At 35.0% G+C, this 72,089-nt stretch overlaps 1 pseudogene; it reads left to right on the top strand.

Annotated features, from left to right (window-relative positions):
• The first annotated feature begins 44,250 nt into the window (after positions 1 to 44,250).
• On the top strand, positions 44,251 to 45,010 carry LOC122728840 (annotated as a pseudogene).
• The last annotated feature ends 27,079 nt before the right edge of the window (positions 45,011 to 72,089 follow it).

The raw sequence follows: 72,089 nt of genomic DNA, 5'->3' as shown, positions 1-72,089 counted from the left end.
CAAGGCAGATGGCAATGGATCATCTTTAATGGAATTATCCTTTATTAAATCCACAGGCTTTTCTGATGTTGAACCATTTGATGGTGCCAAGGAATTTGGTAGAAAGGATGTTCTTTTCTGTGTCTTCAGTAGTAGTGAGTAATGAGATGAGGAATGGGTATAGCACTTGCAGAGGCAGTTGCCCTGCTGCATCTTCAGAAGTGTTACTACCCTAAATGATAGGTATAGGACTTGTTTTGGAAACAGGGCCAGTAGTATGGGGGCGCTTCTATTCCTGAAGTCCTTAATGGTACTTGCTGATGTGTGATTGTTAGTAATTGATATTGAGAAGGGCAGCAGGCCCCTTATCCCCCCCTGGAATTTGCCATTCAAAATATTGCATGAAATTATTGATAAAAATATTCTACTTTGACTTATCATTTAATCCTCCATTGCTTTTTTTTGGTTGATCACAATTTTGATTCTTGGAAAATTCTAGTGTTCTAAGATTTGTGGCCATACAGCATTTATCAGAAGTGTATTAGTGTTAAATTTGTGCATGTAGACCAATTTATCATTAGAAATGCTACATGATTTCCCAAATACAAACTAGCTCATCTTATTCATTTTGCCATTCTGGGTCCAGATAATTTTATATCTGCTATAATAACTCAATAGACTCTCTATCCACTTGAATAATATATTCTAGGCAATAAGGTTCTGCATGTATTGTTTTTCCTGTGTGAATTGTTGGCTGAATTCTTTTAGGTCATAATGAATTTCACTGAGGCTAACATAACATTCTAGGACATGATATGATCAATATTGTGTTAACTTCAAATGAAAACTTCTGGATAATTTCATCACCGACAAAAAATTCGTCTTCCATCTTGCTTGCCTGATAGACAATCTCTACTGGGCAACAAGCACCTTTGGCAATCATACACTCTTTATTTTATGTCTATTTTGTTACAATACGGAGTTACCCTGACCAGCACATGGGAAAGGAAAAAAGCATTTATTAAGTGCTTACTTTGTGTCAAACACTGTGCTAAGCCCTTTACAAATGTAACCATATTTGATCATTTCTTCATAATATTAGACCTTAGATTTCATTGTTGAAAGGAACTCTTGATAAGTACCTTTCTCTGTGGTACAGTGCAAAAACATATTTGACCTGAATTCAAAGGACGTAAGTTCAAATCTTAGCTCTGCTAAGATTTTATTATTTTTATTATTACTACCTACTTGACCTTGAGCAATTAACTTAAGATCTTTGAGCCTCATTCAATTCCACGTGTATAAAATGACAACCTTTTACCTAATGGCCTTTAATGTCCTTTCTAGATGTTGTTGAAAATTAAATATAGTTTGCATCTCCCTGTATCCTATAAACAGATCAGAGACACTAATTTTAAAATATCTCCTACAAAAATTAATAATGATAAACAGAGGCATGTCTTCCACAGAACAAAACCTTATCAGAGACAGACAGAAAACATAATATCAATTTAATTTTTCCCAAGAAGAAAGAACCATGATCATGTGAAGACCCTTCTAAAGGGAGCTCAGATACTCCCTCTTTCTGAGGGTATGTTAGGGGTTTTTTTTGTCCACTGGTTATAGGGCATTGTCAGTTTCAATTTTATGATACAAATAGAAACCCAGAAGCAAAAGCAGTTTAACTTCAGTTATAACAAGTATGAAGGAAATACAGAAGCATCAAAATAAGATTACAGGATTCCAAAAAAGGGTTTGGAAAGGATGAGGATGCCAAGATGTCCCCACAAGATAGGTACTTGTTATCCTTAGGGAAAAGAAGTTACCAGGTAGGGTCTTTTATGTGCTAGCTATCTGGGTTTAGTTTGGAGTTCATTTGAAGGGAATTTTGCTCTTATTAACCCATGGTTTCATAAAAAATTACTTTTGGATAATTAGGCACCTCCATCAAATCCAGATCATCCATATATTCATATTAACAATTTGAATCCATGAGTCTGTGATATAAGAAAGATCAATGCCTTCTCTGCAATTTATATTCTTAGAGAATATGTACCTAAGTACATAATTTATCTAGGATCATATAACCATATGTGATAGGGTCAGGCCTTGAACCCAAATCTTCCTAACTCTAAAGCCAGGTATTTTTCCTTTGTGTCATGGTTCCTCTCATTATCATCTTCTGTAGAAAGAATCACTGGCTTTGGGGTCAAGCCCTTGTTTAAAATTCTTTCTCAGATATATGTGTATGTTTATACATTATATATACACATACATATACACAATCATTTATATATACATATGAACACACATACATTTGTATATCTCTGTATGCATATACCTATATATTCAAATATGTATATACACATATATACATACATATACATGTGTATATATGTATATGTGTGTGTACATATATATATATATATATATATATATATATATATATATATATATATATATGTATCTTTGTATAGGTTGTCCCTAGAATGGAGTCCCTCCTTAGCTTTGTATCTAAGAATCTGTTTCCATCAAGACTCAGCTCAAGTGACACTTTATGTACTACGCGTTTCCTAATCTCCCAACTGCTACTCTCTTACTCCAAGATCACATATTTATTTCTTACATAATTTGGATATACTTATTGATGTACATGTTGTTATCAGTGATAGAATATCAACTCCTTGAGGGCAAAGATTATTACATTGGTTTTCTTTTTATATACAATATAAATGGTTTTTTGATGATTTTGCCATTATTGTGGCTGATTGCTTCACATTTAACTAATGTAGTTAATGTATTTTGTATTCCTCAATGTCTTTTACTTTATCTTTTTCCCATCAACATGATTATGTTGGAACTGAACTATATTTGGATGTGTTTTCTTTCCCCCTTTACAGTAATAAGCCTATGGTATGACTACATAAACGAGACGACTGATGCAAAAATCATTAGCAATAATTTTATATGTTCTCTCTCTCTTTTTTTTTTGGTGAGGCAATTGGGTTTAAGTGATTTGCCAAAGGTCACACAGCTAGTAAGTATTAAGTGTCTGAGGCTGGATTTGAACTCAGGTCCTCCTGAATCCAGGGCTGGTGCTCTATCCACTGTGCCACCCAGCTGTCCCTATATTCTCTTTTAAGTTTTAGTTGATTTCATTAGTTTCTGATATTATCCAGGGCTTATCATGGTTAGAACTTTCTGACTCTCCTTTAAGAATCATTCATAAGGGGCATCTAGGTGGCACAGTAGATAGAGCATCAGCCCTGGATTCAGGAGGACCTGAGTTCAAATCCGGCCTCAGACACTTAACACCTACTAGCTGTGTGACCTTGGGCAAGTCACTTAACTCCAATTGCCTAAAACAACAACAACAACAACAAAAAAAACACCTCCAAACATTCATTATACATAGGAATGAGACTTCTAAGTAGTGTCTTGGCCTTGAACATTTCTTTTCTCTCAATAATTTTTACATTTTTTACCACCTATTGGCATTTACCACCTATTACCATATGTGCTAGTTTACATTGAGTTAACCATCTACTTGTATTATATTCTGATTTAGACTAGATGCCAAGTTCTTCATAGTATGCATGTGAGTGTTCAAGTTGTTCAAGAGATATTGGTACATAGGTTGCAATTATTTCCATGGTGGCTTCTTGGTAGCCTTCATTAAGAGAAGTGAAAAATGTTATGACAAATTGTGCCACAAACAAGATCATGCTACATGTTGCCTTTGCCATACCTACTCAACCAATAGTTAAACAAAACTATATAATATGGCTTATATTTTTAAAAAGTTATAATTTGGTAGGACATATGTTTTAGATGATTTTACAGAGTATCAATTTCATTAAATCCTGTGGTCTTTTCAGCTTAACTCCTGACCCTTTATAGTTTGTTATTTTTCTTTGTTAGACAGCTAGAAAGGAATTTCTGCATGACTTATAAATCAAAAGGTCATGGTGTACCTATTGATGTTTATTAATAATCTTTTCTTTTGTTATGACCAATACACAAGCTTTGGAGAGAAAGTAGAATAAGTAATGTTTCATGTGGACTAAAATATCTAAATTATTAGGTCATGACATTAACCTCATTGCCGAGTATGTTTCTCCTTTTAAATTATTTTTATTCTCTTGTTTCATAAAAATAAATAAATAAATAAATAAATAAAACCAAAAATATGAGTTGATTACTCTGTAATTTTACACATTTAGGGAACCAAAATTACGTGGCAACTTTCTGCACTGCTTATTAGTTAAAATGACTTTTTTCTTGGAAAAAATTATATCCAATATTTTAAAAAAGCAAATTTATTTTGGATGAATTGAATCCTAAAAATAAACCCAAATCATAAAAAGAAATCTTGATTCATCTTTCTGGCTTAATGAATGGCTGTGGCAATAGCAGATCATCATAATGTATAGGATCACTCTGATTTAGACTTATTTCTCTAGCTCTGTAATAAAAGCCTGCATTGCAGTAGGTTTGTAGGCAAGCTTGGCCAACCTTTTATAGATTTATCAAGAAAAAAAATAGAGGTATGTAGAGGAGTCAATGGTATATAATATTTAATTTTTCTGGCCCTTTTCTCTGAAGATAGGCCCATGACCCTTCCTCTAGGTCTCTATTGTTTGATTTCATATATCCAGACATAGAAAGGTATCTCCTGCAGTTCAAATAGAATAGAGACTTAAATTCTTTAGGCAAGGACTAGGCCTAGGCAAAAATGTCTTTTTTTGAGGTTTTTTTTGTTGTTTGTTTGTTTGTTTTAGTGATGCAATTGGGGTTAAGTGACTTGCCCAGGGTCACACAGCTAGTAAGTGTTAAGTGTCTGAGGTCGAATTTGAATTCAGGTCCTCCTGACTCCAGGGCCGGTGCTCTATCTACTGCGCCACGTAGCTGCACCCTAGGCAAAAATGTAAAAGTTTATTTTGGAAGCATCCCAATATTGCCTTTCTATTTTCTGATTTCCTGGACTATTTTAGCTTTCCCTGTACTGGCACTCTTCAGCACCCATTATCCTTACAGTGCCTCCAAGTTTGTGCCTGCTGTCTTGGAACTGTCTTCTGTAGTAAACTTCTTTTCACCCCTGAAAATTCTAATTTTACATGCTCAGTGTACAATGAATCTTTGAATGGATAAATGGAGGATGTATAACTGGAAAAGACCCAAATATCATCTAGTCCAGCTTTCTCATTTTACAGATGAGGAAACTGAGTTCCAACAGAAATGAAATTACATAAGCAGAGTCCATATTTTGATTCAAGAAACATTTATAAAGCATCTTTGTGCAAGAGCACTGTGTTTTGTTCGGAGAGAAGTTAAAAATTTAGATAAGGTTTGGTCAGTCCCTTCCTTCATGTAGTTTGTATTCCAGTAAAGGGAATATAGCCCCTATACAACCTCTAAGGGAATGAGCACTGTATTTGGAGAGTCCCCACATTTAAATCCAAGCTCTGACTAAAGTGACTTTTGGCACATTCTTTCCTCTCTTTAGAATTCACTTTTCTATTGTTGGCCTAGATAATTCTTTAACATTCCTTTCAATTTTGGATCTATGATTTTATGATAAATGCACAAGTGAAATGTGCAAAGCGCTTTGTGAAAGCAGGTCACAAATCTTATTCCTGAATGCTAGGATCAGAGAAGGCTTCATTGGGGGTACAGGGAGTTGGGGAGTAGATAGTAACTGAGATGAGTTAAGGATAGATAGGAATTTAACAAGTGTAAAGGATGAGGGAGGATATCCCTGAGTAATGGTATGGAGGTGGGAAAGTACAGAGGGCATTTTCGGACTCAGAGTCCATTTTGTTTGAATCACACAGTACACAAAAGAATAATTTGTTTTGTTGTGTTTCTTTTTTTTTCTTTCTTTCAATCCCTAGTGCTTAACACCATGTCTATCACATAGTTGTTTCTTAATTTTTGTTGATGTCATTGAATGACAGATAATAAGATCAAATAAAGCTTGAAAGTAAGAATGCAATAATATTAGAAAGATACTTGAAAGCCAGGGAAATAGTTTTAATTTCAATTAATAAGTAACATGGGACCATTTAAGTTGAGCAGAGAATTGATATGATCAGATCTTTATATAAGAGTAACATTGTTATGTTGTGTGTTTGTGTGTTGCCCATTTGTCCAGATAGTGGTTCTTAGGGAGAAATGAATGATAACTGCAGATTCTCCTCTATTCACCCTTCTTCCCGGTAGGAAGGGAGCAAGAAGGGGTACAGATCTATATATCTATATCTATATCTATATCTATATCTATATCTATCTATCTATCTATCTATCTATCTATCTATCTATCTATCTATCTATCTATCTATCTATAGATATAGATATAGATATGGGGGTATTTACGTGGATATGTATATATTTTTTTCCAGCTGTGTTTCAGGTCACTATTTGAGTGCTCCTACCTGTATCTAAAGGTCTGTCTCCATTCCCAACATTTCTATGCACAAACTCCATCACATAAAGTGAAGAGCAAATAAACTTATTTATTCCAACTGATAGCAAAGAAACATGAACATAGTTATGCAGATTAGAATATACCAGACAATGCACAGAGAAGAGTTTTCTCCAGTAGAATAAAATATATCACAAAAGAGAATGAGAGACAGAGAGAGAAAGAGGGGAGACGTGACAGAGACCCCTGTTCCACCCATGGAAAAAATCTTCCTGCATTTTCTATTTTCAAAAGCTCTGAATAGGGACATAATTGTGGTGCTGGGTCATTTATATATTTTCTCCTTCCTGGAGCCTTACCGTCCAGGGACCTCTCCTTGGGGAAATCCTGGAACTGGTCGTATCCTTTCTTGAAATCATAACACTAAAAGAAATAGTGTCCCTCCTCTTCAATATTTTCACTAACTCTGCTAGCCTCACAAGTATAGAGCAGTCAATAATAATTCTCCACCAATGAAGAGAGTCTTGAGTTTGACAGCAGTAGTGACATATATTTGGGGGAAAGAGAAAGTGAGGCACAAAGTCTCTTTGGTAACCAACTATAATAGCCCAAGAAAACACCTTTGTAAAACTGAAAGTACTATTAAAATATAAAGTAATATTATCCTGTAATCACTGCCTTTACTTCACCATACATTCACATGAGCCTCTTATTATCTGACTTCTTAAAATAGTTTTTTTCAAAGGCAATGTCATTTGGATCCTTTAATATACAAATCCAAATACCTTTTCTCAGTCATCATTCTCTTCATTTGCTCTAGTATTTGACATTGTTGCTCATCTTTCCATTTTTCATGCTTTCTTCCTCATGAGCTTACATGACACCTTAATATTCTGTTTTTCCTCCTTCTGACTTTTGCAAATATTTTCTTTTCTTTATGAGCCTATAAGTTCCTTGGGTATAATATCTTATAGTCTCATAAAGAAGAGAATATATTCTTTATATATCTTCTTTATATTCTCTTCAATGGCTAATACAATGATTGGTACCTATTAGGCTTTCAATAAATACTTGTTGAATGACTCAATTTTGTCTCATGTAATTAGTCTCATTTCTTAGCAGAAGAAAGACTAGGTGCTTGAGAATAAGGGAATCTGTATTTAAATTCCAATTTTCCACTTATTGACCACTTGTTTGAACTTAGACAAGTTACTCTCTAGGTCTCAGTTTCTTTACACATTAATGAAGGTGTTGGACTAGATCAATAAGCAAGCATTTATTAACTGCATATCATGTGACATATCTCAAGATCACATTCAAGTGTAAGATAATGATGGACAATAATAGTAATAGAATCATAATTTCTACTGATCATTTTTTACAGGGCAACAAGTGACTTGCCCAGGGTCACACAGCAAATAAGTCTACCAATCATTTTCAAAGTCAATATTGAAATGCCAAAAATTCACTAGCTGCCATTAAGAGGTTTAACATCAAACACCACCTCTGCCATGATGCTCTTCTTCATTATGAGTTTCTCTATTATAATGGCATCTTTCTTGAAATACAGCACAGTCTATTCATTCTAGCTGATCTATTTTTTTCATTTTCTTGTACTCCTTCAGGCACTAATTTTTTCCAAGATAGAGATCTTATCTGATAAACAAAACCCTTTTCAATAAAATTTGTCTTGAATTCAGTTATTAGATAACTTTTTGTTATATAGGCTCATTAAGATCAAGGACTGTTTTGACCCTTTTGTATAGTCTCAGAATTTATCAGAGTGCCTGGCACATGGTAGGCATTAAATAAGAATTGATTGATTGACATAGCCTGCAATATACTGTCATGCTTTCATTTAACAAATGCCTGATATCTCAGTGGCTGATTATCTGACCTGGATGAGAGTGGTGAACTTTCCTATTCAGGCTGCACTACTAACTTTTGGAGCTTGTCTACAAAGCCCTATAAACTCTCTGAAATAATCTGTTATTCACCCTCTTAGGGCAGCTAGGTGGCACAGTGGATAGAGCACTGGCTCTGGAGTCATGAGGATGTGAATTCATATCTGGCCTAAGACACTATTAGCTCTATGACCTGGGGGAAGTAACCTAATTGCTTCAAATATCCAGGGCCATTTCTAGTCATCTTGATGTAAATCTTACAACTGGGCCCAGATAGATCTAGAGGAGAAATGAGTGACTTTGCACAGCCCTCACTCATTTAAATCCAATTCACTACAAGTCAAGCCTTCACTTCCAAATGTCCTTTTCAGAGAATAAAGGACAAACAACAATAACAACAGAAGGATGCAATCCCAGAATAGAAAGGAATTTTTAAAAGGGTAATATAATTATTAGGAAAGCAAAATAGTTGATATGGAAAGGCAGGAGTTGCTATCAATAGTTACACTGAGAGTACCAATCTATCTTATCCTTTTGGGTTTACTATAGAAATCAGATATAAACAAGGACTGTTTTGGCCTTTGCACTAGTTTTTACTCTGACTGATGATCTCTCATTGTAGAACTATTAGGTTTGGAAGGAAGGAGAACTAGAAAGTCAGCTCAGATAACTTTATGACAGAACTATGTAGTATGGGGTGTCAGATTCCCTGGTGGCTTCTTTGTATAGGATTTTGTATTGGTCTGTATTCCATATGTCTCTGGATAGTCTTTTTCATTAGATTTTTCTAGAAAATGTTTAAGAGTCTGGTTAGAGAGGATATAGAAGGGAAAGGGAATTATGACTCAATAACAGCAAAAGCTAAATCTCTGAAAAAACTTTTTGAGATCTCTTTGTTATTCCATATTATAATTTTATAAGAAGTTATGGGGACCTAATTAAGAAGGTTTTAAAACTCATTGTGCCAACTTTACAATTCTGTATTGATTAACCCCAACTTATATTTTTAATTTTCCCTAGGATCACATTTATTAACTTGCCTTTAAGTTAGAGTCTGACTCAGCAGTATTACAGGCTTGAATCAACTACCATCATTTTCTTTCTTCTCTTTTGTCTATTACAGCTTCTCAGAATTGGAAGCTGTATGTATTATCACTTGTCCAATGGCTTTCTTCTATCTCAATTATTTGGTAGTCCATTAATAATTGAGGCAACTATGCCACCAATGTTCTTCTTTTTTAAAGAATAAAACAAGATGATGCTATTCAAATAACTATCACTCAAACTTATTAAAATTGCCTTATTTCCCCCTTAGTACATAAATTTAAATTAGAGTCACAGATGAAATTCTATGTGGAATCTTAATCAACACTAAGTCCAAAATTCTGTTCTGAAAGATATTGATACTCAAGAAATTTGTTTAAATTAATAAAAAGAGTGACAGAAGCAGGAATCACAGCCAAGTGATGTGACTCCAAAGTCATTATTCCTTTTTCCATGTCATAATGCTTCTCAACTGTAAAAATCCTGAAACTAGAAAAGTTGGGAAATTATTGATGAAATCTTCTTATATATGTATATGTATATATATGCATATAACATGTTTAGCATATGTTTATTACCTACATATATTATTGCATACACACATGTATGATCCATTCATTCTATCATATTGCTAATAGATGTAAGTGTAACAGTAGTCATTTTACAGATTAATATTATCATTTGATATCTTATTGATGGATAAAATAATTCCTCTTTCAGTTACACTTTTGTTTTGGTAATGAAAGACCAGGGTTTTGTAACCTTAAAGAAATGAAATGCCAAGGTGTCTTTAGAGAAGTGTCACTGGGTTGATAGTAAGTAAATCTAGAAAGGGGAATTGGAACTAAGGCAAGCCCCAACTGGCTCCCATTTCCACACATTAGGGTTTGATAGGTATTTGTCTGAATATGTGTTTTTCCTTTATCAAAATACAAATGGCACCTGGAAAGATAAGATCTGTAGGTCATTCATAGTTTACTCAATCAGATTGCTTTACCTTTAGCTAAGCTTGGAAATGGAAATTTGATGGGAAAAAAAGGAGAAAGAGGAAATACTGAAACATGGAGCAATTCCTGGTTAAGATATCCCAGTTTACAATTTGGGGAAGAGAAAAAAGCCACATCAGCACTGTCAAAAGAGAGGATGTGCCAAGATATGGCAGACAGGTGTAGGAAGGGCTACAAAATCAGACTTTATATACTTTGGTAATTTTGCTAGGAGCAAGCTAGTGGGAGAAACTTCCCTGCTTACTCCTAAAAATTCTCTCTCATATTGTCCTTGTCTAGACATATGGAATACTATCATTGAAGTGTACATTCTAGATAGTCTGTTTCATCCTTTTTATTTTATAATTGAGAAATCTGAAACTTAGGGGTTTAGATAGGAGCCACTTGGTTGTTTGCCTAAGATTATACAGCTGCTGCCACAATATTACAAAGTAAGGCCCTAACCAGGTTAAAATGTAATTGGGAAATAATTAACAAAGAAATGGAAATACAATAGTTAATATGTGATTCCCAAAGTCAATATACTGCCTGTAGGGATTTTTTATGTATGTTTAGTGGCTTTCATTTCTATTTAGTTTGACACCACTGATGTAAATTTTGATTTAAATTCATGCTGTCTCTTCCCATATTAATTCAATCCATAGAGAGGATTGAAAAAAAAGTTTTATTATGAATATGAAATTCCTTTGTCTTGTCTATCAAGTTTATTTCCTAGTCAGATAAGAATGTGGGTGACCAGAGCATTCACACTTGGAAGCAATTTTAGACTTGTGGCCTCTGAACATGTGGTAACTATTTGACTATCAGAATACTGATGGAGAAGATTTCTTGCTCAAGACACAGCTTTCTTTTTATGCTTATAGGCTGTAAATAGGAAACTAGGAAATTCGGTTTGAGCCAAATAATCCCATCTGTTTTCCTCCTATAAGAATAATCTGTATATGTCACATTCTATTTATGCCTTAGTAACACTAAAGGCTTCATTATTTATTCACATTGTATTATTATATTTTAAAACACATATTCCATATATTTTAAATGGTGCAAAATGAAGCAACTCAAAGAGGAGGCACAAATAAATGAGTTGTTTTCTGCAAAACATATCTATTGGTATTGAGAAGAGATTTGATTTGATTTTACTGCTAAGTGAGCTGTATCTACATAGCTTCTTCTGTCAAAGATTTTGATGGTGAGAACTTCCAGAATTCAGTCATAGAAGCCATGCTGGCAATAATTCAACCTTGAAGCACAGGATTGTAAAACTTTACTTCTTGAGATATCAATAGGTGGAGAGCTGCTGCCTCCTTAGAATACCATCTAGGTGTAAACCCACCCCTCCCTGTTCTTGTTTGCCTCTCCTCACCAAAATTCTGTAGAGATGATGAGGTGGTGAAGTGGAAACAGGGTTGGCCTTGGAATAAGGAAGACCCGAATTCAAATGTGGCCTCAGACACTTATTAGCTGCATTACCCTAGTCAAGTCTTTAAGCCCCTGTTTGTCTCAGTTTCCTCATCAGGGATAATAATAGCACCTCATGTTATTATTATATATTATAAAGTGGGGAGGAAGGCTATTTTGTTAAAAGAATAGTAAGGAAGCAGCAGGAAATTGGTATAGAGGCCTAGGTGCTGGCAAGTCATATTCTTAGCCCACATCCAAAACCAAAATAAAAACAAAACCAACCAAGAAAATCCTCTCTGTGTATGTGTGTGTTTATGAGAGAGAGAGAGAGAGAGAGAGAGAGAGAGAGAGAGAGAGAGAGAGAGAGGTTGAAAGGAAGAAGAAAGTAAGCTATACCTTGTCTAGAATTCCTGGGCTCTGAATGGTTTATGTATGTATACATAACAACTGAGTTGCCTATATGTAGGAGAGTGGTGAGTATGTTGCCATAAAAATCAGTATTTTATTTCTCTTCTGACTAAAGCATTTTACTCTATCAAGTATCTTCTGTCTGGGTTTGATTACATGTCAATATACATTGTTAAGGTTCAGTAGTATATAGCAATCTAGGGAAGAGGCAGGATTTTGCAAATAGGATGGGTATGGGGCACTGAAGAATTAACTCTAGGTAAATCCTTATAAAACACACTCTCTAGATTGAGAAGTTGGTGCAACCTCCCAGAGAGGAAGAGAGGATCTAAAAGGGACTTGAAGGTATCCACTCTCTCAGAGAATTTAGTATTTCCCCAACTATACTGTTAAATTGTAGGGTAGAGCATCCTAGTAGTGCTACTAGGATGAGGGCAAAACTTCTACATCTTGTCCCTTCCTATTCAGTAAAATCAGGTTAATGAATATAGCATGTATATCTGGTGGATTTGATGACCCCTTTATGTAATTTTTGTTGTTATAGAAGACTACTTTTTCTGGAACAGAGAATTGGGGAGCATCTCTTAAAGGATGCTGGCCCCAGGGTGAATAATACTCAGTGCTACACTTTTATATCAGTCAACTTCTAGGGGAAAAGATGTTTTTTAAAATGTGACATGCACACCAAACAAATTGGAAGTGATAAGAAAATATGTGAATATCAATGGATGGAATACTAAAAGTGAGGTACTATTCATCCAATCATTCCGGAAAGCTATTAAAATTATACTAAAAATTGTTACTGAAATGTTCAGACTTTTCAACACCAAGTTCCTATTTCTAGACTTATACCTTAAAGATAGCACAATAAGAAAAATCCCATTTGCACAAATTATTCAAAGTAGGTCTTTTTGAGGGAACAAAGAACTAGAAAACAAGAAGATGCCCACCTGTTATAAATGTACCACAGCCAGCATTCTCTTAGTTCAGATTAGAAATGAAGCACTAATAAACCATTTAACAATTAACAAATGATTTACTTTAGCCTAATATAGCCAAAATATATAAGAAGGATGCAGTGGCATTTAGTTTCTCTGGATACAGATCCCCTCATATTTACATAGGAACTTTTCTGGTCATTAAACTACTTTGTATCTGCTGTCCTGCCTGTTTTCAACTTTGAGAAAAAAATGTCTCTTCCAAGGTAAATTCATCACTTCTGGACTCATTACCACACTGCTAATTCAAGCCTTGGTTGACAAATGTCTTTCCTCTCTGTTTGAAGGACTAGAGGACATAATACCGAAGTATTTCCATCCCTTTCTTTATAGGGTGTAGAATCTGGACTTTTAGAGTTTTCTACTTTGGATCTGTTGCCCTACCTGATTTCAACTGTAGGGAACAAGATGTTCCCTGGTGTCTCATTCCTACTTACCATCCCAGTTTTCCTACTGCTTTTTTGTGTGTTGTTTACCCCTTTAAATTGTAAGCTCATTGAGATCAGGGTCTTTTATTTTATTTTTATGGATTTTATTTTTTCCTTCTTTTTTCGTCCTTTATTTTATTTTTTATTAATTGTAAATCCAGTGCTTAGAACAGTCCTTAACATGTCTTAGATTCTTAATAAATGTTAGTTGGATTGGATTGGATTGAATCATCAGGGCAGGAAATGGAGAAGGAAATCGTGACTGATCTGATATTCTGAAGTCCACCAAGCCATAGGAGACCTGGATCCTCACGGATGTGATTTTTTAGATGCCATTAGGTGAATGATGAGCTAGTAAATAGTTATGGTTGGCTTTTCTCCACTGTCACCATATGGGAAGAATAGCTGATCTAGAAAAATTCTACATAGAAGAAGTCTGTGCTGTAGCAGACACATTTTTTAATGTTAAGGGATTGATTCCCAAAACATGTGAATGTAGGGCAGATATCAACACCTTGAGGGAGAAAAAAACACAGATTTTATAATTACAGATGAAACAAAGAAAATGCCAATAGCTACCAATTCATATGGAAAGAGTTATTGGCTTATGAATAAAGAACTTGGAGTCAAGTAAATCAAGGTTCAAATCCTGCTTCTGTTACTTCCTTAACTCTTGTCCAGATTCACTTGTAACTATAAGACAGGAAACTCACAAAGCTATTTCTTGAGCACATAAATCTAGATAAATGTCAAGGCACAGAGTTGAACATGAAGACAATAGGTTCTAGTGAAACAGAGACCCACATTTTAAACAGCAATATTCTCCTGGTGTTGCTGCATGGTGATGAGTTATGGAATACTAGAGTCTCTGAAGAATTACCATTACAAATTGATGGAAATCAGTGAATAACTTATCATGGACCTTAGCATGTTTAACATATTACCATGTAGAATTACATAGGAAACTAGCTTAAGCATTGTCAACAGAGAAAAGGAGGTAGGCCAATAATATAGTATGAGTTGGGGATAATTAAATAATGGGTAAACCAACTACAAAACTAAGAGCCATTCAATTTCAACAGATAAAGAAGGCCCCTAATATATCCAATGGACACTGTCTGAAAGAATAATGGGAGGGCAGGATTTCCTGCAAGATAACTGAATGAGAAGGATTGCTGTTTGGAGCTATACCATTGGATAGAGCACCTACATGAATGATATCAGAGATCCAATAAATATTTTCACTATTAGAAGTCACTCTATCAAAATCATGAGGTTTCAAAAATTTTATATGCTTTTTTCTACACTAAGAGTAATTTACCCATATATCCCCAAATTTCAAAAAGGAAAATTAAAAAAAAATCACATCTAGTGAATTTATGTATGATCCATTTTTAGTTATCTTATGTATATTTAATATTATATATGAATTCAGTAGCAATTCATCTTTGTACTCTTTACCATTACTAGAATAGCACAGATTAGGTGCTCAATAAATATTGCCTGAATGAATAATTTTCAGGCATATACTTTTTTATAAAGGTAGTAAATAACTATTTATATGAGATCCCTTCACCTTGTTTTATTTTTCAATATAAGTTAAATAGATGTATGCTGCCTTGAAGTGAAAAACATGCTCATTGAACAAGCCTGTTAGCAAGATTTAAGATTATATGTCCCCATTGCAGCCTCATGGCTCATGAAATGGCCTTTCTTTCTCCCAAGTAAAGCAACATATTAGAATAGACCTGAACATAGAAAATTTCTAGTTATAGTTTGTCACCCACCATATATACATACACACATACATATATGTACACACATTATATATGTATGTGTGTATATATACACATGCACACATATATACATATATGTATATGTGTGTGTGTTTCTACATCTCATTTTATTTCTTTACTGAATAAAGAATGAACCAACCTTGGGGAAATGAGAAGATAATAAGGATTCATGCAACCAACGATGTGTATGTCTGAAATGTGTCTAAGTTAGATGTTTGTCATTTGGACAAAATCTCATTTTGGTAGTGCTTAGATCCATCCAAAAATTAGTTTTTGCTTTTAGCACTGGTACATTTAGAAATAGTTACTCTTGACAGTTGATTAGAATATATAGGCATGTGTGCATGCACATCCATATGTCTATATACATGTATACATATGTATATCTTTGGGCAACTTTAACAAACATAGTATTAATATTTTAAAAGTTAATAGTAGAAAGCTTTCTTAAATACCATTCTATCTACTATAATACCAATCTATTCTGGTGTCCAGCTCACTCCCAATGGCAAGTTAACTTCTTTGGATGAATTTTAAACTAATTAAGGGAATAGGGGACTGCCAATTTGAGACCCAAGTTCTCATCTTTCATGATTGTTCATAGGAGTTAAGTCCTGGGAAGCTCTTCCCTGCCCTGGGACTGCCAACCAAGACTATAAACAGAGTCCTGCCTTGGTTCTAGTAAAAAGACCTTTGTTTTCTCCTTCTGGCCAATTGTTCAACCCCATTACCCTCTGTAGGTTGAGTTCCAGAAGCAGTTGCTGTTGCTGCTGCTGCTGCTGCTGCTGCTGCTGCTGCTGCTGCTGCTGCTGCTGCTCCTGCTCCTGCTGCTGCTGATTCAATGGCTTCCAAGGTCTGCTTCTGGTTTGCTGGGCCTGTGACTGTGCTGCTGTGGCTTGTGCTAGAATGGGCTCCACTCTCAACCCAATGTGACAGACCTTTCCTGTAGACCTTCTACCTTGTCTTTGGCTGCAAAAATATTTTACCCTGTCTTTTTGTGGGTTCTATTGCTCCAGGAATGGTCTTATGGCATTATTTGAAGGTATTTGGAGGGGTCTTAGAGAGAACCCAGGCAAGTCACTGCCTTTCCTCCACCATCATGTCTCCACCCCACATCTCCATCATTTTCTTAACTCTAGTATTTGTAAAAATAATAAACCAATGTTTGATTTGTATCATCTGATGATCTCTCAGGAAAATGCTCAGACTAGGATTTCCACAACTGGCTCATGTGGGTTCAAAGTGGCTCCAGGAGACCCCTGGGTCAGACAGAATTCTAAAATTTTCCTCAAAGGTAAAACACAAACACATTGATGGTATTTAAAATTCTTCACAATCTGACTCCCATTTATCTTTAGATTTATTACATAGTCTTCCCCACCACCCACTTTAGGTTTCAAACTGAACCTACATGTTTTTATTTCACTCGGTCTCCTTTGTTCATGCCCTTAGACACACTGCTGCTACTCCCAGAATTCCATCCTTTCTCACCTTGCTTTTGGAAATTCCTAATTCACTTCAAAATGCAGTTTGGTTGCTGGCTGCTATGTTAAGGTTCCCCTCCAAATCCCTGGTTTTCTTTGGTTCTCCTTCCCTTAGCATTTTATATTTATTTTACAATCATACTTTATTTATGTGTGTATTTTATATATACATATAATATGCATATATAAATTATATATAAACATAGGAATATATGTGTATTTATACACGCACACACGTATATATACATACATATATACATATATATTATTCCTGGTAAAGTTCATGCCTCCTTTAAATATGGAAATGTTTTAATCTTTGTATTCATATCCCTATTACCTTGCAAATCAAGTAAGGTGCAGGGATCTCTTATAAATAGAACTATTTACTAAGTGCTTACTAAATGCTTACTGAATAGAATTTCTCCTTCACCAGCTGGGGTAACTCCATGGTCATTTTCTCTAAAATTGGAAGCATGAATTATTCTTTATAGCTGGTACCCCTGGGATACCTTAATAAACTACTATAGCCCCAAGCAACTGAATAGAATATCCACCATTGTCTATGGAAGCCAAGTGTTTTTGTAAATAGAGTGTTAGGCTTAGAGTTGGGACAGGCTGAGTTCAAATTCTTATTCAGGCTCCTAGTATTATAAAGGATTATATATTTAGAGCATGAAGGGATGTTAGAGATTTTATAGATAAGAAAACAAGTTCCGGAAAGATAATTGACCTGCCCAGAGTCAAACAGCTAATGTCTGAGGTAAGATTTGAACCAGAATTTACTGCCTCCAAGTCCAGTTCTTAATCCACAACATAACATTTTGTAATCATGCACAAATCATTTAATCTCTCTTAGTTTCAGTTTCCTGATCTGTAATCCAGGGATAATAATAGAGCCTACCTCACAGGATTGTTGTAAACATCAAAAGATGGTGAATAGAACCCACATTACAATCTCCTAGTGACTGCATTCTTATAAGGAACTCCCAAATGAGGGAGCCCCATTTGCTAATATAGGCTGATACCTTCCTTGAAACTTTTAGTATATAGAATTTACTTAGAGGTTATTTGACTTACCTATAGTTACAGAATCACTGAGTGTCAGAGGTGGTACTTGAACATAAGTCTTCTTGCCTTCAAAGCTGGTTATCTGTTCACTATGCCATGTTGCTGATAGAGTGAAATGTGGGATAATATATATATATATATATAAAATACTTTGTAAACCTGAAAGTGCCATTTATGCATTATGATAATCAATTATGCCAAAGTTCTACTTCCAATTCTTCTCTTTAGCTTTGATAATCAACTCAACCACAGTATCAAGAGAGTAGATGCTTATGCTAGAAGTTAATATGAATGGCTTTCTTTTGATTTAGACTTTTAAATATATTTCATTCAGTACCTCAATTTCTATTAGTCTGTTAGCAAATAAAATTTAATTTTTAGTTTCTGTGGTCTTTACAAATAAAAATAAAACTAATTTAACCATTTGCCAAATGAATTAATGTAATAGGTCCCCCATGCTAGATCATTTGTGGCTCTATTATACTTCACACAAATCACTATATGTACATTCTACCAAGGGAAAGCCATTTATATATAAAATGTGAAATGTCTCCCTTATCTCACTTAGCTATATTTAGATATGATATTGAACTATATATCTTTATCATATGCCATAGGACCATGGGTACAAAAGTTTAGATCTGGAAAGCATAAGAAATTATCTGGTCCAACCTCTTCCTTTGACATATGAAGAAACTATGATTCAAAGGGTTAAAGGAACTCAGCCAAGTTAACATAAATAGTAAATAGCAGAGATAGGAATTAAACTCATGTTCTGGGACTCCAAGTTTAGAAAATTAAAACATATATGTATATATATATATATTCACACATACATATATATAAAACACACATACATACATATATATATATATAACTGCCTGTCTTCTACAAAAAGAATTAATAAACACATCAGAGAAATTATAATATCTTATATCTCCTACAATTTATTTCCATTCCTATCCTCCTACAAATATAATAACCAGATCAGAGAACATGGATTAGAACTAGATCAGAGAACTTAATATATCCTACAAGATAAACCAGATCAGAGAGAGATAAAAACAACAACATATAAACAATTTATTTTGTCCCAAAAAGTCATATAGCATGATCATGCAGGAGAACCCCCTCCTCTGAAGGGAGCTCAGAGCTCCCCTTCTTTCTAACAGTTTTTGAGGTTTCCTTGATTAGAGGTAACAGCATAAATTCATTGGCATGATAGAAATCAACACAATGCAAATACTATAAATGTAAATCAGTTAAACAATACAAATCAGTTTGACAGCTCAATTTAAAGCAGATGCTGTGGTTAGATTATGTGGAGACAGGAGAGTTATCAAAAACAAGGAGATCTGGATAGTTGATCAGGAAAACAATAAGAACTATTTTCTTTCTTGGGAAAGAAGATAGTGAATAAGAATTTCAAAGGGCATCTAAATTTGTTTATTATTTTGTTGAAAGTAAATAGGGACTGTCTGGTTTCAGTTTGAAGTCTTTGAGCAAAGGGCATTTTGCTCCTATTAATCTAGGGTCTTATAAAATCCATTTGGATAATAAAACAGCTTCTTCAAATCCAGGGGATCTATATATCCATATTAACAAAGTTTATTGGAAACTTCCATGATTCATTCTACTCTACTGACTTCTCCTTTAATACAATTTATCAATATTCTGATGAGAGAATGGAAGTAGAAAATAAAGTTATTCCTAAATTAGGCTATTGAAAAAAAATTAGTTTTGTTCAGTAAGTTTTCCCTCCTGCATTTCAAGCTACAAACAATACTGTAATAAATCTAGAAATTCTTTTTGAATGTGATGCTCCATCTATAAGAGTATAAGAGTTGCATCAGAATTAGAATATTGCCAGTCATCTTCCATTTTTTTTATGAGAAATGTCATCTCTGAAGGAATATGGAGCTGCATGATAAAGATACCATCTTATTATCTTCTTCACAGAGGGAGGGAGGGGGAGAGAGAGAGAGAGAGAGAGAGAGAGAGAGAGAGAGAGAGAGAGAGAGAGAGAGAGAGAGAGAATATGAAAGTGAGGGAAAAGGAGCAGGGCTTTCTATATAGAAGGGTCATCTTTTCATAGCATATGCTTGGCATTGCCTCTGATTGGTCTTTATTTTCCTGTAAGTAATTAGTTTCTTTTTAAATGGGCCTTAGTCTCTACCCTTTTTAAGTTACCATGGCCACCATTCAATTAATATAATCATAATAACTGGCACATGGAAGCAATATATCTACCAAAAGAATTTACAGTGAAAATATCTGAAAGCCTTCAAGTGTAAGCCAGTTGGGGAAAGTACTATATCGCATCATCTATTTTTTGTTATCTTTACATTCATTCAGAGTGCATTTGTACTGTGAAGATGGTTCCTTTATTCTTGTTCAAAGACTGCATAATTTAATTATTCTTGATAAATATTGTTTTTCCTTACTCTATTAGTCTAAGTTAGAATAATCCTTCAGGAAGTCAAATTCAGCTAATATTAGGAGTTCCTTTTCTTCCAGTTCATATCACTCACCTAAATTCATGATTGGTGTTACCTTTAATAGTCATTGCCTTATTGGATTACCAGACAGGCATTCAGAGGTATATATATCATCATTACTGTTATTCATATTCATTCTGTATTCTTTTTTGAAACTTTCATAACCTTCATCAAATGTTCTTCATTTTTTACGAGTGCATATCAATTGTTCTGTTTCAATATCTTTATCTTGTGAAGCACATGAGGATTCTACATTTCACCTTTTCTCTAAACAATCTATGGGCCTTTATTGCTGTCTCTTTCTAGTCAAGAAATTCATGTTTAGGCTTAAATTTGAAGTATGTATAGAAAGTGTTTCTAACAATCCCTAAGTTTTTTCCCCCTAATAATAACATAAGTAAGTAAAATAATAGGTGAAATTACTGGATATTTGCTTCCTAGGTTACAATTCTATAATGGAATTCTCCTTCCTGCCCAACTAAGTATTTTCTCATTAACATTTATTGGCCAGATTTTTTTAATGGAATAGTTTCACAGCTACTTTATTTTTAACTAAGTTATATTTAAATATAATATGGGAGTAGGTCATAAGGGAAAATAATGATGTATAATTTGAGATTCACTTTGGCCACAGAGAGAACCCTGGATTCAATAGCTGAAATACTTGAGTATTAATCTCAGCTTGGAAACTGTAGGGAACAATAAATGGGGAGTATTAGCTAGGCGGCTTGTCACAATATTGGGGCAAGGAAGGAGACTGACAGCCTCCCTCAAAACAGAGCAGGATTTATTTAACGAGAATGAACTTATAAAAACACAAACAGGATCAGTAGGATTAAGGGAGAGGAAATAAAATGGGGAAAGGGAAATTATACAACCTGAACAACACCACCGCCTAGGAATCAGTTGAAAACACAGCAGCATCCTGTCGCCTTCCAGCTACCAGCTAGAATGGCAAAAAAAAAAAACCCAAAAACCTCCCTTCTTTCTAGCAGACCCCAGGCTGACCACACATAGCCCCCAGCCAATTTGCTGGCCACTCTGACAGTCACATGACTGCCCTCACTGGGCTTCCAATGATTATAATTTTGCCAGGCTGATGTAGGCATCAGTGAGTGGTGATGAAATGAGGTGCCAGCACCATGGTGACAGCTACAACCAGTGGGTGGGGTACCATGTGGTTTGCAGAGCCCAGGCCAGTGAGCACGCTGAGGTTTTTTTTTTTTAATTCTAGCCAAAATATGGGGTCCTAAAAAACCTCAAATAACAATTAATTCTTTACATTTCCCCTTTTGTTTCATCAAGAAACAGAGTGTTTCCTTGATGCAACAATAAATAATAAACAATAAATAAATAAATAATAACAATATCATAACCAATGCTGACAAACAATATACTAATTACAATATAGGAAAGGGAAAATACATATTACAGATAATGTATATAGTAACAGAAAGAAAAACAAAAAGAAAAATGTCCATTTAAAGTCCTTAATATCTTGTCTTCAAAGGAGGGTTGAGATGTCATATGGGGAACTGGACTCTGGTCTGGAATCTGGCTGTCTCTGGATTCTGGTTGTCTCTGGAACTGCTGGATTTTCATTAATCTCTAGCATAGCATTGTCCAAAAATGTTCAAATTAAATAATGAAAGTTCTTCAAAATATACAGAACAAATTTAAACTTGATATATACAGCTTATTGGTGTCCCCCCTTTGGAGGGTACTCATATCCATGTGCAATACAAAATGGATACAGTTATGACATTAGTAACACTTTTTACCACTATATGTCTGGATCAAGGCCCAATTTAGTTATGTGTCCATGATGATACCTGAAAATATTATAGAAAGGTTACTATACCACATCTCATGGTGCATAGACATCTAATAATTGTGCTAGGCCTCAGGTGGATGGATTCTGACCATGCCACCAGATTGAGTGAAAAAGTCAAGTTAAATTAAACCAGGTACATGTGTTAGGGCTAACATGACACCAGACCATTTTTGGAGTGAGAGAGGAAGAAACTGGACTATGTCCAGCAATTGTGCTCTACATAGCTGTTCTCATAAGCAAACCATGGACTTCCTGAATGTATTTGGCTGTTATCTCAGCCTCCATCAGGGTATCTTACATGTACCTGTCTCTCCTCTGGTTGTACATATTTTCTCTCCAGGACCTGCATCGTGGAGTTGAACCATCTCCATCAAGCTCATTGTAAGAGCAATTAGTCTCTGAAATGGTAAGTTTCCATAAATCACAAATCTCTTATTAATTTCACCAAAGACAATATGATGGCAAAAATGCATGCTACACTGCATAACTTAGGATATACTTGAAATATATATATGTAATCCCAAACCATAACCAGAGTATACATAGTCACAATGACATACAAATGATAAATGAATGTAAATGGTATATTATTAAACATTATTACAGAATCTTCATTAAGCAAGTAAACCACATCATTTTATTCATGAATTCTCTATCTAGTACAATGACAATAACAGATATTTGAAATGATAAACAATTTATCAAAAGGAAACAAAACATCAGTAAGACTCAATATGTTCATTAATTGTCTTATAAATCAAGCAATAAGGTTTAAGAACCCTTTCTAGAAGACAGAGTCATGTGCTCTTGGTGGAGTTCTTCACCTGTAGGAGGAAAAGGTTGTTTAAGATAATAACTTATAATGCTAGAATTTGGGGTATGCCACATTTTTTTAAACTGGTTTCCCAAGTCTCTGCCTGCCAAAGTGGCAGGGGTTTCTGAATCATCATTGATTCTTCTAATGCTGTCATAATGACCATTATAGTAGAAAATATGGAGTTCTTTAGCATCGGCTTTTTCAGTGCCACAAATTTGCCATAGAGGTTTATTCAACTGGCGAATGATTATATTCAATTGGTTATGTGTGGCAAAGGTTACAATCGCCTCATTGTCAGCCTATGTACCAGCTTTTTTTCAAATCAGCAACATATTCTTTGTGTCTAAAAAAGACCCAAAGTCTTCTTTATGGCTGAGTGTATAATTAGCAGTTTTTTGTCTGTGTTTGAGATGGTTTCTCAAATGACCTTCTAATTGGTCTCCAAGGGCTCTGAAAAGACAATTTCCATCTCCTGATACCTTACAGAGTTTGAGGCCCAGGGTTTGCAATTGAGTGATAATGCTTGCAAATTTGAACTGTCTATTACCCCTGTGCTCTGTTCAGTTTCCTTGCTTTTGATCAGCTGTTTGAGTTTTATCTGAAATTACCCACAAATGGTACGGGCTTTACGTGGGAACAATGAATCCAAGATTCTTTTTCTCCAATTTTAACAGCAGTAGGAGTTGTCAATAATACCTGAAAAGGTCCCTCCCAAGTGGGCTGGGTCCCACTGGTCTGCTGAAAATTCTTAATATATACATTGTCTCCAGGACTTAAATCATGCAAGGAAAAGTCTAAAGGACCAGCTTGTACAGCAACTCCTGCTTCATGGAGTACACATAGCCTAGTTTGTAGATCCTGTGTATAGGAAGCAACAGAAGTATCACCTCCCATCAATGTTGTATAGACTGGGGAAAAAGTTTGAGCTTGGATAAGAGGGTGATCAAAAAGCATCTCATAAGGAGATATGTGGAGTTCTCCTCTTAGTCTACTGTGCAGATAGAATAATGCAAAGTGTAGGCCATTTTAAATGCGTTTCAGCACATAATTTGCCAATCATGCTTTAAGCTCTTTATTCATGTGTTCAACTTGGCCCCTGAGCTTTGAGAGTGGTAAGGAGTATAAAATCTAGGAGTTACTCCCAAGAAAGAATAAATCTGGAAGAGAATTGAATCTGTAAAATGTGTACCTCTATCAGAGCCAATGCATGCTGGTGGCCCAAAGCAGGGAACAATCTCTTTAAGGAGAGCTTTGCCACAAAGCCAGCAGTTGCTCATGGGGCAGGAAAAGCCTTCATCCATCGAGTGAGCTGGTCAACAATAACAAAGCAAAATATATATTGTCCTTCATTGGGAATAGAAATAAAGTCAATGTGTAGATGTTTAAAAGGTGTATATGCCCTGGGTGTCCTCTATATGCTTTAGCATGGAAGGCATGTTCATGGTAAGATTGATGTGGAGCAGCCCGAGAAGATTTGAGATGCTGTTGAGCGTGCTGAGGTTTTTAAAAAAATTCTAGCCAAAAGATGGGGTCATAAAAACCTCAAATAACAATTAATTCTTTACACCACTGTCATGGTCTGTGACTTTAGTTAGTTGACTCCTCTTTGCTTTAGTTTTCTCAATAATCAAATGAATATATCAGAATCAATCAAATTTGTGGTTAGAAGATACATTAGAGACTTTGTAGCCCAAGACCCTCATTTTTATAATGACCAAGCTTAATGGCACAAAGATGATGCACCTTGTGCAGCATGACATAGGTGGAAAGCAGAAAATGAGGGAGTGGTGTTCTGAGCCTTAGTCTCCTTTCTGGCATAACTGTGTCATCTACTTCATTGAATTATTCTAATGATACAATGCAAAAAAGCAGTGAAAAGTGGAAGTACATTGAAAAATAAAAAATAATTAAAATTACATACAATTGTATGAATTATAATGATGATGATAATGTTATGAATAAGTGATATCATTAGTGAACATGGTAGGGAAGCCCAATAAAATCAATTTTATGAGTTTGACATGTCGAAATAAGTAAGATAAGGATCACAGAAACAATGAAGTTGCTGCTGGCAAATTTCAGCTGAGATATCATTAGGATTAAATGGATACTTTCATTAAATTCCAATCAAGATAGAATAAGTAGCAAAAGGAGAAGATAATAACCTTTCTAAGTGTAGGAACCTTGCGAGACAACACTTTCCCACCATTTCTCCACTGCCAAATCACAGGACCATAGAATTAGGGCTGGAAGGCATCTCAGAGACCATCTGGTATGACTCTCATTTTACAGATGAGAAACTGAAGCCCAGAGATCTTCAGTGATATGCCCAGTGTCACACAAAGAGTAAACATTAGAGGGATTGGTCTACTGAATTCAGAGTTTTGCTTAGTTTTCAAGGAAAGAAGTGAGGAAAAATTCAGAGACTCCACTCCCAACTCTTTGTATCACAGTGAAACTGGTTAAATCTATACACAAAAATTCCCTATATTTCCAACTTTCCACTTAGGCAGAAGAGAAGGAGAATGTTTCATTGCAAGGATGAGATTTTTAAATCTTATTTCACATGACTGAGCTGTCTTTGAGGCATATCCAAAAATTAAATGTGAGTAATTTGGACTTTTTGTTTTTAAGTTAGTCATATTTGGTCATGTTCCCATATTCTGTACTAGTATTTCATTGGAGCCTCATGACACCCCCTTTGAGATGTGTTAAACTAATATTATTCTTTTTTCTTTTTTTCAACTAATATTATTAACCCTATTTTACTAATGAGGAAACTGAGGCTCAGAGACTTGCTCATTATAGTGTCAGTAGAAGGATTTGAACCCAAGTCTTTTGTCCCAATTCCAAATTTATTATTTTCTATATCCATATAATATTTTGTTCCTTGCATATTTGATTATACCTTTGCCACATTAGTCTCTCATTTATGCCAAAAAATCCTTAGATTATAATTACTTCCAAATAAATCTCTCTTGCTATTTAATTAATCTCCCTAGCAATCCTCAAATTATGCGACTATCTGAAGGCCACCTGACTCTTTGTGTGCTGCATAGACAACCTCTAATCATTTTTTTCTTTTTTTAAAAAAAAATCAGACTTGTGGACTGATATTATCTAATGTGTTTTGTTTTAATCCTAAATTTTGTAAGGAAAGAAGAGCCACCATCAGAAAGTGCAGAATTTTAGAGAGTATCCCAGTGGCAACATCACATTAAGCAGTACAATCAGAACATGATAATGTGATTCTTCCACACTAATGAGCTAAAATTTCCTAAAAGTGAATACCTGTTATATGCTATAAAAGCTATGGATGGGTAGCAAGATAGATTTATTCACTCTTTTCCATGATCAGCATGGTATAAGAAATGGTTTCTTTCTTTCTCATTCCACTAAACACTCATTATTAAGACTTGTACTCTTTCACTGCAGAAATAAGGGGGAACTGGCCTTGGGCCACATCTGTAAATCTATACTCAACTACACCATCAATCAAATCTTACCCAAATGCCAATGTGCAGTTGGGTATTGCAGATGTTCTTTTCAATTGGAGTAGAGCCAGTATCATTTATGGGAGGGAGGGAGGGAAGTAGGGAGGGAGAAAGAGAGAGAGAGAGAGAGAGAGAGAGAGAGAGAGAGAGAGAGAGAGAGAGAGAGAGAGAGAGAGATGGAGTTGCAAAAGAAAACAATTTGGTATTTGGGCCTTTGGTTTCTTTATCAAATGTAAATGCTAGTTATCCATAGTAACTTATGACTCAGTGTTTTTACAAATCAAAGTATTCATAATAAACATTTAAGAATATTTCATTATCAGTTTCTCTACATGCTTCCATTTCATTAAGTTGCTCATTTATTCTAAAAATTCACACTGTTAACCACAGGAGAGTGGTGACTGACACCATTTCACACTATAACCACACTTCCTTTTCCCTAGAAATGGTCTTTGCTTGAATAAGTTAGACTATTTGGAGCACTGGTTTTAATGTATGGGATTCACATTAAATGACACTACAAGGGATACCCCCTGAGGTCTTGTGTCCAAGTTAAATAAGATTCTTATTCCTTGAATGAAACAAAATAGAAATTTATGAGCTTCTCTGAAGCTTTCAGAAAACTATCATTCATTCTTTTAACTTTGTAATAAAATTATTCTTAATATTAGGTAGTATGAGTCATCTCAGCATAATTTTTAAGTTTATAAAACATCACAGATTTTTATTTATTTTTTTAAGGATTGAGGCATCCAATAAAATTTTGCATTTAAGGTTATATTGACTTGAAAATTTAGATTTGTGCATTAAACTTATATAAATATAACTGAAAGGATAACAGAACTAGCTCTCACATACCTGTTTAGAGTATATGGTTTCCTGTTTTATATCCATGATTTGGTTTTCGCTCTAGATCCATGATTTCATCACTGCAGAAAGCAATTTGGAATCCCAATGCAGTAGGCACCTGGTATGCAATTTAAAATGTTAGAGATCATATAGCCATTCAGTGCCCTGCCCATGGTCACACCACCAGAATGACTCAGAGAAAGGACTTGGACTCCCATGGTCCTAACTCAATGCCTGTTTCTTTCCCTGCTCTGCTACCTCTATAATATAAAACAAATATGAATCAAAACAAAGGCAAATCAGGATGTTAAAATGGTATTCATACTTCATTAAAGAAATATTATATAGTTAGCACTCTAAATCACAAGGAAGGCACCATGCATATACAAACTTATTGTTATAACCCAATAATGTAGATTAACAAAAATAAAAAGGGGAAATATTCTTATCAAAAGAAAAGGGATGTGATATTCCAAAAATAAGTCTAGTTAGTTATTTGCAAATTCCATTGGTAAATGTCATCTTGCAAGGAGGAAGATGCTTCCTCATTGGTTTTCTAGAGCCAGAATCATTCAGTGTAATTATTTAGCATTCAGTTTAATTTTAGTGTTAAATTTGTTTACCATGAGCTCTGACTCATAGACATCATGAAGAATAACTGACCCTGTGGAGAAAGGACCAGCCCTCCCTGCCTCCATCAACAGAAACTACCAATCAACCATCACCCAAGACCAGGTACGTCCAAGAGCCCCAGCCAGAACAATGCCAACGTCCTCCAACACCCAACCTGCAAGACACTCTATTTTCAGCCTGGCTCCTACAGATTTCATTTAGTGAAGCAGCCTTTATGTAAAAATCATCCAGGAACTGCCTCTGAAAGGGGTGCAAACTCATTCTCCAACCATGCTCTGCTCCCTATGCCCTTTCCCCAGTAGCCACAATTATTGAAAACCTGGAAAAGAAAGCTCTCACCAAATGGTTCAACATCAGAAACAAATTTGGGCTTCTTAATGGAAATGGCTTTGAAAAGATGAATTATTATATGCTATCTGTTTTGCTGCTGTACCCTTAGAATTACTAGGCTTTTTCATCTGAAATAGCTTCTTATAGGTTTTGTCTCTCTAGAATGTAAGCTCCTTGAAAGCAAGCACTCTTACTCTTTTTTATTTGTTTTTGCTATTTGTATTTCTTATTTGTATCCTCAGTGCTTAGCACCAAGTCTTGATCATCGTAAGCATTTAATAAAGGTCCTTTTAATAATTCTTTCTTTATAACCATTATATTTACAGATCTCTTGGTTCTATTTATTTTATCATCAGTTCATACAACTCATCTTATGTTCCCACAAATGTTCATGTTATTCCTTATAACAAAATGATAATTATTGCATTTATATATGACAGTTTGTTCTAGTTAATAGCCATACATTTGTTTCCATTTATTTGGCTACCATAAAAGACGGCACTTTGGATATCTGTGAATATATACAGATATATGTATGTATGTGTGTATATATGCCTGTGTATATGTGTGTATGCATGTATGTATAAATATACACATACATACATATGCCTTAATTTTCATCTTTGACTTCCTTGGAATATAAGCAAAGTAAAATCTATAGGTAAAAGGATAGAAATATTTAGTGAATTTTGCATAATCACAAATTGTGGGATTTTTTTAAGAACAGTTGCATCAGTTAATAGCTACACTGACAGTGCTTTGGTGTGCCTGTTTTCCCATAGTCCCTTCCAATAATGACTTTTCTGTAAACTTTGTCATTTGTAAAACTTTATATTTGCTTTAATTTGTATTTTCCTTATTATTAGTATTTTGACACAATCTTCACATGATTTTGGATAATTTATAGATCTTTTTAAAATTTGTATTCACCCCTTTAGCCAGGAAGAGAAAGAGAAGAAGGAGAGAATATGAATGAAACATAAAAAAGTACCCATAAGTAAGCAGAAGGGAATTCCAACAGGGAGGGTTCTACCATTTTAAATTTGAGTTCAATTTGTAGAGTCATGGCTTTATTAAATAATCCTCTTTCTTTATTTCTTCTTTTTGATATGCATGGGTTCATGTTTGTTAATAGGTATTTAGTTTATTATAATAAAACTATTATTTCATTGTAAAACTGTACATCCATGAGAAGCATCCACTGGCATTGTCCTTTCAGAAATATTGTACTTCTGTACTGAGTAAATTTTCACTGATAGGCCATACATTCCATGGTTCCCATTAAATACCTCTTTCTCTTTATCAAGAAATCATATATGTGATGACATTGGGGAAGATAGGAAATTGAGAGGTAACCTGGAGTACAGATCTCCTCTATACCACAAAAAATAGGCAAAATCAACAAAAAGCAGTTCAAATATATGTAAGAAGAAAAAAATGCAAAGAACCTCCCACCAAGGTGTCTTAAAAATTTTTTTGCTAGGTTGTCTTTTTTTTTTTCATTTGACAAGTAGGGTAAGAGAATAGGCATTTATTGAAAACCTACTCTGTGTCAGGCATTATATTAAGTACTTTGCAAATATTACAACCATTTATTTTGTCTTCTTCCTATCTCCCCCCCTTTGAGGAAAAATAGGAAAACAAAACCTTTTCAACAAATGTATATAGTCAAGCATAGAAGATCCCACATTGGACACATCATTCTTTATATTGAGTCTATTTTCTCTATAACCAGGTGTTAAGTAACAATCTTCATTACTGATACGTTGAACTCATGGTAAGATATCAAATATTTCTTATGGGAAGAAAAGAAATAAGCACAGACCAGTTCACCAGCCTATTGCTACTGGAACTCCTCCCCTCCCCCATTCCCTACAGCCATACTGGTCCAAGGCCTCTGATGCTCTTCAAAGTGGATGAATTTTTAGAAATTGTTTTGAGAGTTACTACTTGGAAATGCCAAAGGTGAGACCCTTGCTTCCAAAGAAAGGTAAGGCATCTGAATTGAGCCAGCTCTGAGGCACAAGAGGAAAGACAGGAAAACTGGGAGACCAGAGCAGAAGACAGATAACTTTTGGTATTGATTATAGATATTGTATTTCATAATCCACAGAGAAAAAAATCAAGCAGTCAATAGAAAGATAAAAGTAGAGAATAAACCTAAATGGAATGGCTTCTAGGAAAACTCCCCTCAGAAATTTTATCTTTTTTTCTTTCTAGTATGTTCAGATTCATGTGATCCCAAAATTTATTCATTTTGTCAGTTTTTATGGATTTTTCTTTTGCTTGTTCCTTTTCCCAAGAATCTCTTTCTCCCTCTCCTACCCCCTGCCCTTTCTGTTTCTTGGGTTATTCTCCTTTGGCAATTCTTTCTAATATATGGTATGCAGGTATTGGGGGCTGGATGTCTCTTTTGACTTTTAATAAACTGCATTGACTTTTGATATACTCTGTGAACACACACACGTTTCAGAGTGAGAGGGGATAAGTAATCACACCTTTGTGTATATATATTTGATGAAGATACATAAAATATTTGCATGTACTTCCATATTTTAGGTTTTAGTCAAGACATAAATAGGATGCTAAATATTCCAGGAAAATGGTAATATTCAATAGAGTAACATCAAGCCATTTTTTCTTTGAACATTCAGATTCCCTTCTTATATAAATATGCATTACTCTCTTCTGAGACAGTAGGGGAAAAGTGGCATTTCACTGACCTATTTTATACTCTTCTCAGTATAGAAAATACTCGGAGTTAAATGTGTACTCACCTGAGATGTCAACAGATTATTTTAGGAAACTGCTAGAGTTTGATAAATTCTTTTCTTGGCTATTATGGATGAAGCTTTCTAAGCAATAATGTTGGATTCAATTCAGTTCAGATCACATCAGTTCTATTTAGCAGACAGCTATTAAACACTTACTATTCTGGCTCCCAGGTATAGAAAGAAAACATTTTTTAAAAATAGTATTCATTGAATCTCTGAGCTGGAAAAGACTTCAGAGCTCACTTACCAACCCATACCTCAGTAGAAAATTCCATATGATATCTTTGATATGGGGTCATGAATGCCCTTCTTGAAAGCCACTTCTAATATATGATTACTTTTTATTCTACTATTTAGACAAAGCTAATTAATTTTAAAAAATGTTTTCTTATCAATCTGAAATCATCCTATCTACAAATTCTATCCATTTATACTAACATTGCCCTGCTTGGCCATGAAAAAAATAAAGTCTAATCTTTTCCCATAAGACAACCCTTCAAATACATGTTTCCCTGCTATAGGCTAAACAACCTTCAATTAGTCCTTGTATGATATGATTTCAAATCCCTTTATCACCAATATCCTCCTAACATGTTGCATAAATTGAACATTGCATAGAAGTTGTACTCCTACACAACCTCCCTTATAAATTATCACTAATTAACATTATTAATGTCAATAGGCATTAATAAACATCACATTTTTTCAATAACATCATACATTTATTAAGTGATTGTTTTGTGCAGAGCAAGTAAGACATAAATAATTTAGATAAGACACCCTCCCAGTTTTGAAGGAATTTTAAATGTAATAATAGATAGGGGAATGCTGTTTTTAGGTGACTCTACTAAGGTAGGTAGTAGAGAATAGCTAGACTATAAGGGAAAGAATAGCTACCTAGATGCAAAAACTTTAAAAGAAAATAATAACAAAAGCTCATACCCTCCAATGCTATGGTATACAAAAGTGCTACTTTAGGGTCATAAGGAAGGTAAATTTGTGATCCTAATGAAAGGAAGGACATTTGATGATGTAAGTAATAATAAAATGGTGAAATAATGTTCATGTGACATATAGCCTAAACAAACCTGTGTACCTGGGAATGGCATGTCATATAATCATAGGAATCATGAATTTCAAACTGGGAGAGGCCTTAGACACCACTGAGTCCTACATACTTATTTTATGGATAAACATTGAAACTGAGAGAGAGATTTAATATTTGCTCATGGTCATGCAGCTAGTAAATGTTACCCACACTCCAAGCCTAGTGTTCACTGTTCTAATGTTTCTCTTGTAACCTGAGCTTCATGAAGACATATTTAACCTCATATGACTGTATATCACAAAGGGAAATGTCCATGCTTCTAAAGTCTGATACCAATAAAGCTATTAAAATTGTGGAATAGCCAATAAGATACCTGTCTGTAAATGTTAACCAATCAGAGGAATAATAGAACAAAAAGGCTATGTCACAAATGAAAGGGAATTTTATGGTAGCCAGTGAATAAAAGTTAAACTCTCCTCAAAAGAAAGAGAGATATAAATCCAGGAAATAAGTAATAAGTGAATTATCTCAGAGTAGAGATGGGACTTCACAGTAATGCTGAGATGATGGGGACATAGGGCAGGATAAAAAGCCAAGTTGTCCTCAAAGTTTGGTCTTTATTTTAAATGCATGTGTCTATATAAGCAGACGAAAAATTAAAATGGCCCAAGCCTTCCACTCAATTGAATACATTAGTGATTTAACTGTAGGTCAGGTGGAAACTGTTTGAAATTACTCTAATTCGAGAGGAAGTCAGTATGAAAAATTAAAACTATTAGGAAGTGGGGAAAGTGCCTTTTCCCCTCTTAAATGGCTGCATGAATCTTCTGGATGACTTTCATCCTCATCAACCTACCTAGTTTCCTGAAGGACAGATCTGTGGAAACCATGAAATGGAATTTTAAACTTTGGATTACTGGTGATGAAATGTAATGCCGATAGGTACTAGGGGATGCATGTGGCGTGTCATTTAAATAATTTGTTCCGGGAATATAATTTCAAATTCTGTTCTACCTTTCCCTAAAAAGAATTAGAAGGGTAGGAAAGGTGAAGAGAAACTACTGACGGCTTATTGGCAGCATGCATGAACTATCATGCATGTTGATTACAGGGCCTACTTCCAAGTAGTGCCAATGAGCCTTAGGCATTGCAATTGGCTCCCTCACTTACGGTACTTTAAACTTGGACTTGCTATTGCAATTAGTTCTCCTTGAGTTGTGAGGTCTGTTTAGAGGGAGTTTGTCACCTGATTGATCTCCATTTGTAGAATCAGTGTTCATAATTTACAATAAAAATTAAGACATTTAAAAATGTTTCTCAGTAATTGGTGTTGTCCTCTTCTTCAGTCTCATTAGGAACACCTCCACATACACTAATGAATTATTGAAAATTTTTTTATTTTATCCTCCCTTCCACTGCCTATACATTTGGGTTTTCTATATTCCTCTACTGTTCTCTGAGATCTATTTTAATCTTTTGACCAGATGAACAATGATTGATGGGTAACAGCAACGCCAATGAAGTGCATCTATTTCATAATACTCTTCTTGGATACTGGCTTCTGCAAGCAGTTTTTCAGTACAGTGCAGCAGGGCTTGGAATAAATGGGTGATGACTTAGAAATTTTGGAATATTCAACCCATGGTTTTCTATTTCCCTAGTGTTTTTGGGAGAGAAAAAAAACAAAACTGGATCAGCATCTAGTTGATATGATTTAAAATCATTTATTATTGCTTTGGTTGTGGGCACTAGAGCTACAAAAATGAAAACTGGCAGGCCTTGCTTTTAAGGAGCTGATACTATAATAGAAGGGACACAATAAGCACAAATAAACTATGATAAAGCATGATAAGGATGAAGGAAGAACCCGAAGTTCTTTATTAAAATTTGAAAGGGAGATTACTTTTAGCAGGAGGCAGCTGAAAATATTTCATGGAAGAGATGGTCCTTGAAGGAAAGTAAAAATTTCAAAGGGCAGAGATGAGGAGGTAGTGTTTTGACCTATATTTCCCAGGCATTATGAATAGCCTGCAAAAATCTATGAAGGTAGAAGAATACATGATGGAGTTTGCCCACTTTTACTAGAATAGAGAATGCAAGAAAGAACATAGTTGTATTTTATTTTCTGTCAGAGACACTATGCACTTATGGGTACTAATATAAGGACCATAGATTTAGATCTGGAAAGGACCTTAGAGGCCACAAAGCCCAATTTCCCCTTTTTACATATGAGGAAATTGAGGGCCAAAGGTTAAATGACTTGCCCAAGGTCACAGGAGCTAAAAAGTAGCTAAGGGAGAATTTGAATCCAAGTCCCCTGAAGTCAAATCCAGTATACTTTCCACCAAACCTAGATGTGTGTTTGTCTGTGTCCTAGATTATTAGAGATTTCTAGACAAGATGGAAGCAATATTCTAAACTTGTAAGTCACCAAGTATTTATTAAGCACTATGCTAAGTGTTGTTGATGCAAAGAAAGAAAAAAATAAATAAGAAACCAACACAATAAAAATAAATGAATAAAGCAATCACCCCCCCACACTCCTGTGACACCCTACAAAAATCCCTATTCTCGAGAAATCAGCACTGAATGGGTAACACAAAATACAAACAATTATGTATAAATAAGATATATACTGGATAAATTGGGTATAATTAACAAATCAACAAAATAATCTACAAAAGAAGACACAAAAGAAAAATTGACTCATTTAGTCAAGGAGCATTTATTAAACATTCATTGTATAACAGGCATTGAGCTGAGAAATGTGATACAAAGAATAGTAAAAACAAAACAAAACAAGACATTTCTACCACCAAGGACCTCACATTCTAATAGGAGAAAGAAGAAACTATTTTCAAATAGTTGGTTGAGAGAGAGAAAAGACAGAGAGAGACAGAGAGAGAGAATCTTTATTATCTTACTAGATTAACCAGTCAATGATTGTGAATGAATTACACATTGCAGGAAATGCTCAAGAGGAGATAATTACAATTAAAAACTAAAACAAAACTTTTGGAGAATATGGAGAAAAAAAAGGTGGTATTTAGCTAAAGATAGTGAGCACAATTTCTGTAGAGTTTAATGCCGATAGCTGTTTCAGAAGTTTAGTTTACTCTGACCCTAGATTCTAATCATAGATTTCATGGTAACCTGCTGAAATAGGATAGGATAAGATATATTGAATATTTGATATCTATGTTTTTATATATTTGTTATTTGTTACATATAATATGCATAAATATATGGTAAATGCATATATATGATATGTGATACATATAAACACACTTGGATCTCAATAATTGGAAGGAATTTCCTAACCGATGAAAGTACATATCCATTTGAGTAATGAGTATTTGAACATAAAGTTTTACAAATGTGAAGCCAGATGCACAGTTGAAAGAATGGAGATATTTAATGATGCTTTAATGTTTTCTATGAACTCATATATAAACTTCTGAGAAACAAATTTAGGAATTATTTTTGTTTCTCCTACAAGTCACTAATAATTAGAGAAATAGAAATTAAAACAATTTTCAGGTTTCTTTCATTCCTATCAGTTGGGCAAAGATGGCAGAAGAGGGAAATGAATGTTGGAAGATCTATGGACAAACAGGCACACCAATGCACTCTTGGAGGAGTAGCAAATCAGTCCAGCAATTCTACAAAGCAATTTGGATTTCTATCTATCTCTATTAATCTGTCTAAAGTCATTGACACATTAATACTAAACCTTGGCATATATCCCAAATATATCAAAGTAAGTGGGGAAAGACCTATAGGTACAAAGATATATGTGGCAGTTCTTTTTGTAGCAACCAAAATCTGGAAACTAAGTTGGTGCTCACCCAATGCAGAGTAGATAAACAAATCATGATATATGGATGTAATGGAACATTACTGATCCATAAGAAAGCATTTAAAAAGGCCAATTTCAGGGGGAACTGGGAAGACCTCAATCAACTGAGGCTGAGTGAATCAACCTAGTTTAGAACAATTTATACAATGATAACACTTTAAAGAAAAACAACTTCATCTGATGTTTGAACTGTGATCAATCAATCATAAAGACAGAGAACTCAAGATAAACCATGCTATCTCTTTCCTATGACAGAAAAGATAGGTTTGAAATACAAAATATTACACATATTTTTGACATGGCCAGTGCAGAAATTTGTTTTGCTACACTATCTAGATATCATATGTTGTGTACTTTATTTTTATTTTTTAAATTTTTCATGGGGAGAGGGTGATAGGGAGAGATAAATACATATAAATATATAAATAAATATATAAAATACTCCCCCAAATCACACACTACTGGTCAGTTTTTTTATGCTAAATCTCTCTTAAATTGTCTAGCCCTTATTCACCAGATATATGATATTTACATAACTTTGATATCCTTAACATAGCCTTTAAGGGTCTAGGACCACCATTATTCCATGTTACAACATTGCTACAGGACTTTTGTGGACTTTTTCCCCCAAAATAAACTTGAAAATGGAAACAAAAGTAATTGGGGGGGGCATGGGGATGTTGGTGATACAACTATTATCCATATCATAAAGATAGAATATATGTTTATTCATCATTGATTCATTCAATAATTATCTCTTGATTACTTTTTATTTGCCAGTCCATGCGAAGCAGGAGATAACAAACACAATACTAATAGTCCCTTCTAAAAGAGCTTAGACTGTATTTCAGGGAATGGGGGTTGGAGGGAATGGGCAACAATGTTTACAATATCAGCAAATACAAAATAGAGACAAACTAAATTCAAAGGAAGTTCAGAGGATAGAGAACTAGCAGGTCAGTATGTTACAGATACTATTGCATTGAAGATTCTCAGATGTGAAGGTGAAGATTTTTGGTATTCCAGTCATGGAAGATGCAAAGATATGGATATGTGAAATAAGTCTTAGAACAGGAAATAGGTGTGTGTTTTTCAAATGCAGATGTGTGAATGATCCTGATATATAATAAACCAGAAAAAAAAAAAAGAGGTTGGAGTCATACTGGAAATGTTAAATGGAGAAGTGCCTTTTCCCCACTCCAGGGCAATAATAGTTCAATGAGAGATTTGTGGAAAATGTTTAACAAAGTGAAGAATCTCTCTCTCTCTCTCTCTCTCTCTCTCTCTCTCTCTCTCTCTCTCTCTCTCTCTCTCTCTCTCTCTCTCTCTCTCTCTATATATATATATATATATATATATATATATATATATATATAGCTGCCCCAAAATGGATTATGTTCTTTTGGGAGGTAAGTAAATTCTCTGTAACTGGAAATACTCAAGTAGTATCAGGAGATCCAAGTGTTATGAGTATTATAAAAGCATTTTTTGGAGTTGGATCAGAAATTAGAGCTCTCTAGTACCTTTTAATCAAATAATTCTATCATATCTTTTGATCACACTTATACATATATTTCAATATATATACACGTTCATATCTCCTTGTGAGGGCCTAGTAGGAGCACTTGGCTTGGAGAACTAAGGTTTCTCTACACCCACTTCCAACCCTCATTGTCCACTTCCACCCAGGTGCGGTTTAACCCTTGTGGGTTGTTTGTGGATTCTTCCCATCCCTCTCTTGGGTAGAGGCCTATTCCCTTGAAAACTGTTTTTGCCCAATAGTTTTGCAATAAGGGCATGGCTTCTCACACTGATTGGAAAGAGAGGTAATTACCAATTAAAATATGTTTAGTAAGGTGGTGGACCACAAGGCCTTACTTAGCATTTTCCCTACTATTACATACTTGTCCTAGATTCCATCGAATTTACCATTTTCCCTGATATGATGCCCTCCAGAATAGTAACTCCCCTGCCCAGTCTTCCCTCTGAAATGTCAAGGTATCTTAAAGATCCTGAATTTTGCTATCTTATCTATAGATACTTACCCTTATATTTATTAATACTCATAATGATAATATGAGTTCCTTGAAACCTTCCTGTTTATTTATATCCTCAGCTGCTTAGATAAATTCATTCGTATTCTTACTTCATTGGTTTTCTTCATGTAAAAATTCCTAAACCTTTGTATTTTGTCTAATAATCACCTTTATCCTTTGTCTAGAAAACTATTCCCACCCCCATCCACATCCAACCTTACAAGCCATATATGTGAATGTCATTGTTTGATTTTTGACTCTGTTACCTTTTATATTCGTTATGAGTCTTTAGCTAATTGTGGGAACATATGATAAAATTATGTAAGATGGGTCCAGACCTATTTTTGTTAAACTGATTTCTAGTTTGTCTTTTAGTTTTTCTCAAATTGAGTCCTTCAACGATTTTTTTAATTTATCAAATTTTAGGCTGTGAAGATTAATTGTTTCCATTTTTATCAGATTTGTTCCCCTGATTAATTTTCGCTCTTCCAACCAATGTCAAATAATTGTGATTACTACTTTATAAAGTAGTTTGAGTTTGGGACATATTAAGTCTCCTTAATTCATACTATTCTCTTCAACTATTTTTCCTGAGTCTATAGAAAATTTATAACTCTAAAAATTTCTTATACATTTTAATCTATCTCTATAAAGTATCTTACTGATAATTTGTAAATTCATACTCAATTGTCAAATATTTTGGAAATTAAATTTGGAAATTAATTTGGTGTAATTTATTTTATAATGACAGATTCCAACCACAAGCAAACAATATCACTTTAATAATATTTTCTTTATATCTGTAAAGAGTGCTTTGTAGTTGTGGTTATATAAATCATATGTAGACAGACTATGAAATTGCTAACTTACATTTATCAAGGGTGACTCTTTGAGACACTGATATGGGGAGTTGCAGACTCTCCTCTGGTTGAGCCTATTATTTTCCTTTGCCAGCTCAATGATTTTAGTCTCTGTTACTGACTTTCTATAGTCCATAAATTCATGAATGGATAAGTCATGAAAGTGTTGGGGAAGGATCTCAAGTGAGATATTGGAGGGGAATTGAGGAAGTGAGATGTTCAGTCACAATGGGCTGGTGAGATGGTCTTTAGTTATATTTTCTTCATAAATTAATTTTTCACCTCCAGCTTTCACTTTTTAGTTGATATTGTTGTTTTACAGATTTGTAAAGGGTTTTTTTTTTGTTTTTGTCTTTGGTTTTTAATTAATTAATTGGGGATTGTGGTGGGAATTGCATTCTAAACACACTATCATCCTAGAACTCTTATTTTTTCTTGATTTATCTCTTTAGAATTTCCTTATCAATCCCTCAATCCCCAAATTTTATCCTTATGTATTGGTCCTAAAATCAAATTAAAACTGGCAGCCTACTATTTCTAGCTTCTGCATAACTTCCTATTCTCATTTCTTATTGTATGTCTTATTCTTCCATGGGATGACAGGGGCTGTCTCATTTTTCTATGTGTGTCCTTAATGTCTTGTACAGTGTCTAATCCATATTATATGCTTCAAAAATGCTTTCTGATTGACTGATGTTATTCTCCTTCACTCAAATTCCTTTTAAGACAAACTAGCCTTCTAGCTAGTCTCTACATATCTATGATCTATGCAATGCCTACATGTTTTTGTCACAAAATATCTGGAATAAATTATACCCTCACCTAGTAGAATCCATAATTTCCTTCAAAAGATAGCTCAGATACCAGTTCCTATGCAAGGGCTTTCCCAGTTCCCTACTCTAGCCATTGATTAGCACTCTCTCCCTCTTGAAGTCATATTATATTGCTTTGTCTATTCTTTTAATCCATTTTCTCATATACAAATTTTATACTCCCAGTATAGTGCAATCTTTTTGAGAACTCCTGAGACCACTTTATTTTTATCATTAAAATGCCAGTGCCTATCACAGTCTGTTGTGCGTAGTGGACACATAATAAATACTGGTTGAATTGAATTTTATTCAAGAGATAACTACTATTTCCTATAACCTAAAGAATGCAAAATTTGCAGACATTTTCATGCTCCTAATTAACCATATCCTTAGTTTGTTCGTTTCATGGTGAGTGCACCAAAGCAACATTTTTTATTCCAATAGCCTATTCATTAAAGATTCAAGCTTTATTAAATGTATTTATTAAGAATTTTCCCCAAGTTACATGGTTTTTTATCACAAAAGTATTTTATTATTTTCCAGATACATGTAAAGATAGTTTTCAACATTTGTTTTAATAGGATTTTAGTTACAGATTTTTCTCCCACCCTCCCTTCCTTTCCCCCTCCCCTAAGACAGAAAGCAATCTGATATAGGTTATATATGGACAATCACATTAAACATACTTCTGTATTAGTCATATTGTGAAAGAAGAAGCAGAACACAAGGGGAAAACCTCATAAAAGAGAAAAATACAGCCAAGAGGTAGAAGCACTATGGTTCAATCTGCATTCAGAATCCACAATTCTTTTTTCTGGATGCAGAGAACATTTTCTATCATGAGTTCTTTGAAATTGTTTTGGATCATTGCACTGCTTAGAAGAGCCAAGTCTATCACAGTTATTCATCACACAATGTTGCTGTTTCTGTGTACAATGTTCTCCTGGTTTTGCTCATCTCACTCAGCATCAGTTCATGTAAGTCCTTCCAGGTTTCTCTGAAATCTGCCTATTCATTGTTCCTTACAGCATAATAGTATTCCATTACATTAATATACCACAACTTGTTTAGCCATTCCCTAATTGATGGGTATTCCCTCAATTTGCAATTCTTTTCCACCACAAAGAGAGCTGTTATAAATATTTTTGTACATGTAGGTCCTTTTCCTTCTTCTATGATCTCTTTGGAATACTAAGTTACATGTATAAAGAAATTTTCACATCAATTTTTGAAACTTTATGTTCCAAATTCTCTTTCTCCCATCCTCCCCATGCCCCCTTAAGAACTCAACAATTCCATATAAGTTTTACATGTGCAGTCATGCAAAACAAAGATTCAAGTTTTAAGTGATTGGCTACGTATTTTTACCAAATAGCAAGTTTAAGATATTAGGCCTTTTTTTGATTAAATCCAGCAAAGGATTCAATATTACAGAATTCTCCGGGTCCTTTTGAACTATGTGTGATGGCTTTGGACATTCCCATGAGCAGTCAATCAATGGATTTGTTCATGAAAAAAAATGCTTTTTAAAAATATGTTTCTTCCTTTCCATACACATATAGTCTTCATAAATCAGTGTAATTTCAAACTATTTGCTTTCTAGATCAGATTAACTCAAATTGAAATTTCATTTTATTTAATAAAGGTCAAATTTGGGGCAGCTAGGTGGCAGAGTGGATAGATCACCGGCCCTAGAACAGGAGTACCTGACTTCAAATCCGGCCTCAGACACTTAACACTTACTAGCTGTGTGACCCTGGGCAAGTCACTTAACCCCAATTGCCTCTCTTAAAAAAAAAAAAGGTCAGATTTAATGCTTGTTTTTTCTTCTGTAATTCTTTTTTTTTTTTTTTACACGGGGCAATGGGGTTAAATGACTTGCCCAGGGTCACACAGCTAGTAAGTGTCAAGTGCCTGAGGCTGGATTTGAACTCAGGAACTCCTGAATCCAGGGCCGGTGCTTTATCCACTGCGCCACCTAGCCGCCCCTCTTCTGTAATTCTTAGTTACCTATATTGTGTTTTAAAACAACTAAGAAATTATTATATACATACACACATGCATATATATATATATGTATACATACATATTTACATTGACCCACAAAATAGGGACATTTTTCAATGGTAATATCATAGAAATTATGCATTTGAATTTATCTGAATATTACCAGGGGCCAATTTCTTCTTGATCAGGATTAATTACTTTTAGGCCCTAAACTCATTTGTGTTCCTAATGGCCAGGGAATTAAGCACTGAATCATATTCTAAGAACCAAAAATTAAGCGAGAGGGGTTTGATAAAAATCAGGTAGTACAACTAAAATGTATCTAATTTAGTCTTTTTTTTTAATCTATTGTATTTTTACATCATTTTCATTGGAATCTATGCATGGTTCCAGGGGTAGGGTTGGATTATGATGCATTTCTGTGATTTCATTGTTATGGGGCATGCCTGGTCTATTTTCTACTGTAATAGATTAATAGGTAAGCCATGAAGCATAATGGTAGGTAGTTGTCTAGAACACTGAGACATTCAGTGACTTGCCAAGGGTCACAAAGTATGTTTCAGAAAAGGAGTTTTAGTCTTGGGAGTCTGTGCAAGTGAAAATATGCTAAGGGGGACAGCTAGGTGGCACAGTGGATAAAGCACTGGCCTCGGATTCAGGAGGACCTGAGTTCAAATCTGACCTCAGACACTTGACACTTACTAGCTGGGTGACCTTGGGCAAGTCACTTAACCCTCATTGCCCCACCAAAAAAAATAAGAAAATATGCTAAGAATTAACTAATCTATTACTAGATAATGATAGAATAGTGAAAGATGAATATGTTACAACAGAGGATGAAACAGGTAAGAAAGACCAGGACCAAAATAAGTTGCCCATCCCTAATTGAACTGTTACAGCTCAAATTAGTTTGATTAAAACAAACAAAAACAAATCTATTAAGCATGCTATTTTAGCTACATGTTTAGTAAGAGGTCACTTATTTCATGACCTCTGCTTTCCACAACACAGCTAAAACCTCAGAAGCAAAGAAACCCAAAACAAAATAAACATGACAAAGGCTAAAAAAGAACTAATTTGGGATGTTTGTTGAATCCTAGAAATCAGGAATTCGAGATCATATGACATAATTCCTTTGTTTAAGATTAGCAAACTAAGGAAACAAAAGTAGTACCTTGCGCCCTATACCTTGGTGCCACTATATTGCAGGAAGATTGAGTCTAATGTACACTGCTATTGCTCATATTCATTAGTTTTCTTTCTATAGAGATCCCTTTTGTTCTTTCTATTACTCTTAGGGAGCAGTTATTAATGTGAACAATTCCTAAATTTGAAGACTTGAGTGAATAGTAGAAAACCTGTTAGCAATCAGGATAAGAACAAAAGTTTTCCTTTGTAAGGTGCATTAGGCCCATATTAGTAGTTTTCTCTTGTTTTTGTTTATCTGGGCAGTTCTATTTCTACATTAAAAAGGAAAAGAATGGCAAAAATGCTAACGAAACATGTTTTTCACTGAGATGCAAAACAGGCAGTTTGGAATAATAAAAACACTCTGTTTTCCCAGATGAAGACATTACTCCAATTCAGACATTGTTGGTGTTCTTCTTTTGGATCTATTCAGAATTTATGAAAATAATTTTTTCCATTAATTAAACCATTGTCTAATTTTGATGAAATCTCTAGTTGTTGATGACATAATGTCAACTTTCATTAGGTAAATTGTGACACAGTTCCTTTCATTTCAGGAAGAAGAAAATGTTTATACCTAGGGTAATGAGGAAAAATCTCTTGTAGAAGTAGAAGTAGACACTTGAGCTGTTCTTTGAAGGAAATGAGGGATCTGATGAAGTGGAGTTGTAGAGAGAGTATATTATTGACATGAGGGATAGAATGTTGCATACAGGGAACAACTAACAGATTGTTTTTAATAGAATGTATTGTGCTTGAAAGAAAATGAGATGGATAAAGCACCAGCCCTGTATTCAGGAGGACCTGAGTTCAAAAACAGTCTCAGACAGTTGACCCTTACTAGCTTGTGTGACACTGAGCAAGTCACAACCCTCTTTGCCCAGCCAAAAACAAAAAGAAAGGAAGGAAGGAAGGAAGGAAGGAAGAAAGAAAGAAAGAAAGAAAGAAAGAAAGAGAAAGAAAGAAAGAAGGAAATAAAAAGAAAGAAAGAGAATGAGAAAGTAGAAGCCAAATTGCGTACAGTTTCACAAGCCAAGGTGAAGCGTTTGTATTTTATACTAGATGCAATAGGGAAAAGTTGAAAATATTTGAGTTGGGAATTGATATGGTCAGAGCAATATGTAAGGAAATAATATGTTTTATCAATATCACACTGAGGAAGATAGAATGTGGATAGAAGAGATTAGAAACTGAGAGTCTAGTTTGAAGGCTGTTATAATAATCTAGGGAAGAAGTGCTTAGCTTGCAGTGTGAGGGCAGGCACGCTATGATGGCAGCAGGATGGCTGGTTGCTGTCTGTCCGGGCTTCACAGCTGCCCTGAGAGCCCCTTGAATGCTGAAGGCCTTGCTGACCTCTGCCTCCAGCCTGGGGTTTACTTTCAGTTTGTCAAACAAGAATACAGCCAACATCACACCCCTCTACCAATACAGATTAATTCATACTACTTTGTCAAGGAAATGACTAGAAGAACTTTTTGACAACCCAAAAAACTGGGGAGAAAAACCAGTCAAATCAGGTGCTGCATGGAGTAATGAAGATTTACATAAACATTATTATGTCCTACTGAAAGAAAGGAATTTGCTTCTCATATTAGAGCAGGAGGCAAAAAGACAGAGATTGCTGATGCCAAGTCCAGAGCAATTAGACAAGGTGGTAGAGTCCATGGATGCTTTAGATAAAGTTATTCTGGAAAGAGATGATGATTTGAGACTTCTTCAGATAGGTCAAGAAAGGCCAAGACCAGGTGGTTGGAGAAAAGATTTTTGGATGTGTCATATGGCACAAGTACAAGAAGTGGCCAATACTGTGGTACCTAAATAAGAGATACAACAGGAGGAAGTACTATGTGATGCCTTATGTGGAACAGTTTGTCAGACTGAGGCTTCAGAAGTACTTAGATGGTAAAGCCAAGAAGAAAAGTTTACAGAGAAAGAAAGAGAAGATGCTTCAAAGAAAATTTCCACACATGTCTACTGAAGCCCGAAATTGGAATCTAACCACAGATACAATGAAATTTTTCTTTTCCTAGTACTATGTTACCTCAATAAAACTGAACTTTTCACTTAAGTTGTAATTTAAGACTGGTTGGTAAATATGGTAAACTCATGGTAAGTGGTTTATTATTTTAAAAAATATTTCAATCTTAAAAAAAAAACAAAGTGCATGGCTCACTGTGGAGGGCAATATGGATGAGGAATATTTTCATCCATGCTCCCATCAGGAAACATAAGAAGAATTGAATATTCCTGTTCACTCCTTGTCACTGGCTCAAAGCATGACATTCTCTTGAGGTCTCTTTTCCCTTTTTTGCCCCTCTCTCCATTGGATAGAAGAAAAGCCACAGGATCTTGGTATAAAACAACTAGTCTTTTGTGATCATGAGATTAACTTAAGGGGGCAAAGGTCCCAGTTTTACAGGGCTTTGTTTCTCTTTACAACTTAAACACACATTTACACTATAAAAATCAGACGTAAAATTCATAAAATTATTTGAGCCTTAAGGCATTCTTTTGAAGTATTACCTAGAAGGTTAATTTATCTGCTTTTTGAATTTGGCACAATTAATTATTTCCAGGTTTCCTTTCTTTCTCTCATACTTTCTATAGCAGAAACACAAATTTTGGATGCGATTAAAATTATCTTTTTTTTTCTATCAAACCATTGTTAAAAATGTATGTAACTAGTAAGCAAAATTATAAAATAGCAAAGAAGTCCATAGTAATATATCAGCCCCCTATTGCATGTGGCAATAAAATGGAGGAGAAGAGAATGGAGTAGATTGAACATTGTTCATGTAGTTTCACCAAGAAATCAGAATTCATTCACTCGCTGCTGGATTATGTCAATATGCAGAGTTTTGAGACAGGGATAGGAAAATGCTCTAGTCTTTGTAAAGCTTAAAGTCAATCTCCTGATAGGAATCCTCTATCTGGCATGGCTAATTTTGCTGGCTACTATGCTACTTGAACTCCCTCTTTCCTATTCTTTTTCTAAAAACTTTTAAAAAATAAACAATTGCTGTTGTAGAGGAAAACCCTATTCTTCCATTCTGATAATGCTGTTGAATATTCTCTTCCCAAGCTGAGAGTTGTATTTCTTCTCTGCTTGGGAAGAGAATATTCATTAGCAGTATCAGAATGAGTGTAAGGGGATATATGCAAGACTTTGTGTAGATGTAATTAACAAGACTTGGCAAATGATTAAATATGGGAGTTAAAGGAAAGGGAGTGTCAAGGATAATTCCAAAGTTATGACTCTGTGAGTCTGAAATGGTTTTATTACAAGAACCAGGAAAGAGGGAGCTTAGAAGAAAAGTAGTAAGAAATATAATAACTTCTGTTTGGATATGTTGAATTTGAGATGCCTATGGGAAATCAAGTATGTAGGTCTAACAGACAGTTGGTAATATAGTACTTTAGTTCAGAAGAAAGGTTAGCCCTGAATATATAAATTTGGTATTTGTCTGTATCATCTCTACTCAGATAACTCCCCTATTCAGTTGGATCTCTATCTCTATCTATCTCAATCTCCATCATCTCTATCTCTATCTCTATCTCTATCTCTATCTCTACCCATACCCATACCCATATCCATATCCATATCCATATCTATATGTCTCTCTCTATCTCTATCTCTCTATAAAATATATAGATACAATCTATGCTAATTTCCCATATATCCTGCAAGTAAGTCAACCTTATTATATGCATTAAACTATGATAGAACAGGAATATATACATATATACACACATATACATATATACATATACATATGTATATATGTGTAATTATAAATTTTAAAGTTTTACAGAAGTCTGCAAATCTGAATAGCTACAATTATATCTGCTTTGAATTTAAATGATGAAGCATAGAAACATTAAAAAATCCACTGCAGATAATTTAGATGACTACAAAACCTTAGGGAAGTTCTTTCAGCATAAGTTCTGAAAACAAAAAATACTCATTTTAAAACTCTCCACAGACCCTCAGATTATCTCCAAAGTTCTCTACCTATTTTTAGACTTTCAATTTTCCAAAGACCAAACTCACCTACAAAAATATAAAGAATTTAAATTACAATTCACTGAAAGATAAAGCTGAATGCTTCCATGCAAATTGCAGTACAGGCCCTAATAACAATGCCCATTGAGTTCTCACTGGATAAGAGTATTGTGATTTCATTTTGCCTTCCTGCTAGAAAAAGTTGTTATCAATGTGCTTTTGGTTTACCATCTAATTTGTGGGAATGAAAATTCTCAGAGGGACTCTTTGTTATTAGGGATCAGAAATAATTGAGTTGCACAAATTTAATACTTAGAAAAAAGTTATTTAGAAAACTTTGGTATCCCTTCAGTTTGATCTATAATAACTGATATACAGAATTTTCAGATAAACACTAGTTTCAAATCATATTCTCTGCTAACAACAACAACAAAAAAAAACGACAAACAAAAACAAAACCAGGCCCATTCCTCTCAAGATTACTGTGTGCTTTTCCTCGTTAAGAGAAAAGGTTCCATAACATCAAAGTCAGAGACCTGAAGCATGTGTTTACTCATGGTGACTTTCAGCTGGCAATGGTATTAGTTCCACATCCAGGCTTTTACGTACTTTTCATAGTCAAACAGGGTCATGGAGGTGAGAATCAAAGACCAGATGTATGCGAAAAGCTTGTTTTTCCTTTTTTCTTCAGCATTAGAAGACTGTAGAAATTAATCACAAGATTTATAAAACTGAAAATTTCTAAGTCTCCATATTAGCAAAATTTACTGTTTTAACACAAACACAAATTCCATGAAAATATATATTTTTATATGTGTTACATACAATTATCAATAGCCAGCTGTTTGATTTTGATGTAGGTTAAATGTGATCATTTGAACTCTTAACAATAAGTTACAGCACTTGTACTTGTAATCAATCTGTATGTGACTTATTCATGAATGCCATAATGTCAAAGGCCTAATGATACAGCTATTGTTAATTGGAGATTGTGAACAATGGTGATTAAACACATATTCATTTATGCCTCATTAAGTGAGAGAGAACCTCCAAACCTCCTCCAATTTGGAGGTAGAGAAAAAAGCACATGTAGCTCAATTGAAATTTACTCAGAAATGATTATTAGTCATTGATATCCTATGTAATTATCTCCTAGCCTGAAAATTCCTTTCACATCAAGTGGCTGAAAAGCTACCCATCAGATTATTTTAAAGTGCATTATAAATAGCCTATTACTATCTGCATCCAGGTATTGAAATGGAATGGAACTAGAATATTGCTGACAAAGGTAGATAATAGTAATGACCAACTTCTATTGTGATTTCAAGTTTATGTGACATTTTATTGGCCTTGTATCACTTTTTAAAAAAAAAATTCAGTTATTTATTAAAAAATGAGATTCAAAGGAATTAAAAATTCAAAAGAATTACAAAATAAAAGGAATAGTATTGGTGATCTGTATGAGTTGCAGCAATCCCATATAATAATATTTTTTATCTCTTTTGCTACATGGAAGACCCATGTATGAGATTATGTGTACATTGAATTATTAAAAAGAAATAATTTACCTGAAAATTTCTTAGTTTTCCAGTGCTATGCCTTTAGCCAAAAGTGTTATGATAGTGGTAGTATTTATTGATAGAATACATTATTTAGAGGAAAACTAATAAGAATATTCAAGAACCACTCCTACGCAAACAAGGCGGGGGTAGGGGTAGATAGCAACACAATTTAGAAATGGAAGTAAACTCAAAGATCACTTAGTTCAATAAATTTATTATATAATCAATGTGTAGGTATAGATAAGAGTATATTTTTATATTATATTCAATAAGAAGTTAAAAGGAATTAAAAATTTCACTATTGTTAATTCATTATCCAACCATAAATTGTTGGTTTGTGTGCTAACCATTCTTTTTTTCTGGGTTTAAAGGTTAAGTGGAGTAAGTGGACTCAAGGTTCCTTACCATGTGGAAGACTAACAAACAAAAGGCTAATTAAGCATTATCTTCATCTTAGACCTGGGATTTCTTTTCTTTTCTTTCTTTTTTTTTTTAGAATTTTATTTTCCAAATTAAATGTCAAAACAAATTTTGACATCAATTTTTTTAAAAATTGTGTTCCAACCTCTCTTCATCCCTCCCTTCCCACTCCCCAAACCCAAGAACTTCAATATAAATTATAGATGAGTAATGGAAAACAGCTCTACATTAGATAGGATGTAAGAGAAAACAGATAAAAAACAAAACTTCAGATTAAGGAATTGTCAAAAAAAAATGGGATTCAATCTGTTTTAAGATGCCATCAGTTCTTTCTCTGAAGATGGATTGCAATTTTCATAAGTCCTTCAGGGTTATATTGGCTCATTGCCTTGCTGAAAATAACCACATGTTTCCCAATAACTCATCTTATACTGTTGCTGTTATTTTGTATACAGTACATTTCATTCTGCTTCAGTTCATGTAGATCTTTCCAGGTTTTTCTGATAGCATCCTGTTCATCATAACTTTTATATAGTACCTTAAACTTGACAAAGAATTTTCTTCACAATAGCCTAGCAAAGTAGGTATTTCTATCTTCTTTTACCCTATTCCTCTTCAAAAGTGTTTTACTTCTGACTTGCCCCCTCCCCTGCTCTGCCCTTGCTTCTTTGACTCGTCCCTTCATATCTTCTCCTTGTATCACTTTTTTTTTTGTGGGGGGGGGGGGTTAAATGACTTGCCCAGTGTCACATAGCTAGTAAGTGTCGAGTGTTTGAGGCCAGATTTGAACTCAGGTCCTCCTGAATCCAGGGCCGGTGCTTTATCCACTGCGTCACCTAGCTGCCCCCTTGTATCATTTTTTAAAAAGTACTTATTGCTTTAAAAGAAAAAGTATTGAAATAGTTTCATACTCTTCCTTAAATGTCTATAGTAGGGGGCGGCTAGGTGGCGCAGTTGATAAAGCACCGGCCCTGGATTCAGGAGTACCTGAGTTCAAATCCGGCCTCAGACACTTGACACTTACCAGCTGTGTGACCCTAGGCAAGTCACTTAACCCCCATTGCCCCACAAAAAAAAATTAAATTAAATTAAATTAAAAAAAATATATCTATAGTAACTTGTCATGCCAAAGCACTGATTATTGAATAAAGAATTCATTTCAGTGTTTGAATAAATTTGTTTTTCCTTCTTAAGATTCATGGGGGGAAAGAAAAACAAACCAAAACAAACCTTGATTGCCTATACCTGATTTATATAAACACAGCCAATGGCATTATTTTAATATCTTAATAGTGTGCCAGTTCATAACTCACCTCCAAAACTTCCTTTTGTTTCAAATAGATATTTCCAGTGTCAATGAACAAATCAGTAATAAAGTGAGTTCAATTATTTCATTATAGATGGTAGAGCAAGTTCCATTGTCTTCTATTTTTCACTAGTTAACTGAAGATGAATGGTACAATGGTTAGGTGCTACCTAGTGACTCTTTCCTCTGTCAGCGACCCTAACATTAGCTACAGGTGTTCTCACTAATATAATTTTGAACACTAGTTTTTATTTCCCTGACATGCTGATCATTTGTTGCTAAAATTATTTTGTGAACACTACCAAATTTATTTTTACATGTAATTCAAATCAGAAATAAAAGATTCCTGAATTTCACTTCAGCACTAATATAATTTTTGTCTTCAAAGTAAAAAATGTGCTTTTCATGAGAAAATTAATATGAGAAAGTACATTTATATCTTACTAAATTGAATTTGAAAGAAACTATCAAATTAAAGCATCACCTTTCCCTTATGCCAGTAATGATGTAATTGGGTTCCACTGCATAAAGGTCAAAGGCTTCTAATTTAAATAAGTTCCAATTTCAAAGCTTATTAATTATTATAAATATTTTTGGAGGAATTGTGTGAAAAATTCCCTTTTCCCATTTTACTTTTAATGAATTTTCACATTACCTCCTTCTCTCTCTCTCTCTCTCTCTCTCTCTCTCTCTCTCTCTCTCTCTTTCTCTTTCTTTTTCTCCTCTCCTCTCAACCTTTTCCTTTCTCCCTTTCCTCCTCCTCTCTCTCTCCTTCCTTCCTTTTCTTTCTCAGTCCCTGATCCCATCTCTCCATCTCTTTCTTGAAATGCTTAGTGTATTGTGGTTAATAATGTTTTTGTGGGGGCAGCTAGGTGGCACAGTGGATAAAACACCGGCCCTGGATTCAGGAGGACCTGAGTTCAAATCCAGCTTCAGACACTCTTACATTTTCTAGCTGTGTGACCCTGGGCAAGTCACTTAACCCTCATTGCCCCACAAAACAAAAAACAAATAATGTTTTTGCATTGTAAATATTTCTAAACATAATTTTAGGAAATAAAATATATTGGTATGTAGTCCCATTTCCATTCATATGGATATTACATTCAACTTATGAATCTGGAATAAAATGTGATCAAAATTGATGAAGTAATAATAGATGTCTGAAAACTAAGCTTGTGGTAAAGTCAAGTACAATTTTGCATTCAGCTTTGTTCTAAATCAACTATCATGGAGGAAAAATGCTATCATGAGGTGTGGAGTTAAGAGTCATGTAGACTTTATTCAAAAAAAGAATGAGTTGCAGATGTTGCCTAAACCAAACATGTTGGCAAGGCTTGCTGGTTTTAGTCATGTGATTACTGACATGAGTACATAATTGACATTGTTCTCTCTCCTTTTTGTGTAAAAGACAATTTCTCTTGACTAGAAAAGTTGATGAAAAAAAGAAAAATAAAAGAAAAATAAGGAAAGATCTTCTTTGAAAAATTTTCCATCCAGAAAACTATGAGCACTGTACCTTGCCAACATTCCAGAAGATTGAGAATGCATGCACAGTTCCTAATGTCAAAGGGACAAATGAATTATAATTGTTGTTGTTTTTAATGGCTTATTATAATAAACATTCATTTCAAGGCTAAGCAACACAGGCACTATCTTCAACATAATTCTAGGCAAGGCTTAAAGGTATTGTTACAATCTCTTTAGTTTAAACACATAGATTCTGTTGAAAGTTTCTGTCAACATTTGCATGATTACCAAGGACTTACTTCATTCTAAATTTCTTCATTATTATTTCAGATAATTATTCTTGCTATAATACTTCTTTTAATAAACTTATATAACTATTTCCCCCTTCTCTGTTGTTGAATTTAAATGTTTTACAGAGAGCTATAACATTTGCCTTTTGTTGTATTTTCTGCCTTAAATTTTCAAAATTATATCCTTTAAAATCTTTCCATCAAACCTTTGAAACTAGTGAGTTCAATTACATTTCTATATTAACTTTAAGGAATTGGTGCTGTTTTTAAAACTAGCACATACCTAACATATTGCTTTCAGAAAGCTACATAAAGAGGAATTATCACCTTCTTTGTCCTACACAGTATGTCCCTATAAATGTTTTCTCCCAGAGCTGGCCATCATATGGTGCCATTATACAATGGTTTATAGACACATGGGCTCTTGAATGTAGAGAGGAAAAGGCTTGTAGAGGCCATGTGCCTGCTCACTCATTTTGTAAAGGAAGGAACTGATCTTCAGAAGGGCTCACAGGCAAAAAATTCAGTCACAAAGCCAGAATTTGAACCTGTGTTCTCTGGCTCTATATTGAATGTTCTTTTTGCTATGCATCTTGCCCATTTCATTGCAACAAAGATGCAAATGGGACCAACTTCTTTCCTGAAAATAATTAAATAGAAAGGTCGACTTCAGATATCTCAGTTTAATAAAAAGGAAAACCTTTCTATTACATGACCATTCTTTCCATCTTTTGGTGTGAGAATATAAGGAATAATGTGATTTTATAAAATTATTGAAATTTCAGGTTGAAAAAGTGAATTACTCATTGTACCTATACTTTCTTGGTACTCTCCCTCTACCCTCTTAGTTCCTTTCAGAATACATTTGAAAAATTCAGGGCATTTGATTGTGTATTCTAATAATATGAATTAACCTTTGTTGATGTAAAGGTACAAGATATAGCTTATTTCAGACTTTGAATGTCAATATCTGCTCCCTAAAAAACCTGTGATGTGAATGAGAAACTAGCACAGACAGTGACATTGTTCACTGGGCTTCATGCAATCTTATATCTTCTCTATACTAATTCATCTAAGTGGGTGAAACTAGAGAATTGGGGTTTAAAACTGGAAACCTTTAAACCCTTGAAACTGATAATTGTTAGAAAAATAAATATCACCTAATTTATGGTGTATCCTTCAAATTAAAAAAAAATCCTGAAATATATGAAACAGTCATGAAAAGTTAGGTAAAAGTCTGACCAATGTGAGCAAGCCATGAAGAGGGGTATCAGAAAAAGACTAAACTTAAAGTCATTAGATAGCTGGAATTATTGTGCCCTTTGTTACAAAGAGCTTGGAACCTGGGACCTGGAATCTTCTCCTTCGGAAATGAACAGGCTCAGTAGAGGCAGCTTTCAGGTTTTGTGTTTTTTTTTCCCTAAATGAACTAGAGAAAACCTAAAGTTAATAGGCTAGCAGAATTTGGCAGCACCTTCAGTGAGGGTTTCTGCTAAGCTGTGAACTGGAGGTGGATGTAGTTCACAGACATTAGAAGTTGGTGATGGGACCATAGAGTTTTGTCCTACAGAGAACAGACAGAACAATATGCAGCAGAGAATAGAAGCAAATCCTTCAATCCACTCAAATTTACTAAGTATGTTACAGGAACTGTGATAAGCTCTGGGAATAGGAAGAAAGGCATAAATATCTGCTCTCAAAGAGCTCCCAATCTAATGGGGGAAAAGGAATTCAAACAACTGTGTACAAATATTATATATACAGGCTAAATTGTGAGTAGTCTTGAAGGGAAATCACCAAAATTAGGGAAGATCAGTTTTTTTTCTAAAATATGAGACTTAATCTGAGAACTGAAGGAAGCCAGAAATGTTAGAAGGGAAAGATGAGAAGGAAGAGCATTCTTGGCACAGGGATAGACAATGAAAATTATTTGTGAATTGAGATGGATTTTCATATGCAAGGAACAACAAAGAGGCCAATGTCACCATATTCCAGCATTTGTGGAGTGGAATAAGATCAGTTGAATTCCCCCCAACCCAGCTGATGAAATTATAGAGGGTATGTGGCAGATAACAGAGATAATAAGTTGTTAGAGTCCTAAAAAATACAAACAAACATCTATACTCTATTACTCTTTTCATTATAAAGGTTTGCAACAAAAATGATAGAATTAGAGAAACAGTTAGCCATTGACTGGCCTAAGTCATAGTTGTACTCACAGTCCTGTTAAAGGTAGGGTTATTAATAGGAGCTCATAAGCTTTATTTTTACCTTAGTTTGAATTGGTTGATCATAGTCATCCTCAAAGTAATTGATTTTCCCCCCTATCATTAATGGTTTCAAGTAACATAAATCTGGTTATACAAAAAGGATTCATTGAATATATGAGTTACATTGACTTATTTATGTAACAATCACTACACTACTTGAAGTTCAGTTAGTTACATTTAACTTCTCCAATAAAGGTGATGCTTATTGACATTAATTCAAATCTCCACTAATTGTATTCTTCCACTTTTAATGGTTTCCTGGACCCCAGTTCCATCTAACTACTTAATAGGCATGAGCACTTAAAGGAATGATTACTTCAAAGATATAGCAAGAATAGACTCTCAAAAGGAAACAGTGTGACCATGGGCAGAGTGACCATAGTTTTCAAACCAAAAATTGACATATTTCTTAAATCCCTTCTTTCCTTCTGTTCTTTTCTTTCTTCCTTCCAGTTGGGAATGGGACAGAATATTTAAAACTGCCCTTTAAAATACAGAAATAAATTTTATCCTACCCCTGGAATACAGAATGTATGAGGAAATGTGACAAAGATAATATAAAATGAGTAAACAAAGGAATTGATGAAATAAGACAGCCATAAAGGAAATAGTGAGAACATAGGGCTTGAAAAAATGAATCAGGATTTGGGAAATATCCAAGGAAAATGTAGTAGAAAAGAACTGAAATGGTTTAGTTGGGGAAAAGCTTCCGAGTACTCACACACACACACACACACACACACACACACACACACACACACACACACAAAGAGGGAGAGTGAGACTGGCTACTGTGATGTTTAAAATCTAATGTGGGTCCTAAACTGCTCCCCCCAGTTTTTTTGGGGGGAAGCCAGCTAAGATTTACTGATAAATATAGCAAGAGTTTAAGCTTTTAAGTATTTATTAAAGTATATGAGAAGTTAGTGAAGAGAGAGAGATAGCATGGAAAACCTTAGTTAGATCTATTCGGTATAGCGAGAGAGAAACCCTTGCTTTTCATAGCAGTACACATGAGGTTCTGCCACCAAGTAGATGTCCCAGAGAAAAAGAGGACCCTCCCTTTTTCTACCCCTCTGCTGCCAAACCAAAGTCTGAACAAAAAAAAAAGACCACTCCAGCGAGCTACCCTCAACTTCCTACTTCCTGTCTCCAGGAGGTGCTTCAAGCTGATTTGTTGAGGGTGGTCTCCTGTTGATGTCATAGTCCACATCCTCTGAGAACAACACCCCACTCAGGATCGGCCAGGCATGGTCTCAATTTTATCAATCGTAAGTAGGTTCTTAGTCAGTTTCTCAGTCTCACCCAATTCAATCAATTCCAAATCAATCTTCAGGTGGGGTCCCTGAGCATGTGCCAAATCCCATTATTTTATCACACTAGGTTAGAGTATATGAAATTCATTGTATTTTCTTTTAATGATCCAAGACAATTCCAAAAGACTAATGATGGAAAATGCTCTCCACATCCAAAGAACTAAGTCTATCATAGTTGATCATTATATAATGTTGAAATATAATTTATAATATATAATGTTCTCTTGGTTCTGCTCATTTCACCTAGCATCAGTTCATATAAGTCTTTCCAGATTTTTCTGAAATCTGCCTGCTCATTTCTTAAAGCACAATATTATTGCATTATATTTATATACCTAAGTATTGAGATTATTTAATTGTCTATGATACCTTTTAGAAAGATGTAGTTTCCTTCCTTATCTCTCTCTCTCTGTCTGAATAGCGTTGAGGGTTAAGTGACTTGGCCAGGGTGACAGAGCTAGAAACTATCAAGTATCTGAGGCTGGATTTAAACTCAGGTACTTCTGAATCTAGGGCCAGTGTTTTATCCATTGTGCCACCTAGCTGCGCCCCCCACTTATCTCTTTTAATTAGATGATTTTTTTTTTGCTTTTTCTTTTTTTGATATCAGGATTGCTACCCCTGTTTTCTTTTTTCTTCAGCTGAAGCATAACATATTATGCTCTAGCCTTTTACCTTTATTCTGTGTATTTCTTTGTGCTTTAAATGTTTCTTTTTAACAACATACTGGAGGATTCTGGTTTTTAATCTACTCTGTTATATGCTTCTGTTTTATGGGAGAGTTCATCACATTCACATTCACATTTATGATTATTAACTCTGTATTTCCTTCCATCCTCATATAGAATTCTTAGTCTATAGCCCTTCAGGCTGTACTTTACACTGGTAAAATTGTCTTCAAATTTTTCACTTCCACTCTTAGCTCAAGAGGCAAATGATTGGGTTGTTTTGGTAAATGTTTCAAACTGGAGTGGGGTTTTAGGATTAAAAATTATTTGTAGCCCTAGAGCTGCTACTCATTGCTATCCCAGGAGTTGGAAGTCCTACTTGTCTTTATTCAGACAGCTCTGATTTGTTTGGCTCACATCAATACTTAATCTCTTTGTATAAAATAGGAATTGGACCTAAGAAGCAACTAAGAGGCCAGACCCCAGATGACACACCTATTTCGGTGATGATGCAGCTTGCAGGCATTTGGCAAGGACAGACTAGTGGCTGAAGTATAATACAGTGGGAAGTTCAGTGATTATAAACCCAGATGACCTTGGTTCAAATCCTGCCTTTGATGCTTATTACCTGTGTGGCTTTGGAAAAATAATCCTAACCCCAGAATGTACAAGACAAATTTGAGGTCTCCACAACATTATTCATCAAACTCTGACTTTATCAGAATGCTGTACTTCCTTAACTAGAGGATGCTTAGAGCAGCAAAAGGGTACAAGGACCCTAAAGATTATGACAGTGAAGGGAGAAGGAAGTGAACTCAAATGAGATATTAGGATTAGGAGGGGTGACATGTGAATGCACTGTTAAAGATGAACCTATCATCCTTTACATTTGCCTAAGTACCAGATCTAACAATACTCTTCAAAGCAGCTTTTGCAGCAAGAACTCACAAAAGCACACACAATTTCAGCAGGCAGGAAGGAGAGAAAGAAGCAAGTTATTTAGGAACAAAGGACAACTTGTCTCTCTTTTTGAGAAAAGCACATAACTAGGAGCTTCTTGGACTGAAAGCAGAGGAGAGAGTTGATTATGACAGGCTCTTTACTGAATTTTTGATTTCAGAATTTTATTCTGCTTTAGAGAAATTTCACTGCAGCTGAATAGACTGGCTATAAATCTTACTCCTTATCTCTCCTACAATTCCTTCCTCCCTCCCACAAGTCTCAAAGTCCTGTTAGGTCAACACTCTTTTGAGGATTAAGATTTGTCAGTCTATAAAAAGCAGCAATGGAGACCTATACAAATTACCCATTTTGGATCTGTATATACAAGGAAATCATGAGGCACTCAGAGAATTAAAATGAGAAATGATTGCTTTCCTCAAGAATATCTTCACAGCAGCCTCTGGAACATTGTCAGTCTGAATGAGTTCACTTGCAGCTGTCATACAGCTTTCACCAATTTCCCCCAGCCACATCAAGGAGCCATGTCACCAGAGTAACAAGGAATATCATTAACTGTTACTAAGAACCACATATGGTCCTTGTAATATTTTCATAAGACCTTATTCCTTTCCCTTAGACTTTCTATCTCTGCAGATGGGGTCTGACTGACAGCTGAGGGATGGAGATGGGATCTGAGAGGGAATTCTATATTGAAGCCAAACAGCAAAATAGAACTCTTCTCTTCAATGGCACAGTGTGGCCTTCTGTTTAATAGTAAATCAATTTTTATCTCCTGGAAAGATGTTGCATGGCATCAACAATGACAATGTTTCAATTGGTTGTACAATACCGAGAAATCAATCTGCGCTTGTATTCTTGTTGTGTGAGTCAGTAGGTCAGATCTACACAAATTGCTGAGTACTTCAGCTCTACCCCTTCCTCCCCCACCAAAAAAAAATTTTAAGTAGATAAAACATATTCAAGCCTCAAACTAAGGCAAATCAAGTCAATGGATGCCTTTTTCATTTTTGTTTTGTTTACTGCAAAGGTATTTTCTTATGGATCAGTTTGTGCCACAGAAGAAAGACCTTAAGGGATTAGGAGTCATACCTAGCTCTCTGTAGATAAATTTATAACTGATGAAGTAGCAACCTGGAAATTTTGCTGCTTGTATCAAACTGTGGCCTGGCAAGTGCACGGTCAGAATGGGCTATTCAGGATATATGCCCTGAATTTTTTAGGACTAAAGAGAGGAAAATGGCAGCCTTCCTTTTCTGAAAACAGTCTAGTAACCCGATAATGTGAAATTTTCCCCTGACTTCTTTCAGTGGGACATTCAGCTCTAGCTTAACAAAATCTTAATATAATTCATTACTGGTTAATTCTTTAGTTCATTTTCTTGCCTAAATTTAGGTTAAATTTTTAGTGGGAAGTTCTACAACCAGACCTGATTTCAACCCCTAACTCTTATGAATTCTAGTTAGATCATGGGCTAGTCACTTAAATCTCAGAGACCTGGAAAGTTCTCTAATATTATATATAAGTAAGTATTTATTAAATGCCTACTATAGACAAGGCAAAAGGCACTTCTTTATTTTCCATCAATTAGTCTACTTCAGGAGCAATATGTCTCCCCAAGATAATTTCATCTCCTAAAATCTCATTATCATGTTGATTGATTCCAGTTTTTTTTTGTTTAGAATTTTATTTTATAAAATATATTAAAAAAACAAATTTTGATATCAGTTTTTTTTAAACTTTCTATTCCAAACTCTCTTACTCCTTCCCTTTCCACCCCCCTACCCACTCTCAAGAACTCAAGCAATTCAATATAAGATATACATGAGTAGTAATGGAAAACATCTCCACATTAGATAGGTTGTGAGAGAAAACAGAAAAAAAAAACAAAACTTCAGATTAAGGAATTGTCAAAAAAAAAATGTTTCAATCTGTTTTCAGATACCATCAGTTCTTTCTCTGAAGATGGATTGCAATTTCCATAATTCCTTCAGGGTTATATTGGCTCATTGCCTTGCTGAAAATAACCATGTGCTTCCCAGGAAATCATCTTAGACTATTGCTGTTATTTTGTATACAGTACATTTCACTCTGCTTCAGCTAATATAGGTCTTTCCAGGTTTTTCTGATAGCATCCTGTTCATCATAACTTTTATATAGTACCTTAAATTTGACAAAGAATTTTCTTCACAATAACCTAACAAAGTAGGTACCATACAATTTGCCATTATAGTCAATCATCATAACTATTTCCCTCCATCCTATTCCCTTCCCATGATATTTCCTCTATTTTCTGTCTTCTTTTACCCTATTCCTCCTCAAAAGTGTTTTACTTCTTACTGTTTCCTCCTTGGCTTTGCCCTCCCTTCTTTAACCCTTCCTTCCTTATCCTCTTCCCCTCCTTACTTTCCTATAGGGTTAAATAGGTTACTCCTCCCAATTGATGTGAATGTTATTAGGTCCTGGAGCCCATTCTGAAGAGATTAAGGTCTTTGAGCTAATTTTGTGTTCTAAATTTTTCTTCCTCCCTCCCTCCTTAACCCTTCCTATGAAATCAAGCAGTTGAATATGTCATACTTGTGCAGTTACAATATGTCATACTTGTGCAAAACATCTTCACCTTCCTATAAAGTGTTTTGTTTTTTACTGCTTCCTCCCCCAATCTGCCCTTCCCTCCTTCCCCTCTTTGCCCCACCCCCCATTTCCTTTCCCTCCCTCTTTCCCTGAGGGCAAATATATATTACTATACCCGCATGAGTATGTATGTTACTCCCTGTTTGAGCCAATTCTGATGATAATAAGGTTCACTCACTCCCCCACTCCTTCCCCTCTTCCCCTCCCCTCCATAAGCTTTTTTCTTGTTTCCTTCATGTGAACTCCCCCTCCCCCAGTGCATTCCTCCTACCCCATAAACCTATTTTAAAGATGTCTTCATGGGTTAGCCAGGTGGCACAGTGGACAAAGCAACAGCCCTAGACCCAAGAGGCCCGAGTCCAAATCTGGCCCCAGACATAAGACACCCCACCCTGTTTGCTCCACAAAGAACAAGGGTAAAGAAAATATATTTGCTTTACAGATATCATTCCTTCATTTTCAGTTCAGTCTTGTGTCCTCTGTGTATTCCTTCCTGAGAAAGTTCTTATGAATTCGAAGTATTATCTGCCCATGTAGGAATGTAAACAGTTAAATCTTTTAATATCCCTCATAATTTCTTCTTCATATTTACATTTGTATGCTTGTCCAGTGTATTGTATTTGAAAGTCAAATTTTCTATTCAGTTCAGTTCTTTTCATCACAAATGCCTGAAAGTCCTCTTTTTCATTGAGGTCCCATTTTTTTCCTCTGAAAGATTATTCTCAGTTTTGTTGGGTATGTGATTCTTGGTTGTAGTCCCAGTTCCTTTACGCTCTGGAATATCATACTCCATGACCGCTGGTCCTTTAATATAGATGTTGCTAGATCTTGTTTTATCCCTATTGTAGCTCCACAGTATTTGAATTCTGTTTTTCTAGTAGCTTGCAATATTTTCTGCTTGACCAGGGAGCTCTGGAATTTAACTATAATATTCCTGGAGATGGGGCAGCTAGGTGGTGCAGTAGATAGAGCACTGGCCCTGGATGCAGGAGGACCTGAGTTCAAATCCAGCCTCAGACACTTGACACTTACTAGCTGTGGGAACCTGGTCAAGTCACGTAACACTAACTGCCTCACCAAATATATATATATATATATATATATATATATATATATATATATATATTTTTCCTGGAAGTTTTCCTTTTGGGGTCTCTTTTAGGAGGTGATTTGGTAGATTCTTTCAATTTCCATTTTGCCTTCTGCTTCTAGAATATTAGGGCAATTTCCCCTGACAATCTCTTGGAAGATGCTTTCTAAACTCTTATTTTGGTCATGGTTTTCAGGCAGTTCAATGATTTTCAAATGATCTCTCCTGGATCTATTTTCTAGGTCAGCTGTTTTTCCAAGGAGATATTTCCTATTGCCCTCTATGTTTTGTTTTTTTAATTCATTTGGATTTGCTTTACTGTGTCTTGGTTTCTCATAAAGTCACTAGCTTCCATTTGTTCAATCCTAATTCTTAGGCAATAATTTTCTTCAGAGAGCATTTTTATCTCCTTTTCCATCGGGCTTTTCAACCTGTTGACTTTTTTCTCATGAATCTTCTGCATTGCTCTCATTTCTCTTTCCATTCTTTCCTCCACCTTTCTAAATATTCCTTCTATCCTCCTACTTTCTCTTCAAGGTCCCTTTTGAGCACTTCCATGATCTGAAACCAATTCATTTTTTTCTTAGAAGCTTTGTATGTAGGGGCCCTGAGGTTGCTATCCTCTTCTGAGGGTGCACCTTAATATTCCTTGTTGCTAAATAAACTTTCTATATTTCTCAACTTTCTTTGCTTGCTCATCTTGCCATTTTTATTTGACTTTTAACTCCCTCTTACAGTGGGGCCCTACTTCCAAGCTACACTCTCCCAAGCTTCATAGGGCCCCAGGTGTTTTGGTTTGAGGGAGGGCAGGTTTTTCTCTTGCCTGGCCTGTTCTCTAGTCCAAAGATAACCTCAAGCCAACTTGCTAATTAACCAGGAGATGAAAGCTAGGTGACACAGTGGATAAAGCACTAGCCCTGGATTCAGGAGGACCTGAGTTCAAATCTAGCCTCAGACACTTGACACTAACTGTGCGAGTCTGGGCAAATCACTTAACCCTCATTTCCCTGAAAAAAAAAAAGAATATAACAAGCACTGAGTTTAGTGTCAAAATGCTTATGAAGAGATATCACAAAGGTTGGTCCTGAAATATGAACAAAGTGGGAACCCTGTGGTTTAATTAAAGGTCGGTAATTAGGATTATCATGTGTTGTGATTTATCTTGAATTCTGATCACTAGACTCTGGTCCCAGTTGGCCTTTTTTGATCTTTCTTTCTTTCTTTTCTTACTGTGAGCAATATTAACAATTTGAGTCTGGAAGAAGAGAAAAAAAATCTTTGTAAAGCCATTTACAATATAATTGTGCTATAGGAATACATGAAGAATATTAACAAAATTTTAAAAGTGGGTTTTCAAGATAAAGGTATTATTTTGGAAGTAGGGTCTAATCTAAATTAATTCTTATCTACTTAGCTTTTGTTTAAGATATAGTTAATGCAAATTCATTATAGCATGCTTATTATCCTTTACCATCATCTTCTGCTCAGACTGAAATATGGAAATGGCCTATGCCCTTCACAATCACAATTTTCCATAACTGATTTTGGTTTTGCTAATACCCTAGAATAGCGAGAACATACTCCTTCCTTTAAGAAGGGACTAAGCAATTGTCAGGTATTGAGAAACCCTCTTTTCTCCTGTCAAAGTGTGTGTATTGCTTTTATCCCAAGGAGTGCTAAAGTTCTGGTGAAATGATATGCTATGAATTTCAATTCTTGGATTTAAATGTTTGTAGTCCCAGCTCACAAATGCAAATTTTGCTACAGTTCCTTTGGGAAATGAGAAGTTCGGAACTGGAGACATTTGGTGCAGTCACATGTAAGCTCTCAATGAGATGAAACCAGGGAATCTTCCACTCTATATCTGTTTCTACCTTATAATGAATTCATGACTACTATAAAAATCCAAGCCTTTGAGTTTTATAAACCTAACCATGACACCAGGGAACTTAGAAGGGAAACATCCAAGGTTCTCAGTTATTTCTTTTTTCTTGAGGAACAATAGCCCAATCTGAATCAACTTCTTCCCCATGTTCTTGTTTGCTAAACAACTTGTAAACTTCACCCTTACCAAAGTGATGTGTTATTGCCCTCAATCAATTTACTGTTTCACTTCAATTAAATGGTAAATGTAGAGAACAGAGAGACTCATAAGGAATGAGATTTATTTTTATGTTTACCATTGTGGAAAAATGTTTTAAGTCAATCAGATAACTAATGTAGAAATATGTTTAATATGATTGTACATATACAACCTATATCAGACTGCTTTCTGTATTGAGGAGGAAGGAGGGGAGGAAGGGGTGGGAGGGTGGGTGAAAAATTTGGAACTAAAAGTCCTATGAAAACAAATGTTGAAAACTATCCTTATATGTAATTAGAAAATAATAAAATACTTTTTATAAAGTCAATCACATAAGATGCAATTTCTGTTTTTAATATTTGTAACTTAATTTTCATTTTTAAACTATTTTAATTTTGTGTTTTGGGTAATAGGTTCAACTGAATTTTACAGTCCTTTTTCCTCTTAAAAAATTGAAGATGGAAGCTTTTTCTAAACTTTGAAATTCCTTAATTTAATTTAATTCATTAATTTAAAATGGTTGCATAGGGGACAGTGAGGTGGTGCAGTGGATAAAGCACCAGCCCTTGATTCAGGGGGACCTGAGTTCAAATCCGGCCTCAGACATTTGACATTTACCAGCTCTGTGACCATGGGCAAGTCACTTAATCCTTATTTCACCACAAAACAAAAACAAAAACAAATAAAATGGTAGCATCAATACTAGATCTGATTCTTCTCATCCATACTCTATAGGCATCTGCATTTATTGTTTTCTGATTTACCTGAACCAATTTGCTGAAAGTCAGTATATGTCCATAGGAACCAAATTATTTTCCAAGATTTCTTTCTCTTTTTGATTCCTCCCCCGTCCCTCCCCTCCCTTCCTCTTTCTCTTTCCCATTCCTTTCTTTTCCTTTCTCCCTTCTTTTTTACTTCCATTACCTTCCTTCTTTCCTCCCTTCCTCCCTTCCCCTTCCTTTCTTTCTTTGTCTCTTACTTGCTTTCCTCTCTCTCTCTCTCTCTCTCTCTCTCTCTCTCTCTCTCTCTCTCTCTCTCTCTCTCTCTCTTTTTCCCTCTCCCTCTATTTCTATTCTTCCTATTTGCCAGGGACTGAGTTAAGAGATGGGTATACAAAAAGAGGGTGACTTTGAACAAGTGACTGAATCCCCTCCACATCAATAAATTCATCTATAAAATGGGAAATACCATAGCACTTACTTTAAATGATGTTGTGAGGATCAAAGAAGATTATAAATTGATTTGCAAATCTGAACATGCTATATAAATGCCAGCTACCATATTCATAAATAAGTTTCTTAATTGTCCCTTTCAGATATGTATTCTAATATTGAAACTGTGTTAAACACACAGGGCCCCACCTGAAGATTGATTTGGAATTGATTGAATTGAGTGAGACTGAGAAACCGACTGAGAACCTACTTACGACTGATAAAATTGAGACCATGCCTGGCCGACCCTGAGTGGGGTGTTATTCTCAGAGGCTGTGGACTATGACATCAGCATGAGACCACCCTCGACCAATCAGCTTGAAGGATGGCCTGTTCTGGGGAGGGAGACAGGAAGTAGTAAAGGAGGTTGGCTCCCTAGCTCTGGCCTTTTTCATTTGGGAACTAGCTTGTGGTGGGAGAACTTCACATGTTCTCATTGGAAGTGTGGGCTGCTAGGTAAAGGCAAAGGTTTCTATCTATCTGTCCTGTATAGATCTAAGCTAGGGTTTTCTATTCTATAAGAGATGAGTTCTCATCCTCTCTCTCTTCGCTAACTTCTAATATACTTTAATAAATACTTAAAAGCCTAAACTGTTGCTGAATTTATCAGTAATCTTAGCTAGTTTCCCCCCAAAACTGGGGGGGGGGCAGGTAAGGACCCACATTAGATTTTAAATATCACAAAGTCTTTGAAATGTATAGAATACATGCTCAATCATTCAATCCACAAATACTTATATGATTCAGTAAATAGAGTGCTTAGCCTGAATAAGGAATACTCATCTTCCTGAATTAAAATCTGACCTCAGACATTTACTAGCTGTGACCTGGGCAAGTCACTTAATCCTACATTTCTTCATCTATAAAAACTGAAAAACAAAATGGGAAATCATTATAATATCTTGTCCAAGAATACCCCAAATGGCATCATGAAGGGTTAGATATGACTGAAAAACAACTGAAAAACACAATATGCCAATTGCTGTGGTATCCAAAGACACAAATGAAATGAAGTTCTTTCCCTTAAGAAGCATAATTCTATTTAATGGAATAATATGCAGATGAATAACTCATATACAAGATATATGACTTGCCAAGGGTCACACAGCTGTTAAGTGTCTGAGGTCAGATTTGAACTCATTTTTCCTTACTTTAGCCCAAATACTCAAAGTGAAGAAGGAGTACATTTCAGCCACGGAGGATGGACTATGAACAATCATGGAAACCAGAGGTAGAATTTTGTTTGTGAGAGAAATGCAAGAACATTTTGTCTAGACCATAGTTTGTGTGAAGGAGAATAATGTATAATTTGGCTAAAAATACAGGTTGGTATCCAGTTGTGAAAAGTTTCAAATACCTAGAAGTAGAGATATCTTTGAGTATAGAAATAACAGGGCACTACTGTAATTTTACTGAATTGTTCAGTGACATGGTAGTGACATTAATTTAGTGATGATTTATATAGATTGGATGCTGAACTTATTCTCCCAATCCTCCTACCCCAAGAAAAACAGATCTACACTCACAGGTCAAGTTTCCAGAGTAAGGTTGGCTACATCTGCTTCACAGGGTTACAGGTATGCCTGAGGGGTTGAAGGTGTCATTGATAATAGTATCAGCTGAAATCTTTATTCTAATATTCTCTCCCCCAAAATCACTAGTTATAAGTGTTCTTGCATCATTTAACCAATCAGTATCAATTAAATTTTACCAAATTATACTTACTGAGAAGATATAGCAAGAAAAGAAGTACAAATTCCTATGTATTAAGTGACTCTAAAACCTACCCTCCAAGTGATCATCCACTCTCTACTTGGGGATCACAAATGATCAGGAACCTATTAGGTAACTCATACAACTTCAGTTTAAGTTTTATTTGTTTTCTTTTACAGTTTATGTTATGTCTTTAAATACATTGTTCTCAGAGTAGGTTAATAGTGTGGAAAAATATTTATTAGCAATGGATTTCTTGGGGAGACCCAGAGATCATTTCTTCAGTCCTCCCCACCACCCCCACTCCAGAAAATCTTTCTCCTTGAGAAACTTCATCAAATTTCATCTAGGATAAACCCAAAAAGAATGGAGACAGATTCTTTTGTCTATACCAGTGAGGAACTGTTGGGATTAAACTACTCCTAGATAATGGACTTTGCCTTAGCAATTTGAGTGAGGGTTTTTTGCATTTTTTATCTGATTTATCTCTAGAGTTCATTTTAATGTAGACCAGCTTCAAGTCAAGTCTACCAATGGAAATGAATGATGCTAACCATTTAGCTTTGATAAATATTTAATGAAATGCCTCTATGAAAGAGGACAAAAAAGTCCTTGGAAGAAACCACAAAAGGTCATCAGAGATCTTCTGGGTTTTCTGTGCCTTCTGAGCTCACTTGGGTCTCCTTGAGACTACACGCTGTCTCTCTGGGAGAAAGCATGGGACTTCTGGAACTTTTTTCCTGTACTCTTTGACTGGCCTGCTGAAGCTCTCTCCCTGCTTTCTCTATCATGTGGCCTGAGACCCTGAGAAGTTAGGGAAACATGTGGTCAATTCTTTACTGGTACAATATTAATAAATTAATATATGCTTACCCCAAACTAGTGTCAATAGCAATAGCACTCATTAAACACACACACACACACACACACACACACACACACACACACACACACACACACACAAATATCACCTATACGCTTCATCCAAATGTCAAAGGGTTCCATGCCAAAACAAAAAAAAGTTAAGAATCCCTGGATTCAAGGATATTTTAACACATTTTGGTTCTAAGTTTACGAGTCTTCAATGCTATAATAATGTTCTCTAGAATAGGGCAAAGCAGGTTTTCAAGCTAAATAGGTTAACTCACCTCTTGAGCTGATTTCTGCTGGAGATTTTTAGACCTTCAGATCTTACCTTTCCTTTTACTGAACACTTTGAATATCTGATATATTTGTTAAACTGTATGCTATTTTCTCTTGATTTCCAGGCATTTATTGTCCTAGGTACCCCTTCATTTCTATTTTAGCAAAAAAGTCTTCATTTTTAAAAGGTAAACATGTGCTTAAAAATTATAATGAAAATAAATGGTACAATAAAGGTTTAAATTAAATCAATGGGCAAATTAATTGTAACTCATTATGAATTATTAAATTACCAATTGGTAAGTGATTCTCTTCAGGGAAATAGTAGTCATCAACTTAGAGGAATACACATTCTCCTCCTAGTGCCAACTTCCCTCCTAGAAATGACTGCCTGAATTTCCCAACTGATATTTAGTCTTGCTCCAGACTCCAACATCCATTTAACCACTAGTCTGGGGCTGCACAAACTTGAAAAGCTTGGCATCACATCAACCTTTTGCTGGTCTTCTTTGACGTTAAAACTAGTGCTAGCAACTAAGTTCTTAAATCTCCCTGTCAAATCCCAGTACTTGACCCAAGTCTTGTTCTTCTTGTTATATATCTCCCTCTCAGTATCTAATTTCATTTTTCTAGAATTATGGCCAAGCTTTGGTTTTTGTTAACCTCCCAAGAATTAACATTCTGCCCTTCACCTTCACAAACCAGTCCCTTTGAAAATATCCCATATAAGTTGTCCTACTGTCCTGATGTTTCCTTGTCTTTGTAAAAATAGTTCAATGATACAGTGCTTTAAGGTTAATAAACCATTTTCATCTTAACTTTATGAGTCAGGCACAATGAGTTTCTCATAATACAAATGAAACCACAGAAATGGAAAGGTGAAGTGAGTTGCCCATAGTCATACATTTTATAAATGGTAGTGCCTGCTCCTCCTGATTCAGATTGCATTCTTGGCTACTAATAATTAATTTCTTTCTCTTTAACTTTTTGTTTATTTTCTGAATATGACAAGTATGATGTAAAATAAACATTTTCAAATACATTGGAGAAGATTTTACATAAAATCATGACTTACCATTATGTGAAGCTTGCTTTTCCTTTAAAATCTGTAATAAATTAAATATATGACTTTCCAAACTGCCCTGCCTATATATGATTCTTTCTCGTTTTCTTCTGTTCTCTTCCATTTTTCTGGAGAGGTATAAGGAGGATTGTGGGAATCCTATATGTATGCTCCTTGTCTCACTCACCTCTTCCCCAACAAAATAAAAGAAAGAAAACCAAATTCTTGTTTTGTTTATCAATTAGGGAGTCAAGGAAAACAAACTTCCACATTGGCTACACCCAAAAATGCATGTCCCATCATATATTCATCACTTCTCTGCTATAAGGTAGGATGCTTTATCATCTTCCCTTTGGAGTTCTGGTTGATCGTTGAATTGATCAGAATTGTCTTCAAAAATTATTTGTCTTTATTATGTGTATATGATTATATTAATTGTTCTCTTAGTTTTGCTACATCACTCTGCATTTGTTCATAGAATACCTCCAAGAAGAGTATTGTACCATTCATTCTGTCATTTTTCAGGGCACAAAATATTCCATTCTATTCATGTACCAAAATTTGCTCAGCCATTCCCCAAGTGATGGTCTTTTTAGCTTTGAGTTCTTTGCTACTACAAAAGAAAAAAAACAGTTGCTCTAAATATTTTTGTTCATATGTGCCATTTCTTCTTCATAGCATAGATAATTTAGTGGTATTTCTGGGTCAAAGGGTTTGTACAGTTTAATGATTTTTGGGTCATAGTCTCCCAAAACTTCTAAATTCTACTAACAGTGTATTAATGGACACACAACAAATCTTTCAATGCCTCAAAACAGTCATCATTTTCTTATGTTTTTTTAACAATCTAATAATTTTAAAGTGTAACCTAAAAGTTGATATGTTATGCATTTTTTTTTGTGGGGCAATGAGGGTTAAGTGACTTGACCAGGGTCACACAGCTGGTGTCAAGTGTCTGAGGCAGGATTTAAACTCGGGTACTCCTGAATCCAGCGATGGTGCTTTATCCACTGCACCACCTAACTGCCCCTATGCTATGCATTTTACTAATAATTATATAGAAAATAAAGAATTTGGGGCAGCTAGGTGGTGCAGTGGATAGAGTGCCATCCCTGGAGTCAGGAGGACCTGAATTCAAATCCAGCCTCAGACATTTGTCACTTGCCAACTGTGTGACCCTGGGCAAGTCACTTAACCCCCATTGCCTCACAAAAACAAACAAACAAATAAATAAATGGATTTAATTTTTTAAAAGAACATAAATAATTTTCCTATATGTCTGTTCATAACTTGGATTTTTCCCTTTTAAAACTATCTGAATATTTTCTTTGATCTATGGGAAATGGCTCTTTTCCTTAATAATGTTGGATAGGAAACACTTATCAAAGAAACTTGAGAAAAAAGAATAATTTTCCACATTCTCAGTTTCCTTTATAATTTCAAATACATTGATTTTGTTTGTTCAAACCCATTTTTATATTATATAATCAGAATTTCCCATTTTATCTTCTATGACTCTCTCTGTTCTTTGTTTCTCATGAACTCTCTCCCTATTCATAATCTTATAAAAGATCTTCTTTCTTGATCCTTTAATTTATTTAATATATGAACTTTCAAATCTAAATCATATTTCTCTATGTAGCTTGCCTTAGTAGGTGGTGTGAAATTTTAATCTCTACTTAATTTCTGCCGTATCCCTTTTCAGTTTTTCCCAGAATTGTTTTAACTATATGTCCTTAACCTAGTAACTTGGATATTTGAATTCATCAAACACTATACTATGATGTTTATTTGTTTCTGTATATTTTGGTACTAATCTGTTCCACTGATCCACTTTTCTATGTTTTAACAAATTAATACATTATTTTGATGATAACTGCTTTCTTTTATAGTTTGAGATCTGGCCTGCTAAGAGTTCCTTCCTTCCTACTTTATTTTCTCATTTTTTTGAGATTTTTTTGAAGAAACTAAGATTTCTTTGAGGATTTCCTTATGTATATGGTGGTTATTCTCCTCTGGGTTCCTATCTTGAATATCCCTGGATCCCCAATAACTTTTTTTTTGTGGGGCAATGAGGGTTAAGTGACTTGCCCAGGGTCACACAGCTAGTAAATATCAAGTGTCTGAAGCCAGATTTTAACTCCTCAATCCAGTGTCGATGCTTTATCCACTGTGCCACCTAGCTGCCCCACACTCTTTATTCTTCATGTCTTCATGTCTCTTTTGGAGGGAGTATTTTTATTTTACTCATTCTTGCATTTTTGGTTCCTGAATTGGGATTTTGTTTTTGGGGCAAGATCAGAAATTTGGATGGGTATTTTGGAGTCTTATCTGAACCTCATGTGTATTTGCTGTTATTTCCATATGGTAAGTGCTTTGTTCTTTAAGTATATCAGGAATGACTCAGAAAAAGAATATTCAAACTTCCACCATTTCCTAAGTGCTCTGATCTGGGGCAAGGCCTTATTGCTGCCTTTCTCATGTGTGCTTTGCAGTTTCACATTTATTTTGGTTCTATGTGCATTCCTGGTTGGAGCTCCAGTAGGCAGCCTCTTCTCTGAGTACAAATCACATAGCTGGAAGGCTTTGCAGGTTCAAAGTAACATAATGAGAGATTTGCTCTTGCTAAAGGTTTGCTTTCCTGCTTACTCAGTGGCAAGTTCAAGTCCAGATATGTGGGCTGAAACCAGGCCACTATTCCAGGAACACTGACATAGCTGATAGTCTACTCCTATTCTGTCAGAACAGTACATGTCATCTACTGGAAGGCTCTGTATGGGCCATCCAGTCTGGATCCATTCTGACTATCAACCTGTATGGATGTGGACTAAAAAGCTAATTTGATGTACTTTCTTTTTTGATTTATTGATTACCACTTAGGCTAGTGCTCTCCTTAGGTTTTGTTTGATTTCTTTGAATAATTATTGGAAAGAATTAGTTTGTATTTCTTCTTTGTACTTCACCATCATTGCTGGTTTTCTCTAGAAATTTAAACAGTTCTTGTTCACTATACTCCTGTGGTTTTTTCCCACCTTTTGAAAGATGGAACACTTAATCAGGCAATCTATCTTGTTGCTGAGCATTCCAGAATCAAGACTTTTGAATTTTGGTGCTGGAGGAGACTTTTGAGAGTCCATTTGACAAGAATGAGATCAAATGGGTTAAAACTTAAAGAAATTAATTCAGGATATTCACTGGAAGGTCAAAGACTGAAGCTGAAGCTAAAACACTTTAACCACATAATAAGAAGATGGAACTCTTTGGAAAAGACCCTGATGTTGGGAACATTGAAGAAGGCCAAAGGAAAGGCTGAGATGAATAGATAGTGTAATACAAACAATGAACATGAACTTAAACATACTTTGAGAAATAGTGAAATATAGAACAATGGCCTGGCATGTTACAGTCCATAGAATCATGAAGAGTAGCATGTGACTGAAGGACTGAGCAACAACATCTTGTTTCTATAGTTATATGGCATAGCATGGTTATAGCTTTGTTTATGGCATATTAAGGGAGGACTAGCACCTCTGGTATGAGGTCTTGCTGAACTCTTTTCAGGGCTACTCATCCATCTTTTGTGTCCAACTGATCACTCAACTCTCACCTCTCGCTCCAAGAAAGTGTACTGTGTAAGAAGTCACAACTCCATATAACTGTCTTGGCAGATGAGCTAAAGCAGGTTGAGGTTAACTAACAGACATCAAACACATGGATGAGTTAAGGGATGTCTACCCCAAGCATGTGAAGACTTTGACACCATCCATCCTCCAGGCAGAAGGGGCAGATGAGAACAGTATTTTTTTCCAAGAACCAGAAAGGCATCTATAGTAGGTGCTATAGAGTACTTAGAGCTTGGTGAGACATTAAAGAAGCCAAGGTCATCCACTGCATCCTGGGCCATCCC

The sequence above is a fragment of the Dromiciops gliroides genome, chromosome 5 (assembly GCF_019393635.1).
Source record: "Dromiciops gliroides isolate mDroGli1 chromosome 5, mDroGli1.pri, whole genome shotgun sequence".
Lineage (NCBI taxonomy): Eukaryota > Metazoa > Chordata > Mammalia > Microbiotheria > Microbiotheriidae > Dromiciops > Dromiciops gliroides.
Note: the sequence above shows the minus strand (reverse complement) of the source record. Positions and strands in the feature narration are given on the sequence as shown.